The sequence below is a fragment of the Cervus elaphus genome, chromosome 8 (assembly GCF_910594005.1).
Source record: "Cervus elaphus chromosome 8, mCerEla1.1, whole genome shotgun sequence".
In the NCBI taxonomy this organism is placed as follows: Eukaryota; Metazoa; Chordata; class Mammalia; order Artiodactyla; family Cervidae; genus Cervus; species Cervus elaphus.
Genome location: NC_057822.1, coordinates 304458 through 373965, shown reverse-complemented (window position 1 = coordinate 373965; position 69508 = coordinate 304458). Strand labels below are relative to the sequence as shown.

Below are 69508 nucleotides of genomic sequence, written 5' to 3'. Positions count from 1 at the left end.
ATTCCAAGTCAGCGTGGGGTGTGCTGGGAGACGAGATGTAGGGAGAAGCAGCAGGAGGGGAAAGCCTGGGCCACTTCTCAGAGGTGATCTTAGTCAGTGCCTGTCCCTCTTTGGACTCAGTTTCCCCAAATATAAAGTGGGCTTGAAAATGACCAGATCACTGCTGGTTCTGTGCCAGGCACATGGCTAACTAAGCAGAAGGGGTAATGATTCCAGGGTGGTCTCTACCTGGACGGAGGTCCGTGGGCCCTTTCTCCCCTTCTGAGCCTGAGCTGGGGGAGGGCTGGGGGTCGGGGATGAGGCTGTCTGTTTCCACAGAGTTCCTGCAGTTTCTTCCCCAGGAGCCCAGTCCCGCAGACCCCAGGTCTCAGGGGCAGGGTGAGGGGCTGGGGCAGACCCTGAAGTGTGCTTGACCGTGCTTGACCAGACGCAGTCAACCCCCTCAACTACGGGGGTGTGCATGTTTCTGGTGACCGCAAATCTGGGGAAGTGTTAGAGGTGTCCTGACCCCTGGAAGCACTTGGTCTAACAGAAGACGCATGGATTTCCTTCTGTGCCCCCCAGCACCCAGTCAGAGGGGGCAGGCAGTACAGCAAACTCACCCTCTGATGAGGTAAGTCTCTCCAGAATGTCAGAGCTGGGAGAACCTCTCTTGAGTCTCCAAGGCTTGGCCTGGAGAGACCCACTCAGGATCCCAAGGGCTGGACTCATGTGGGGAGAGAGGGTGTGTCTCACGGGCACGGGGGCAAACTGCAGCCAGCAGCCCCCTAAAGACCTCCAAAGTCAGGACTGTGCAGACAGCCCTCCAGACCCGCCACCCCCAAGTCTGTGGTCTGGTTCCTGCCCTAGGCTGGGCAGTCGGCAAGTGCAGGTCCTGCCTCCCTTTTACAGGTGGGGAAACTGAGGCCAGAAGGAGGAGGTAGTTTTCAGGCCGTGAGACCTTCAACTGATCTCTGCCAGCCTGTCTTTGCCTCATGCTAGCTCAGTGCCTGGCTCTGAGATAAAGCTCAGCGAATCTCACTGTGATTATTACTAATCATTATTGTTGTAAACCGCCAATGAGGCCCCAAGCGAGGGGGTAGAGGCCCAAGGCTTTGGGAAGGAGGGGATTTTCATTTATTTGGCTGCATGTGGGATCTTATTTCCCAGATCAGGGAATCGAACTGGCGGCCCTGAAGGGGAAGCGCAGAGTCTTAACCACTGGGCCACTAGGGAAGCCCCTGGAGGAGGTGATTTTTAAAGGGGAGGCGTGAGAGGCCTGGGGGGAGCAGCGGCCGGACCAAGGGCAGAAATAGGCACAGCGCGCACCACACCGGAGCGCGGGTCCCGGGCGCGGGTCCTGGGCGCCTGGCCCCTCGTCGCCATCCCCGGGGGCCCTCGTTTCCACGGTGACCGGGCCGCCCCAACCTGGCGCCGACCCCTTTGCGGGGCGCAGAGGCGGTGCCTCCCAGCGGGGAAGGGGGCTCAGGCCGGCTGCACCCGGCCCGCGGCGACCCTCAAAGGCGGCACCCGCGGGGCCGGAATCGGGCTGCGGGGCGCGAGACGGGGCGCGGCGGGACCGGGCTGGGCTTGCCGGGCCCCGAGCCCTCCGCCCCTCCCGCCGGCAGGTGAGCGCCGGCCCCGGGGGGGGCCGGAGCCGACGCTGCCCCCGGCCCGCCCCGCTCCCCGCGCGCCTTCCGGGCCGGCCGGGCTCTCCCGCAGCGCCCGTCTCGCTCCGCTAGCCCCGTCTCCGGCCGCGGGGAGGAGGGAGAGCCCCTGATGGGCAGGGTGGAGGGCTCCAGGGTTGGGGGCGCCTGGGCCCCCAGTCCCGAGGGGGCGGGGGCACTGGTCCGCTTCCTCTTGAGGAATCAGGAGACAAGACTAGAGATTGGATTTTTTTTTCAAATTATGTATTTATTTTTGAATAGGTCACTGAAGCATACGTTGTAACTGCAGTTACACAGGAAGAATACACAGTAAAATAGCCAACCACCACCCAGGTCCACACCAGCCTTCCCGGTTTACACACACACACACACTCACACATACACACACTCCTCAAGGCAGGGTTGTGTCCAAGTCCCTAGTCCCCTCACTCAGCACAAGATCCAGCACAATGCATATCAGGGGTCTTGGAGGTTATCTACCCATGTGAGCATGTGTGTGGCCACACACACACACACACACACTCACCATACCCAGAGCTGGCTGGGGGCACCTCAGGGGGTCCAACCAGGAAACATGCAAATGGTGGCAAGTTTGGACAGGTGGCTGAGGCGTGATGAATGAGATGGCAGACAGACAGATGGATGGGCTGGTGGACAGACAGACAGACAGGAGCTGCCAGGAGGTGACTGCCTGGCTGGGAAGGGCTGTCTGGGAAGTGATGGATGGGACACAGAGGACTGAGAGGGACCAGGAGGATGGGGGAAAGAAGGAAGTGGGACAGATAGATGGACAGACAGACTGACAGATGAGGGAGACGGATGAGGGGTTGGGGAGGGGTGGATGGCGGCAGGGCCGAGTGATGAGCGGCCCTGATGAGAGAGGGGACAGGGTCCTGCTGGGGGGCTGCAGTGGCGACGATGCACAGAACTGGTGAGGGTGGACCTTTCACTGCCGGCTGGCTGCAGACAGATGTACAGACAGAGGGGCCTGGGGGTGGGCGGGTGGGGGAGGGGAGCAGCTCCTGTCCTGCCCCAGGTGGTCTCTGCCGAGACCTCTGGAGCTGCATGCCTGGATGGGGGTGTGTGCGTGCGCGCGTTCAGTCATCCGCGGTGCTGGCGGGGCCGTGGCTGTGTTCCCAGCACTGGTCAGTGTGTGTGCGGACTTGTGAGGGCACAGGGCCGGTGGCGGACTCGGGGACAGAGGCCCAAAGTGTGGGCTCCCTGCCTTTCCCTCGGGACTGACAGGGCCCTGCTGGGTTTGTCCAAGGCACGGTGGGCAGGGGGCTTCAGGCAGGGCTTCCGGGGAATGGGGCCTGGTGTGCCTGTCGGTGTTGTGGAGGGGGGGGCAGGGGGGTGAGGGGCTGGGGTCAGGCTTGGAGGTTTTCCGAAAAAAACAGAGCAGCATCCCTCCCTTCCTCCCCGAGTGCCTCCACCAGGTCTGCAGCCAGACTGACAGGACATGGGCAGGGAGTGGCACCTGAAAGGTGCTGTGCCTCCGAAAATGGTGTCAGCGATAAAAATAACCCCGGCTGACATTTGCTGAAGACCCACCGTGTGCCAGGCCGTGTGCCAGAGTTGGTCACACTTTCCGGGCTCCCCCACAAGGTGGGTGTTGTCTTATATTTATCCCCACTTGACTAAGGAGAAAGATGCTCTCACAGGAGGTGGTGGCTGCGGGAAGCCAGCAGGGCACCCTCAGCCCCTCTCCAGCCGCTGCCCTTACCACGTCCGCACAGAGGACCCTGCTTGGCTGGGGGACCCTTAGAACACAGAGCAGGGAGCTGACCAGGCCAGAGAGAGGACGGGAGTGACCTCTGGAGGCCCCTGGGTTAACGCTGGGGGCCACAGAGCCTGATGGGTCCTGGCTTTGCACACTTGAGTGACTTGAGCAGTTTCCTTGTCTAATCCTCAGTTTCCTTGTCTGTGAAATGGGAAACATGCTGCTCACAGGGGCTGTTGTGAGGATGACACAGGATAATGTAGGAACAGCACCTGGCAGGTCAGAGCACCTAAGGGCCACAGGAGAGGACCCTGGAGCTCAGGTAGAGCCAGGGGGTCCCCTGGTCACCCCACCTTCAGCAGTGGCAGGACCCCCCCATACACACTTAGTCCCATTGATCCTTGTCTCCGGAATTCAGCCTGGGCCTCTGGGCGTGGCTGAGCGGCAGACAGTAGCCTGGACCATATTCACACCTCTTTAAGAGGGGGAGCCACCGGTACCCCCCAAAGTACCCACGAGGAAAGTGAGGGAGAGACGGAAGTGGCTAGCCAAGATCACACGGTGCAGTGAAGCCACCACATGGACTCCTTCCCTGCACACAGCTGCAGGCCGGCCTGTTGGGGGGACCCCTGGATGGAGGTGGGCTGCATCAGGCCCCCAGGGAGCTGGCGTGCCAGTGAGGGTGGGGGATAGACGACAGGCTAATCCACAATGACATGCAGAGTGCTCAGCAGGAGGGGAGTGAGAAGGGGAAAAGGAAGAACGCAGGGAGGAAGGGAAGTAGGGCGTCCAGGGGTGGGTGGCTCCTGCTGGTTTATGTAGATCAGTCTGGTAAAGGAGGCAGGGAGCCCGCCCTGGAGACTAACTGGGGAGGGAGTGATCCCAGTTAAGGGAGAAGTAGGTGCAAAAGCCCTGGGGCAGGGCTGCCTGATTCCTGTATCCAGGTTCAGTCCCTGCAAAGGTGATGAGGTTCTTGCCTGCAGCTGAGAGCCTCTGAAGGTCAAGAAAAGTGATTAGTGGGGCTTCCTTGGGGATCTGCTTGTTAAGACTCCAGGCTTCCATTGCCTCCACTGCAGGGGGCATGGGTTTGATCCCTGGTTGGGGAAATAAAATCCCACATGGGGAGCGGCCAAAAAAAAAAGAGAGAAAAAAAAGAGGGAAGTGATTCCAGAGAAGGGGCCAGGAGCCAGAGGCCAGGGGCCAGTCTACACGGTCTCTGTGACCTCCAGCAGGTCCTTTCCCCTCGGCGGCCTCAGTTCCCTCCTTTGTAAAATACAGCACTTGGACTTTATTTTTAAGACCATTCTGTGACTCCGTCAAGGGCGGGTGGGAAGGTAGGGGTGGAAAGGGGCGTCCCCCACGGCTTTGAAGACGCTCCTGACCTTGAGCGGGAGCTCTAACCTTCTGAAGCTCTTTGCCCTCCTCTGCAGAAGGGGTAGAATCCTGCTTCTCAGGGCATTTGTGTGTCTCTGAGGTGGCGCTGCAAAGCTCTGAGGTCAGCGCCTGGCCTAGAAGCGGGGCTCAACGGATGGGCTCTGCTTTCCTTGGAGTTTTTAAACACAGGGTGAAGACTGGTCCCCAGAAAAGGGAGGAAGGCCAGCTGTTCAGGGTCAGCGAAGGCTTGTGGGAGCCGGATCTAAACTGGGATTGGGGGTGGGAGAGACTGTGGCCAGGTGGGGGAGAGAAGGCCAAAAGCAATGAGCAGCTTCGGCCGGGAGTCGGGTGTGATGGGAAGGGGGCTCTGAATCCGGGTGGGAGGCGGGCGGAAGATGGGTGCCTGGGAACATTGAGGGGAGAGACATCTCATTCCTCCCCGCCCTGGACTGTGGCCCGACCCTTCCCCACCCCTGATCCAGGCCCCAAGGGCAGGATTTGCAAGGAACCCACTTCAAAGGGTCCCCGGAAGCTTGAGCAAGCCCCAGAGGAAGCAGCGCAGCCTCTAGCCCAGCTCCGGGGGCAGGGGAAACCCTGCTATTATGGGGGGCTTCCTCCCACACTGCCTCCTCTCCAAATGTGGGCGCCCACCTTTAAGTTCCCCTTCCCCAACCTCAAATCACCACACCAGGGGAGCGGAGCTCAGGAACACGTCTGCTCCGCCAAGTTCACCCCAAAACCCTCACCTGAACAGCTGCCCTTCAAGTCTGCTTTGCAGCTGCTGCTGGGGAAGATGTTCCTTTGAGAGAGATGCACCCCTAGTCCTTGCATGTGTGTGCAACGCACAATTTCCTGAGCGCCTGCTGTATGCCAGCTCCACGGGGCGTGGCCAGATGGAGTAAAACTGGGCTTCTGTCCCAAATGGAGTCCCTCTGCCTGAAGGGGAGGGAAGGTGAGGAAGTAATTATAACACCGGGTGAAGCTGAGGTTTGTTCCAGGGTGAGATGATTGATTCGCCTGGGAGTGCCCAGCTGGCTTTTCAAAGTGACTTTTGACTGTAAAGGTAAAAGTAACTAAGATTTAATGCTCACTCACCATATGCCAGACACTATGCTAAGGGCTTAATGTGTAATCTCCTTTAATTCCAGCAGCCATCCTGGAGGCTGGAAGCCATTATTATCATGCCCATTTTACAGACGTGGCAGTTGAGATTGTAAGACTTGCCCAAGGCCACACAGTTGGTTAAATGGCAGAATTCAGGTCTGCTGGACCCGTGATTCGGTCATTCACCTACCAGATCTGTCCTGGCCCACACTGCCGGCGAGATGCTCTCCTACATTTGGTGGCCGGGGGGAGGGTGGGGGGGGTGGGATGGGGGGCCTAGTGTCTCTCCTCCTGTGTTGCTCCAAGGCAAGACTTGACGAAGGAAAAGGAGAGGACCTTCCTGGTGGTCCAGTGGTTAAGACTCCACACTCCCAATGCAGGGGGCCCAGGTTCAATCCCTGGTCAGGGAACTAGATCCCACATGCCACAACTAAGACCTGGCACCGCCAAATAAGTGATTTTTAAATAAGTAAATAAATAAAACAAAATGGCTAACTGTAAAAATAGAAGGGACAGGAGTTGCCAAAGTGGAAAGGGCATCTGGGGAGATGATACAGTTTGGACAACAGGAGGCAGATATGAGACCACACGGTGTGTTAAAAAAAGAGCGGCTAGACCGGGCTCTGGGGTGAAACACACTTAGCTGTTTACTTCTACCTCTGTGGTCCTGGCAGTATGACTTTAGGCAGGTAAATTCTTCTCTGAGCCTCAGTTTCTTCACCTGCAAAAGTGGGGACAATATTAACTTCCCCTTCTAGGGATGCTGGGAGGATTAGATGAGTTCACACGGGTAAAAGTGGCTTGGCACATAGTCGGCGTTTGAGAAAATGAGTGCATAGAAGGGAGAGAACTGGTTTAGAGGATCAGCGTCAAACGTGACCGTCTGTGGAGAGACTCCTGTGTCCGGGCACTGTTCTAGCTGGTGCCAGGACTGAGAAGGGCTGTTGGATTCATTCCTCGCCTCTGGGAGCTTACAGTCTAGTCCAGAGACAGTGCAGAGGCTCCGAAGACAAGTAAGAGTTGAGCTGGCTGAGACCAGGGTCCTGGGGGGCATGTAGTAGGGAGTTCCAGGGGGTCGAGGAGAGCCCCATCCCTGGGGGCTTCACTGCAGAGGTGGTCGCTGGATTGGCCTTGGAGACTGCTGCAGGGCATCATTCCAGGTATCCAGCCGCAGTGGCCCTCTGGGTTCTGAGGAATTCAGCACTTCCAGAGGCAGTGGAGAGAGGTACCTGGGAGACGGCATGCCAGATCTATCTAGGCTGCCTGGGCTAGGACTCCAGTTATTTTCCAACTTAAAAAAAAAAAAATCTGTTTGGCTGCACTGGGTCTCAGTTGCAGCACACGGGCTCTTCATTGCATCAGGCAGCCTCTTCCGTTAGCCGTGCAGGCTTAATTGCTCTGCAACACGTGGGATCTTTGTTCTCTGACCAGGGATCAAACCCATGTCCCCTGTGTTGCAAGGCAGATTCTTAGTCACTGGGCCACCAGGGAAGCCCCTGTTTTCCAGCTTTTACAAGCAAGCCTGATCCTTTGCAAAAGGATGCAGGAACAGTGCTTCCCTCATGGGTGAGACTGTGGTTTCAATGTTTACCTTTGTAATCTGGCTGCCCTCAGCACTCCCGTCCCCCAATAAGTCCTAGCAAAGGTGGGCACCTGAGCAGGCTGGTGGGCTGAAATCGGGGATTAGCAGGTGAGACCCCTGCAGCCACATCCACACACTCACACTCACACACACACACTCACACTCCCACACACACACTCACACCCCCCCATACCCCCCACACATTGACACACACTCACTCACACACTCACACACACTCTCACACCCACCCCCCCACACACACTCTCACACCCACACACTCAGACTCTCACACCCACACCCCCCCACACACACTCTCACACCCACACACTCACACTCACACCCCCACACACACACCCACACACTGACACCCCCCTACACACTCACACACACTCTCACACCCACATACACACACACACCCACACTCTCACACCCACACACACTCACACTCACACACCCCACACACTGACACACACACTCACTCACACTCACACACACACACCCCACACACTCTCACACCCACACACACCCCACACACTGACACACACACTCACACTCACACACCCCCCCACACACTCTCACACCCACACACACTCACACTCACACACACACTCACACACACACACTCACTTGGGCCCCACTTGCCTGTAGCGGAAGCCCTGCTTGCTGCAGTGGCACTCAGGCCCCAGGGCTCTCTGGGGCCTTTATGGGGTAATTCCATCTCCATTAGGGCTTATTATGTCACTATAAATACTGCCTTTCGTGAGCTTTGTAAGACTCACTGAAGAACTCTCCTTCTCAGCACCCAGTCAGCAGAGCGGGAAGGACTCAGGGTCAGACAGGAAGAAAGCAAAGGGCGTGTCGCAGGTGAGTGACTAAAGGCCGAGGTGCCGCGCCACGCCCTCCGGCCGCCGACCATCCCACCCACAAGCCTCTGCTCCTGTCCTGTGTCACAGATGAGACGCAGCTCTAGGCTCTTAGCCCCCAGCTGGGCACAGCCTCCAGGCACTCAGCTCCCAGCCAGCAGGGCCTGCCTGCAGCCGGCATGAGGGTTCCAGGAAACGTACACATCCCGCACGAGGCCTGAACAACACCGCAAGGTCTTTCACACACCTTACCAACCCCTTCCTTCACTCCTCAGTTCATAAGTTCAGCAGAAGTTTGCTGGATTCTAACTATGTGTCAGATGCTCTTTCCCACAAACTTCCCTGCCCTCTTGGACAGTATCTTCTGGAGGCACACCCAGCATACAGAGCCTGCAGTGGTGTACAACACAACATGTACAGTCTTACAACATACCGGAAACCTTACACTCACCATGCAATGTCCATAACCCAGAGGTCCAACACAACTGCAAAACCCTTATGCATACCATGTACTACAACACGCACACACATACACGCACACACACACACCCCTCACTGGCATCCACAGGGCCCTGTGCACACCTCCCGCCCCCTCCCCTCAGCCACAGAAGCTGCTTCCTCTGGCTGAACCACGTGTAACCATAATAACAGCTGAGATTTAAGAAGCGCCTTCCGTTGTCCTGGCCTCTGAGGTTAACGTGCACAGTCATTTTCATCTTCATAATAACCCTCTGAAGTAGGTTCATACATCTTCCAGATGAGCAAACAGAGCCTGCAAGAAGTGAAATGTCCAAAAACTCATAGACTGACTCCACAGGTTACGTTCCCAACCTCTGCCAAGTACGACATGCTCACAGTCACATGTAAATCCTCTCTTGTCCACACATGCTTTCACACACACACACACACATCCACATACTCTCACGGACACTTGCGCACTCACACGCTCTCAGAGGACAAGACTCTCCTCCCATTATCTTGGTCAAAGGCTTTAATTATACTGCCCCTACACCTGTAATTAATCCCTCCCCCCTTTTCCTGGGGAGATGTCTGAACCCGCTTCCCAAGGGCGGGTGCCAAGGCCGAAAGACCGAGATGTCCACATCTGGCAGGGAGGACCCAGGAACCAGAGTAGCCCAGTGTGGCTATTGGGTGAGAAGGTCTAGGGGGTCAAGAAGAGGATGGGGTGAGAGGGGAGGTGGGCAGAGGGGGCGGTGGTTTCCAGGAAGCCAGGCCCGCTACAGCAGCTCCTCCCGGGCTGGGCTGGCCACGTGGCGGGTTGGGCAACGGGCAGTGGTGGGTGGACAGGTAGTCAGGCAGGAGAGAGGACACTTCCCGTTTGTTTCACTAATGCCAGGCACTTCTGTCAGGAGGGGTGATGAACTCACATCTAGGAACCTTTGGAGAGAGGCTCCTTGAAGGAGCAGGTGGGAAGCCAGTGTCCTCCAAAGTGTTAAAACGGACCAACTGATTCTACCATTCCACGGCCGGTGGGGAGGGGTGCTCTGCACGGCAGCCTCCAGGCCACCCTTTCCCAGCGTGGACAGTAGTTAAAGCAGAGACTGGGTTGGTTTAGTTGCTAAGTCGTGTCCGACTTTTGCGACCCCATGGGCTGTAGCCCACCAGGCTCCTCTATCCATGGGATTTTCCAGCCAAGAATACTGGAGTGGATTGCCATTTCCTTCTCCAGGGGATCTTCCCAACTCAGGAATCAAACCCAGTTCTCCTGCATTGCAGGCAGATTCTTTACCGACTGAGCTATGAGGGAAGTCCATAAACCCAGATTAAAATCCTCACTTCTCTACCTTTGAGCTGTGCAACCTTTGGGCATATTGTTTAGGCTGTTGCAGCCTTAGTTTACTCCTCTTGTTCAGTCGCAAAGTCTTGTCCAACTCTTTGAGACCCCAGGGACTGCAGCAAGCCAAGCTTCCCTGTCACTCACCATCTCCTGGAGCTTGCTCAAATTCATGTCCATCGAGTCGATGATGCCATCCAACCATCTCATCCTCTGTCATCCCCTTGACCTTCTGCCTTCAAGCTTTCCTAGCATCAGGAGCTTTACCAAAGAGTTGGCTCTTCGCATCAGGGGGGTCAAAGTATTGGAGCTTCAGCTTCAGCATCAGTCCTTCCAATGAATATTAAGGGTTTGACCTCTTTGCTGCCCAAGGGGTTCTCAAGACTCTTCTCCAACACCACAGTTCAAAAGCACCAATTCTTCATTGCTCAGCCTTCTTTGTGGTCCATCTCTCACACCCATACGTGACTACTGGAAAAACCATACCTTTGACTATACGGACAGGGATAATGATATCTACCTCCCACGGGAGAATTAAGTGATACGCATGTCTGACTCGTCCTTAGACGCGGATGCACTCAGATTCCTGAATTCTTAGAGGCGCCTGAGCAGAGAAGCTCTCTCTGACTGCCGAAGGTTGGGTGCACAGTTCAGAAATACTAGGAAGCGGGACGTCAAGCTGCTTCTTGAGCCTTTAGGCCATTTCAGCTCAGACCTGCGGGCCAATGTTGAGTTCGGCCCCGGTGGCAGAGGGTAAGAGCGGGGCTCAGCGCAGGATCCCTTAAGGCTAGCCTCGGTTGCACCGGCTCTTAGAGGCGCTCAAACCTGCGAGGACCTGGGGGCGCCAGCGAGTCCCGAGGGCCCAGAGAGCCTCCCCGCCCTCGCGGGGCGCCAGCCCGGCCCCTTCGGAGACACCGGGGGCGTGGCCCGTGACGTCACCCGGGCATGAATGGACAGGGGCCGGTCCGCTCTCCGCCCGCATTAAGCTCTCCGGCTGGCTGGAGGAAGCTGCGGGCGGGAGGCGGACCGGGGCCGGCGGGCGGGCGTGCGGAGCGGGGCGCGGAGCCGGGCGGAGAGCGAGGAGCGCGGCATGGGGCGTCGGGCGCCGCCCGCCTGCCTCGCGCTGTTGTGGGGCTGCGCGCTGGCCGCGGCCTCCGCGGCGCAGGGCAAGGAAGGTAAGCGCGCGCGGCCCGACCCCGGCCCCTGCTCCGCCCCGAGCCCCGCGCGCCACTTCGGAAACTCCTGTCCCTGCGTGCTGAGGTCCGGAGGGCTCGCAAGCTGCGAGCCGGGCGAGTCTGGGACCCCCGCCCCAGCCCACTCGGGCTGTAGGCGCTCCTAGGACTAAGAGGCTGGGGCCCTGGCGCGCGGGGCTCAGAGGCCGCAGAGAAGGGGACTCGGCGCCGGCCACGAGGCTTCAGGAACGCGTCCCGGCGGGGGCGCGGGGTCTCTTGGATCAGGAGTTGTCCGGGGGTCTTTCCGGCGGGCTCAGCTTCGTGTTGACCTGAGTTCGCGAAACCGCTTGCCCCGATTTTGTGGAGAAGGCGTTTCTGTGGAGGCCACTCACTTTGGGGAGGGGCTCTTCGGCCGGCGGGGACACCCTTGCAGAAGCCCCAGCCCCCTGAAGTTTTCTCCACGCCCCGCGATGCCTCCAGTCGGGCAGGAGAGCTCGCGGGGAGTTTCGGGCCAGTTTGCCCACTCACAGCCCTCCCTCCTTCCCGCCCCGCACTCCGGGACTCGGGGGGCAGGTCCCCGGGCCGCGAGTGCGGACAGGAAGTCCCAAAGTGAAGCGTTCTGAGCGAGGGGTGATTCAGAGCCAGGAAATGCAGCAGGTGGGGGCGCGGCCTCCCAAGATGTGGAGCGGGCACCCCAGGGCCACCGCGGAGTCGGGCAGCCGGGGGGTGGGGGACTGACTCACCCGCCCCCGCCGCTGCGCTGGGTGAGGGGCCGCGCGGACTTCGCCCAGGGCCGGGCCGCTGGTGGGTGGGGGCGTTGCCGCCTCGGCTGGGGTCGCGGAGCGGACGGGGGCTCGTGCCCTTGGCCGAGGCGCTTCCTGTCCACCCGTCCACCCAGCCAAGACCGGCTTCAGTTTCCGACTGAGAAGGTCTGCCCGCCCGCGGGGGCAGAGGAGGTTTCCGCAGGCTCCACCAGAGGGAAGTGCAGAGGAAACCCGGGCCCCGTGAGAAGTTTCCTTGAGCCTTGCTTCCTTTTCCGCCTCCCCACCTGGGGTTGGAAGTTTTGCTGTTCCAAGTTGGGAGTAAAAGAGGCCCGAGGCGGAACTCTTTGAGGGTGAGGGTGGGGACGCCCCTAATCAATCGGGGTTCCTGGTCCCAACTTGCAGGCTGAGTGGGTGGGCTCTTCTGTGACCCTCAATATCCCCCCACCCCGGCTTTTTGTCCTCCTTCTTCTGGGGGGTTGTGGTTGGAAGGAAGGAGGGAGACAGCCGCATTCACTGCAGGCCTGTCCTGAAGGCCCTGGGAGGTGGGGTAGGGGGACCAGGCAGGACTGGTGTCATGGGTGATTGTGCTGTAGCCTTGCCCTTGGGCCGTTGTCGAGCCCCCCCCCCCCCAGCCAGATGACTAGTGCCCACCACACCCCGACGTGCGTGGCAGCGGGGGAGGACAAGGTCCAGGGAAGGTTTCTGGTCAGGCTCCCAGAGTCCCTGTGAGGGCCTCCCCAGGGAGCTGTGCCTGTGGTGGAGTGTGGGGGACAGATGCCCCAGCTGGGATGCCATGGATGTGGTGCCTTGGCCTGGAGGTGGGTCGGGGGTGCAGACCCAAGCCCCTTCCACCTTCACCAGGCTGCTTTCCTCTCCCTCATCCTTCCCCGTGAGTGCAGGACCAGGCTGCCTTAGGAGGCCCCATGGAGCCTGTTAAACTCTCAGCAGCCCCTGAATCTGTCCTTTTACAAGCGGGGAACCTGAGGGCGGCCTGATCCCTTTTTCTCCAGAGGGTTAGCTCTGAACATCCGGCTTCTTGGGCTCCAGAGCCCGGGGCCCGTGCACCCAGGTGCTGGGCTGGGTTTTCCTGAGATGTGAGAAGATCTGCAGGGCTTGCTGGCCTGAGCTGGGAGGTGGGCTGGAGAGCGCTCCTGAGGCCTGGGAGTCCTTGGCCTCTTCGTTCTCTCAGAGCCCAGTGTGCCCTCTGTCCCCTGTCCCCTCTTTTCTTCGTTCCTCTCTCTGTCCTGTCCCCCAGCCCCAGTCTCCCCGCCTCCCTGCTTTAGGAACCAGCCTGTCTCGTTCGGAGGGATGGGGAGAGCAGGGGGATGATGCCTTTGAGTAAAGAGCTCTCAATGAGGTGGACCCACGAGGTTGATATTTGCGATGGGACTTCAGACCAAGAAGAAGGTTTTCCTGGGGGTGGGGTGAGGGACAGGGGCCCCTGGATGAGTCCAGCTTAGCCCAGGCCTCGGTGAAGCCATCAGGTCCCGTGGAGGGGCTCCCGGCCCCCGCCGGTACCAGCTAGGTCCCTGGAAGCAGCTCAGGGAGAAGCCGCGCCCGTCAGGGTGGAGAGACCAGGCCAGGCGCCTGTTCCTGGTGATCGGCTCTAGGGAATTTCCCCCGGGAGGGAGGGGGCTCCTTCCTGTGTGAAGGCTTCTTTTCTTCTCCAGTGAGCCCTGTGATACTTCTCAGGCTGGAAGGGGAGTAAGCTCCGGCAGGGGCCATGGGGGTCCCTCCGTGCCAGGTTAACCCTTCGGCACCCTGGAGCCATGAGCCCCTCCCCCAGCAGTGTAGCCTGCAGCTTCCCACCCCTCTAGGGAAGGGGGGCGTCCGGATCTGGAGGACCTCTCACCTTTGTCCTCCTACTTCCCTGGGCTGGAGCCAGGAACCCCTAGATTCCTTCCTGTGGAGCCAGAACATTCCATTTGCTAGTGGGGTTAGTGAATTTCCCAAGCCTCAGCCTTGGGCATGTCCGAGCAGATCCTTGCCCCTGCCCACCTCCCAGCCCCCCTCCTCTGTCCCCTCAGCCTTGGGCTCGTGCCACGTTGGCTTTCCTCTCCCCAGCCGGGCTGTGGGCCTTTCCTAGAGAACCTGGCTGGGTCAGCAGCGGTCAGCTGGTAGCACTCCGCTCCCAGGCCCGGGGGGAGCGGGGTGGTCTGCCCTCAGCAAAGGGTTTCTCAGAGTCTGCCTAGGCTCCCCTCCCCATCCCCCGCATCTGTCTAAATCAGCTCCATCTCCACCTGCCTGGGATTCCACCCTGAGAGGCATTCTTTCAGGTCCAGGCCTTGAGGAATGCTGCTTCTTGGGGCCATGTTCCTCATGTTTCAGAGTCCAGAAGAAGTCAGCACTAGGTTCCCCCCCCCCCCCCCAGGGCTTTTCCTCTGAATCTGGGGACCTTACAGAGGGTCATGCTTGTTCTCCAGGCCCCGGGCCCTCCGGGGAGTGTTTCTTCTATCGGGAGCTACCTGGACGTTACTTGGAAATGGAGCAGGAGGCTGCACCAGGGGTCTTGACTGCAGTCGATGAGGCTGGCAAAGCCAGGGGTGGGCAGTGAGAGGTGCTTGAGGGCACGGCTGGATCTCGGGAAGCCCCTGGCAACGTGTCCTTCCCGCGAATTCTGATGCCTCTCTGGGGACAGTGAGGTCCAGGCAGCTGTTTACTCTGGGCCTAGATGTTCCCTTTAAGGGTTTCCATCTCAGTCCCCAGACGCCTCTGGCAGGTCAGTGGCCAGGGTGTCAGGGACGGAGGCAGCAGGAACGGGTCTCCAGGGCCGGGCCGCGCCGGCTGTGTGTATCTGCGGGTCCCTCCCGGAGGCCCTGTGGGCTCAGGGCTTTGTCGTGCCTGCTCTGTGGCTTTCGTGGTGGGAAGATCAGTTTCCAGACACTGCCCCCACCTCCCCCCCAACGACCCCACTCCCCTTCCTGGAGTCATTCCCACATGTTAACAGCTCTCTCTTGGAGGGCCAGGAGACACGTTATGTACACACGTGTGGTGCATCTGTGTGGCCTTTGTGGGGTTGAGGGTACTTTGTGCTGTGTGTGGGGTGGGGGGATGTGGCTGGAGCAGATAAGGGTGTCCCCAAGACCTGCGTGCGTGTGAACCGCTGCGGAGGGGCCTTTTCAGGAAGAAGGCAGGGGGACGTGGTGTCCCTCAGGCCTAGCCGCTGTGCCCTGCTGGGCCGAGCTCTGCCCTCTTCGCCCAGCTGGGGCTGCAAGCGGGCGGCGTGGCTGGAGGGAGAGGCCTGGCCCTCACCCGTCCTGCGCTGCCACAGTGACAAGGCCCCCGTCCTCCCCAGGGCCCTGCCTCCCTATTCCGGAGAGACGGGTCTTCTTGGCTGTGCTGACCCTGAGTGGCGGGGTCTCTCTCTGGGGGCTGGGGAAGCCTTTAGGGCCACTTGGGATCCCTGGGGAGCTCCTGCCTTTCCCACCGTGGGCTGGTCTCTGAAGACGCTGTCCAGCTGACCCAGCGTCCCCTCTTTTCTCTCTTCCAGTCGTCCTGCTGGATTTCGCTGCAGCTAAAGGGGAGCTCGGCTGGCTCACACAGCCCTACGGCAAAGGGGTGAGCAGTCTGGGGCGGGTGGGGGCCTGGGGACAGGGGAACCGAGACCCGGGGGGGATGGGGCCTGGCCCAGAGCCAGTGGCTCAGCCAGGGTTTAAATCCAGGCTCCTCACCAATTAGGCAGGCTGGGACAAGAGGGCAGGGAAGGGCCCGGAGAGGTGGGGAGAGCTGGGGAGACAGCCGGAGGCCGCAGCAGAACAGGGCCCCAGGATCGTCAGAGGGACCCCCTCTGGCTCCCTCTATTCCCCTCGGCAGGCAGGGAAGGAGTTTGAGGCTCCCCCTGTCTTTGAGGTCCCAGCCCAGAAGATGAGGGATGAGCTAGAGACAGGGAACAGTGTTCCCAGGTCCCTACAGCCCCGGAAGCCAGATGAGGCTCCTCCCAGGCAGGCCTCTCTCCCTGCTTCTCCAGCTGTTGCTCCCCTTTCCTGCTTGAGGCTGAGTTTGTTTTGCTTTTCCACCAAGTTCATCTCCTGCGGTTAGTCTCCCCTGCCCTCCCCTTCCCTGCCCTGCTATGGCCTGGACTGGTGGGCAAGACCCCAGGGTCCTCTCCCCAGCTTTGCGTGTGACTGCTGTGTGGCCTTGGGGAGGATACTGATGCTCTGGGCCTCAGTTTCCCCCTTATTGAATTTGTTCTGGGGCCTGAGCTGTCTCCAAGGGGTACTCGAGACCATTTCCATTGCTGGCCAGATCTGTGAGTGAGCTGGGCGCTGGGCCCTGGTCACCCTAACTCCTTAGGCCTGGAGTTTAATGTCAGCAGATTTCCAGGATCCTGGAATGTCATCCAGCCAAGTCATGACACAGAGTAGGAAACTGAGGCCCAAGGGCATCTGAGGCCAAGGTCGCACAGTGCAGCCCAGGCCTTTCTCCTTGGCCCCTTCTGCTTTTTTCATACATATGTTCATTCAATCAACAAATACTTTCCCAAGTACTTACTATATTTGAGGTAGGCCCTGGGGATACAGAAATGCCCTAAGGAGCTCAGACTGTGCTGTGGCAGCAAGATGTAGTTGTCACCAAGTAGGTGCTAAGATAATGGAGGCCATGGGGGTCTGAGGGAAGCACTTGCCCCAGCCTTGGCCCAACCTGGGAAGCCTTCCTGGAGGAGGCTGAGCAGTGATCTGAGCAGTGGTGCGGAATCACCTGCTGTTCCTGACCCGACCCCTCCCTCCCACTCACATACGCCTACACAGTGAATGATGGTGGTGGTGGTGATACCAGTTGCCTTCTGTGCCTGTTGCCCATGCCAGGCAGCGTGCTCAGTTTTGGTAGACGTTCTGTCATTTATCTTCACAGCAAGTTTGTGAAGTGGCTCTGGCCCCCATGGCAGGATGGGGACTTTGAGGCTCAGAGAGCTAAAGCCGTCTGCCTCAGGTCACATCGGATCCCCAGCCTCCGCCCTCAGCTCACTGTCTAATATAGGGGTTTTAGCACCCCGGCACCGGTGTCAGGGGGCACACCAAGGGGTCAGATCCAGTTCAGCCACTGGTAACGTGTGAGGGAGACTTGGAGCCCCTTCCTGGACCCGAGAGTGAGGCTGGCAGGAAGCGGAGAGCCTGGCGCCCGGTCCACCTCCTGGCTGATGCCTCTGGGCGCCTGCCTCCCTGCCCACACTCCCCTTTCGGCCCCGCACAGTGGGACCTCCTGCAGAACATCATGAACGACATGCCCATCTACATGTACTCCGTGTGCAATGTGGTGGCCGGTGACCAGGACAACTGGCTCCGAACCAACTGGGTCTACCGCGGGGAGGCCGAGCGCATCTTCATCGAGCTCAAGTTCACCGTGCGGGACTGCAACAGCTTCCCTGGAGGCGCCAGCTCCTGCAAGGAGACCTTCAACCTCTACTATGCCGAGTCAGACGTGGACTACGGCACCAACTTCCAGAAGCGCCAGTTCACCAAGATCGACACCATTGCGCCCGACGAGATCACAGGCAGCAGTGACTTCGAGGCGCGCAACGTGAAGCTGAATGTGGAGGAGCGGTCCGTGGGGCCGCTCACCCGTAAGGGCTTCTACCTGGCCTTCCAGGACGTGGGCGCCTGCGTGGCGCTGCTGTCCGTGCGCGTCTACTACAAGAAGTGCCCCGAGCTGCTCAAGGGCCTGGCCCGCTTCCCCGAGACCATCGCTGGCTCCGACGCGCCCGCCCTGGCCACTGTCGCGGGCACCTGTGTGGAGCACGCCGCGGTCCCCCCCGGGGGCGAGGAGCCTCGCATGCACTGCGCCGTGGACGGCGAGTGGCTGGTGCCCATTGGCCAGTGCCTGTGCCAGGCGGGCTATGAGAAGGTGGAGGACGCCTGCCAGGGTAAGTGAGGGCGCATGGCGGAGGCTGCGTTCCCAGGCTCCAGTCTCTGCTCTTGGAGCCGGGGACCTTGGTAAGGTTGTCCTTGCTCTGACATGGGGTGGTTCTGTTAGTGGAAATCTCAGAGGCTTCCTAGGCTGTATTCACTCGTTCACGAGAATGAATCCATTGAGAAACGGACAGTGTGCAGAATGTGAGTGAAGACTCTCGGGCAGGAGTGGAAGTGAGAGTATTACTCGTTCTGTTGTGTCTTGACTCTGCAGCCTCATGGACTGTAGCCCGCCAGGCTCCTGGGTCCATGGGATTCTCCAGGCCAGAATACTGGAGTGGGTTTTCCTTTCTTTCCTTCTCTAGGGGATCTTCCCAACCCAGGGATCAAATGCAGGTCTCTCGCATTGCAGGCAGATTCTTTACTGTTTGACCAGCAGGGAAGGCCCCAGACAGGAGTGCATGAGTTCGCATCTCTGTGCTGCATTTAGGTGTGTGACTCAGCCAGTTCTTTAACCTCTCTGTGTCCGGCTTTCCTCATCTGTACAATGGAGGTGAACATACTGCCCATCTTGTAGGGTTGTTATGACAGTCAAATGACTTAGTACTCATAAAATGCTTAGGTCAGTGTCTGACACAGAAGTGTTTTTAAGTGTGATTGTTGTTTTTGGTTCTTCCCAGAAGTTTATCTTGAGTATCTGTTATGAAATATCATGGTGGGTACAGTGCTTTCAGGCTCAGGAGCTGGTTCCTTCTCTGTTGACTCACCGTGTGACACTGGGCAAGTCACTGAACCTCTCTGGGGCTCAGGCCCCTCTTTGGTTCTTGGAGGTGAACGAAGTGGACCCAGGATTTGCATTCCCTGGCCGCACATGAGAATCACCTGGGGCTTTCTGAAAAAGGCCTGCTTGGGAGGGGTGCTCAGGTCTGCCTTCGCTGCCTGCCCCACCCCGGGCCATGGACCCAGATCAGCCCATTGGGGCTTCTGCTGATGACGACAGGGCCGGCATCATCAGACTGTCTGGGCACAGGGCCTGAGCTCTCATCGAGAGGCCATGGCTTGGCACAGCCAGGCCTGTGATAGCGGAACGCGCTAAAGCAACGTGGATTTCTTTCAGTGGTGACTTTTTCTGGAAATGGCTGCGGGGCAGGGCATTTGTGGAATGTGGGCCAACCTTTGGCTGGCTCTGGGAGCTTCTTTGCTGAGATAAGCGGGGTCTTGAGAAATCGGGGGTTCGGGGCCTGCACTTACACATACCGACCAGTGACCTTTGGTGAATGTCTCACCTCTGGCCTCAGGCTTCCTGATTGAAAGATGAGAAGTTCAACTGTTCTAGCAGACTGTATTCTTACCTAGTAACCATGGATCTTTCTGGGTTTCAGGTGTTGGAGGGCCCTGAAGTCCTTTCTCACGGGCTGCACTTGCCTCTTAGAGCCAATCCTCAGAACCTTACTTAATACAGTCTACAGCCTCAAATGAGAAGTCTGCTCAGAGCCTCTCTGCCTGTGGCGTAGTCTCTGCTCCGGCCCTTCCACTGCCCTTTGTCCTCCCAGCTGTCCTCTGCTCCTTAGCTGGCCTTGCCTGCGGTGACCTCAGGTGCACGCCCCCGGGTTTCAGACAGTGACCGCCAGGGGCGGGGGTGGGGGGGAGGCCTCCCTGGGTGAGCAGACTCCTCCCCATGACATGCTCACACAGGAATGCAGGCGGGGGGTGGGGGGCAGCTGAAAACTTTCCACAGGCTGGTGATTCAGGCCAGTCCGCGATAAGTGGACAGTTGAAGTGGGGGGTGTCTCTCTGCAGGAAGAGGGGTCGGGCTTCCCTCTCCGGGAGCGGGGGTTCAGGGCCTCTCAGGCTTTGTTTGTGACAAGTTGAGTCACCCCAGGAGGGAGGCCTGGTTTCCAGGACTGGAATCTTTGACTTTGGTCGGGGGACCCTCTGCACCACCAGCCACCTGTTGCCCTGATTTTCCCCTTTGGAGTCCCTCTCCCTAAATTCCCTTCTGTGTGGCTTGGGGGCCCTCTCTGTGGTTGGGAACCCCCAGCCTGGCGACTCTGCCCCTGCAGACCTTCCCCAGCAGCCCAGGACCTTGATGGTGGGGGAGACCCAGCTGCAGAGCTTGGAGCTGCCCCGGGCAAGCGCTCCATCTACCTGCTCCTGCAGGTCTGTGCCGCTGCTCTGAGAGGCAGGGACTGCTGCCCGTCCCATTTCACAGACAGGGAACTGAGGCTCAGAGAGGTGAAAAAACCTGCCTGGCATCACACAGTTGAGACCAGTCGCCCCAGGACTGGATCTAGCCGACGCAGCCACATCCAGGCCAGAGGATGGCTCAGGAGGCGGGGCGGGAAGTGACCAGTTCCTCTGGAATCCCTGAGTCAGCGCCTGGCCCGGATGGACGCCCCGGGCAGCAGGGTGGCAGGTCCTGGCACAGGTGGTAAGGGGGCTGGTGTGGGGGCTCTTCCTGAGCATGTTACAGAGGAAACAGGGAGCTGCAGGGTCTGTTCCCCGCCTGCCCTCCGCAGAGCCATGGACCGAGAGGCTCCCGCTGGGGCTTTACTGGTGACAAGCCAAGTCCAGAGCGGGGCTGGGCAGGCCGAGGCCATCCGGTCCAGGTGATTGCCAGTTTCTCCCCAGGGTTCCCTCCCCAGGAGGCTCAGGAAAGAGTTAAATGGACAGCGGAAGGGAGCCACCTCCCAGGTGCTGTGTGGACAGGTGGGCACGGGCAGCCGCGCTCTGCTGAGCTATGTCAGGAATGAGCCCATTTCCCTCCGGCGCCCCCGCCCCCAGCCCTACCTCGGGGACGCTGGAGCCGCTCAGGCTGACCGCCATGTCCCCCGGGGTGGCTCTGTCTCCCTGTTTGTCTCGGCTTCCTGTCCTGGCACGGCAGCTGGCGCCTCGGCCCGGGGACTGCGGGCCAGGTGAGCAGGTGGCCAGCAGCTTGGGCCAGAGGCTCGGTCCAGCAGCTGGGGGTGGGGGCTTGGGGATCAGGAGGTCCCTCTTTGGGAGCCCTTGCTCCCTTGAGGGGCCCAGCCCCTCCCCGCTCCAGTCTCTTTGTCCCCCAGTTCGTGGACACCTCATCCCATGCTGAGCATTTCCCAAGCAAAGTTTCCTCTGCCTTCACAAACAACCCAGAGAGCCCGAGCACTCCCCTTGTTTTACAGTTGGGGAGACTGAGGCCCAGGGAGAGGAAGTGAGTGAGGGAGCTGGGGCCTGGCATGGGGAGGGCAGTGCACTGTCTTCAAGTGCCCTTGGCATGTAGCTTTCTACCTGCAAGCCCTGTGACCTTGGTGAATCCCCTCTGGGCTTCACTGTCCCCACCTGTAAAATGGGTGGGTTGGAGCCTTAGCACTCAAAGCCTACCTCTTGTGACTTTCTGCTGTGGTTCCTCCTGAGAACCTGGGTTGCTCTGGCAATCTGCAGATGGGATGACCTCTGCATGGGTGGCACCTGACTGGCTGAGACCTGGCCCAGGGTCCAGAGCTGAAGAGGAGGCACCCCCTAGGCAGGCAGTGGCTCTGGCTGAGGGGGTCCTTAGGTAGGATGTCCCTGAGCACGCAGGGGCTGATCCCTAGGCTGAGCGGGTGGTGGTCTGTGATCTGTGACTTGGGGGTTTGTCCCCTCCCAGGGGAGTGCCCCTGGCCTTATTTCAGTGGTTTCTATTGGCCTGAATGGGGGTTGGAGCCGTGGCAGCCCCCACCCCCCGCCCAGCCCTCAGCTCACACTGAGCGCAAAACCTCCGTGGGGGGCCCTCCCTTCCTCCCTCACTGAGGTGAGCAGCGGGTCCCGGAACGGAAGGAAGGAGTCAGGGAAAGCAAACAGCAGATGAAAGGCTGGTGCCGGGGAGGCGGAGTCTGGCTTATCGCAGCTGGTGGAGGAATGTGCCCACAGAATGTTCCCCGGGGTGTGTGGGAACAGGGCCGCTGGGGACCCGCGTTTGCAGGATCAGGAACTTACGGGGTCGCTGACTGCTGCCCGTCAGGTGTGGGGCAAAGTTCAGGCTTTGTGCCTTTGGGCCGGGGTGGCGCACGTGGTGGCCAGCTGGCCTGGGCTGGGGTAGGTGACTGACCACAGGTGGATTGCCACCGCCCCTTCTTGACCCTGTGCCTGTGCCACCGATGGCCGGGCGAGGGGGCTGGGCCTGGAGGAGGGGCTCTGCCGCTGGATTTGCGTCACGCCAGAGGGCGTATGTCCCTGAGTCATCCCACGCTGCCACCTGAGGGGCAGGCATCGGGAACTGGAAAAACCAGGGTACACCCCTGGGTGCAGCCACCCTGCCCCCGTTCCCCTGCTCAGAGAGGCCTGGGCCTGCCAGGGACTGGGGCCAGGGAAGTTCCCCACGGGTGTGCCAGAGCTGGGATCTGGAGCTGGGCAGGTGGCATCCTGGGCACCATCCCCCAACACTCTCCTGGGCACTGAGATGCTCGTTTCTGTGGCCCTAGAGCCCATTTGTAATGAGCATGTAGGTTCTGTCTTTACTCACATTTTCATTCATCTGTCCAGTCAGCAGACGTTAGCTGAGCACCTGCTGTGTGCCAGGCCCTCTGCTGGGCCAGGGGACACAGGGAAGGCGGATTCCACTTCTGCGCCCCACCAGCTGCCTGTCTCATAGAAGGTCCGAAATCATTCCAGAAGGAGTCTGAAAGCCAGGGGTGTAAATTTCCCTGGAGCAGAAGCGGTGTTTGTTTTTCTTGCCATGGTCTCCCAGCAGCCAGCATTGTGCCAGACACGTAGGAAGTGCTCAGTTGCTGTTTGGTAAACATAAGATTGAGTAAGAGTTGCCCTGATGGTCAGAAGGGGGCCAGAGATTGGAGAGTCCAGGAGGGCTGTGTAGAGGAGCTCAAGCTGGGTATTGAAGGATGCATAGGAGTTTGCTGATGGGTGAAGGGACAGTGGGTATTTTGTGAGTGTGAGTTATGTTTGGGAATGTGTGACCACCCAGTGTGTGACCCCTGTCCCCACTCGTCTGCCCAGAATGCCAGGAAATGCAACCCTGCAAGATCAGGAAGACCCGGGGGCCTACCAGTGGCAGACACGTGGACTCTGGGGCCCCTGAGCAAGGGCACACTCTGGTGGGGCCCAGGGAAGGCCCCGTGGAGCTCTGCGGCTACAGGAGGGGGCAGCTCATTCCCGTCAGGCTAGCACATGCCCTGCTGGAGCTGCCTCTCCGCTATTCTTTGGCACATGCCCAGCGGAAATCTCTCCAAATTCCCTCTTTCCTGCCAGCAGCAGGCGGGCCACCCCCGGCTCAGAGACCACAGACCGGAGCCCGCCTCTGCTCCTGCTTCCTCCTCTGGCCTGGGGCTGGGGGGCTGGGGAGCAGCCCCTGGGGAGCAAGGGGCCCTGTGGGGTTTACAGGTGCTGAAGGCCTTGTGGGGGCTTGGGGTCCCTCCCCAGCCTGAGCGCCTGAGCTGGGGGGTATGATTATGTTCTTGGGGGCCCCTGAGCACCCCGATTCTGCGGGGCCTGGACCACCTGCAGGCAGTACTCACCCAGGGTGTAAGCCCCTCTGGCAGACAAGTCAGGGCATTTGGGGGAGTTGAGATCCCAGGATAAACAGGGCCCAGCTTTCTGAAGTCTCGCTTTTACTTGTAGGTTTGGGGGAGGAGAGAGCTATTTTTGTATTGTAACAGATAAGTAATGAGGAAGAAAGCAAAATACACAGGGATTCCTTAAATGCAACTGGAGACTTGGAAAACCTTTGGGCCTTGAAGTAGGAGGTCACGCTGGTGGGCCCGACCAACCCCCTCCCATGTGGCCTGGGTGTGATGTCACTGTTTTCTCCCCAAGGACATAGAGGTGCCGTGTGTTAGGAGGTGTCACCCCCTCCCCCCTCCCCTAGCTACTCTGAAATCTGTCTTGGGATTTTCTGGTGTTGTAGCGGTCGGGCCTCCTCTCCTCGCTCTTCGCTCTTTGGGCTTGTTTAAGAACTTTGATTTCTCTTTGCTCCAAACTGACATGTTTGTGGGGAAAGGAGGGGGGTTTGAGGTTGGTATCCAGGGTTTAGGTTTTGGTTTCCTGTCTTAGGAGCTCGTTGACCTTGACCAAGGTGTTTTACCTCTCTTGAGCAGCAGTTTCCTCACCTCCAGAGTGGAATGAATCATTACAGCGCCTGGTTTGATAACACTTATTGTGACGACTACATGAATGTCGAGTGCCTGGGCCAGAAGCGGCACAGAGCAGCTCCTGATCAGTGGTCGCTGCGTGTGACGGGCTCCAGGCTACGCCGTCCTGGACAAGCCCCCTCCCCTGTGGTGTGTGCCCAAGCTCTCTCAGGGCCTGTGTTGACATTCTGCCGTGGCAGGACAGGCAGGAGAGGAGGGAGCAGCTTCCAGGAGAGTCCCCTTGGGCCCCGGCAAGCAGTCATTAACGGGGAGGTGTCCTTTAATTCCTTCCCCTGACTCCCCACCTCTGCTTGCATAGGGAACTAGACAAGGAGGGAGACTGTCCCCACCTTTTTTCAACAGCATAGATCTGACCGTACCATTATTCTCTACATCAAACCTTCACTGGCTCTCACTGCCCCTAGGATAAAGTCCCGGTTCCTTGATCTGACATTAAGGGCCTTTCTCAAGCTTGTCCCTTGAGATGGCTCAGACTTACTCCCTGCTACTCTCCAGACTTGTGCCCACCAAGCCACGCACGCTTCCCATTAGCCTTGCTCTTTCTCACCCCTAACTCCTCCTACCAACACTTCTGCCCTGCTGAACTCCTACTCAGCTCCTAAGCCCTGGCTGAAATACCCCACATTTGACTCCACAAGCCTCTGGCCAAGGTTGTTTCTACCCCTGTAGGCCTTTGCCCATCCCTTTCTGGTGGACATCGTCCTGTGCGCCTGCTCCCTGAGGTCAGGGGCTTTGTCTCAGGCTTCCCTGGTAGCTCAGATGGTAAAGAATATGCCTGTAATACAGGAAGCCTGCATTATCCTGGGTAACCCCTGGGTCTGGAAGGTCCCCTGGGGAAGGGAATGGCTACCCACTGCAGCATTCTTACCTGGAGAATCCCATGGATAGAGGAGCCTGGTGGGCCACAGTCCATGGGGTTAGAGAGAGGCAGACACGACTGAGCGACTAACACTTTCACACTTTCACAGGGTCTGTGTGTAGGGCTGGACATAAGAGTCAAGGATCAATGTTTGATGAACATGACACTGAAGCTAGAGGTGTCTTATTCTGTGTCTTCCCACTGAATAAGCTGAGGGTGGGGGACAGTAATTGTAGGCTTGGGGAAGAGGACACTGGGGGACCCCACCCCATTCTGGCTGCTTCAGCAGCTGCTCAGCCCCGGGACAGCCCTGCGCAGTGTCTGGGTAGTTTCCTGCCTGTGGGGCCAGGAAGGGGACCTGGGGCCGGGGCAGGATAGGGCAATGGGAGGAAGAAGCCTCTGGAATGAGGTTTCTGGGACTCTCCTCTGCCTGGCTGGGACCGTACCTGCCACCAGGGAAGGAAGAGCTGCTTCCTGGCGGCCCTTGTGAGTGGAGGAAGTGATTCGGTCCCTGAAAGCAGATCCAGAGAAAATGCTGGGGGTCTGGCCTTTCCTGTTTCCTGGGGCCAGCCCCAGGACAGGAAGGTGGTCCAGCCTCAGGGTGGCGGGAGCACCCGCAAAGCTGACACCCTGATGCTCCTGGCTGATCTGCTGGGGGGCTGGGCTGGGGGTGGTGATCGTCAGTCAACAAACACAGATGGGGAAGAAGACAGTTACTGCCTGGGCGGCTCGTAGTCCAGGTGGGACCTGCCAGGCTGGCCTGCACAGACTCAAGGAGGTAAAGCAGACAGGCCGCTTCTTGGGGAGCTGGAAGCTGAGATGCGGGCCTTGAACGCCAGGCGTGGGGGTGGGGCATTTCTTATAAGAGCCCGTTGGGGGCGTTTGCAAAGGTTTGGAGCAGGCTGGCCAGGCACTTCTGGGTGCCCTGCCTGAACTGGGTGCTTACTACGCATTTTGTCATCACTCTCGCCAGTGACCAGACTGGCCCATAGTGGCTCAGTGACTTGCCTGGGGGCCCAGGGCAAGGGAGAGGAAGAGTTGCTGGGTCTGGGAGCAGGCTGAGCTGACTCTGTCCCCGCACCCCCAGCCTGCTCGCCGGGGTTCTTCAAGCCCGAGGCGTCCGAGAGCCCGTGTCTGGAGTGCCCTGCACACACCCTGCCATCCTCTGAGGGCGCCGCCACCTGCGAGTGTGAGGACGGCTACTTCCGGGCTCCGCAGGACCCGCTGACCCTACCCTGCACGCGTGAGTCTCCTAGGGGTCAGGGCGGGCGGGCTGGGGGTGGTGGCTGATGCTTACCTGTCCGCTCCCCACACCACCCTGTGCAGGCCCCCCGTCCGCCCCGCACTACCTCACTGCTGTGGGCATGGGCGCCAAGGTGGAGCTGCGCTGGACGCCCCCCCAGGACAGCGGGGGCCGCGAGGATGTTACCTACAGTGTCTCCTGCGAGCAGTGCTGGCCCGAGTCGGGCGAGTGCGGGCCTTGCGAGGCCAGCGTGCGCTACTCGGAGCCGCCACTGGGGCTGACCCGCACCAGTGTGACCGTCAGTGACCTAGAGCCCCACATGAACTACACCTTCACCGTGGAGGCCCGCAACGGCGTCTCGGGCCTGGTGAGCACCCGCAGCTTCCGCACGGCCAGCGTCAGCATCAACCAGACTGGTGAGCGCCTCGGGCTGGGGGCCATGCCCGTGCGACCCGCCCAGGTGGGGGGCTTCCCTAGGATGGTGACCCAGAGCTCCGCTGGGTTCCGAGGCAGGCAGCACAGAGCGCTCAAAGGCGCGGCCCCTGGCGTCTCTTCTGAGCTCCGTGACTGTGGGCGAGTCCTTGACCTCTGAACCCGTTTCCTCACCTGTAAAGTGTCAGTGGCTCAGCCATGTCCGACTCTCTGCAACCCCATGGACTGTAGCCCACCAGGCTCCTCTGTTCATGGGATTCTCCAGGCAAGAATGCTGGAGCGGGTTGCCATTCCCTTCCCCAGAGGATCTTCCCGACCCAGGGATTAGACCTGGGTCTCCTGCACTGCAGGCAGATTCTTCACCACCTGAGCCACCAGGGAAGCACCTGTAAGATGGGGGTTATTTAAGGGCTGTTAAGAGAACTTAATAAGTCCTTATATGTAACCTGGTCCATAGAGACGTTATTGTTCTCCTTTTAGTATTTATGCACTCGTAAACACTCGTGGGGCACCCCTGATGTGCCAGCCTGTGTTGGGGCCCCAGGCTGGGGCTCTGTGCTCTGGGGATGGAAGTTGAGAACCCCAGGTCAGGCTGTGGATGGGACTGGGTCTGGGTGCTCCCTCAGTGACCCCCTGCCCCTGGGTGGCTTCTCACACCCCTTCCCACCACCGCTGTCCCGCCCAGAGCCCCCCAAGGTGAAGCTGGAGAGCCGCAGCACCACCTCGCTGAGCGTCTCCTGGGTCATCCCTCCGCTGCAGCAGAGCCGTGTGTGGAAGTATGAAGTCACCTACCGCAAGAAGGTGACGCACGCAGGGCCGGGGCTGGGCACAGGGGCGCTCCCTGCACCACGCGGTCGTCTGGAGAAGCAAATGGGGTCTGGGGTCTTCCTGAGAGTTGCCTCTCCGAGGCCAGCCAGCAGGGGTTTGTGGGAGAGAAGACGCAGTGTTCTGGAATCCCTGGAAGAGGTGCGGGTGCAGGAGAGCCCTGTCCTGGGGATCAGGCAGACCTGGGCTTGAGTCCTGGGTCCTGCATTTGCTGGCTGTGACCTGGAGCGAGTCACTTCGCTTCTCTGCGCCTCAGTTGCATCCTCTGTAAGAAGGGCACCAAGCCTGCTAGCACAGAGACTAACCTCGCTAAGCTGGAGTTGCTTTCTGGCAGGCTGAGCTGACCGCCCTCGCCTGTCCTCACGGTCTGTCTCTCCACCTGCTAAACACCCACAGGGCGACGCCAACAGCTACAACGTGCGCCGCACGGAAGGCTTCTCCGTGACGCTGGACGACCTGGCCCCGGACACCATCTACCTGGTGCAGGTGCAGGCGCTGACGCAGGAGGGCCAGGGTGCCGGCAGCAAGGTGCACGAATTCCAGACGCTGTGTGAGTCGGGGCCTGGGGTGCAGGCTGGCCCAGCGTCCCGACACCACCGGGACATCCTGGGCGGAGGGAGTAGGTCAGAGAACTTAGAAGTGCCCCCTTGCTGGTCAGCCGGGGCCTCGGATGGCCCTGCATGGGTCAGCCCCAAGCCTGGGAAGGGGGCAGGATGGAGGGTGGGGGGGAACCAGGGCTGTGTATTCAGGGCTGTGTTGTGGGAAGAGAAGGATGTAGGCTCTGGCATTGACAGGCCCAGTTCAAATCCTACATTGTGGAGAGAGTCCCCCACACCTGCTCTGTTCCCTGGGGAGGGCCTCTCATTGGCCATCTGTGAAATGGGATAAATACCCTCATGGGCCGTCAGTAATAGAGGCACCCAGCAAGTGTCTGGGGCTCTAAGTACAACCAGGGGATCATCATGGTCTGAAGTGTGGGGCTCCTTTGTCACGTCTGGTCTCCCCTCGACAGCCACGGGAGGGTCTGGCAACATGGCAGTGGTCGGCGGTGTGGCTGTCGGCGTGGTCTTGCTCCTGGTGCTGGCAGGAATTGGCTTCTTCATCCACCGCAGGTTTGTGGGAACCCGTGGCTGAGCTCCCCAAGGACTTAGGCGGGACACGGGGATGAGAACCTGTTTCCTGAGGGACAATGAGGTTGATAGGAATCTAGTCCCTGCCTCCCGGGGTGGGTGTGTGTGTGTGTGTGTGTGTGTGTGTGAAGATGCAGTGACTTGTGAAGGGCTCCGCACAGGGCCTGGGGGGCCACGGGGGCTCCGGGCAGAGTGGTCATCAGAATGGCGTGTCCGTACTTCCTCGGGACACACGGGCAGGAAGCTCCGGGCGCTGTAATGAAGGAAGCCTGCATTACAGCCACTTAAGGGCCATTACAGGGTGTAGGTGCCAAGGAGGGAGCCAGCTTGCTCATTTCCTCTGCCTGGCTTTCCCCACGCCCTCTGCCCGAGGTCAGGAGGCTCTGAGACAGGGGTCACTGAGCTCCCTATGTGTCTGGTTTCCCATGGGATCTCACAGGAGGAAGAGCCTGCGGACACGCCAGTCCTCGGAGGATGTTTACTTCTCCAAGTCAGGTGAGCTGCGACCCCTGCTGCCCTCCTGCGGTCCTCACGCCTCCGGGTCTGTGGCCAGGCGATGGGCCTCCCCGGGGGTCCCTGGTCCATCACCTCCTCCTCCCCCTGCTCTGGGGCCCCTCCCCTCCCCAAGCTGTCTGTGACCCTGGCTCTCCTTCCCCTCCTAGAACAACTGAAGCCCCTGAAGACCTATGTGGACCCCCACACCTACGAGGACCCCAACCAGGCTGTGCTCAAGTTCACCACCGAGATCCATCCGTCCTGCGTCACGCGGCAGAAGGTGATCGGAGCCGGTGAGGATGCGCGCCGCGGAGGGGTCTGGGGCGGGTTGGGAGTGCCCGATGCCCGGGCTGACGTGGGCGCTTCTCCCACCTCGCCTGTCTGCAGGAGAGTTCGGGGAGGTGTACAAGGGCACCCTGAAGGCATCGGGGAAGAAGGAGGTACCTGTGGCCATCAAGACGCTGAAAGCCGGCTACACGGAGAAGCAGCGAGTGGACTTTCTCAGCGAGGCCAGCATCATGGGCCAGTTCAGCCACCACAACATTATCCGCCTGGAGGGCGTCGTCTCCAAGTGTGAGTCCTGGCTCCGGAGTGGGGGTGGGGGACCTGTACGGGACGGGAGGGGTTGCCCCCTGGGGGCCCCTGTAGGGCCTCTCCTGAGAGCTGCTCCCCTGCCCTGACACCTGTGCGCACCTCCACAGACAAACCCCTGATGATCATCACCGAATACATGGAGAACGGGGCCCTGGACAAGTTCCTGCGGGTGAGATTGTGGGCCCGGGTGGGGCCCTGGGATCCTGGCTGGGGGCTGGGGGCCCAGGTGGGCGTGGCCAGGCTTGGGGTCCCAGTGGGCATGGCCTGACTGGAGGCTGGTGTCCCGGTGGGCGTGGCCTGGCTTTGGAGGGGGGGGGGTCCCCCAGTGGGCGTGGCCTGACTGGGGGCTGGGCCCCGGTGGGCGTGGCCTTGCTGGAGGGCCGGGGTCCTGGTGGGCGTGGCCGGCTGGCGGCTGAGGCCCTGCGCCCTCCTAGGAGAAGGATGGCGAGTTCAGTGTGCTGCAGCTGGTGGGCATGCTGCGGGGCGTTGCGGCCGGCATGAAGTACTTGGCCAACATGAGTTACGTCCACCGCGACCTGGCCGCCCGCAACATCCTCGTCAACAGCAACCTAGTCTGCAAGGTGTCCGACTTCGGCCTGTCCCGGGTCCTGGAGGACGACCCCGAGGCCACCTACACCACGAGTGTGAGTGCTCGGCGGCTCTCGCCAGGACGGGGGGCCTCGGGCTGGCGCAGCCTTTGCCCTCTCACACCTGGGGCCTGGGTCTCCGGGGACTGCGGCCCTGACTGGGATCGTCCCAGGGGTGCTGAAGGGACAGTCGTGACCGGCCTGGTCCCTGCAGGGTGGCAAGATCCCAATCCGCTGGACAGCTCCGGAGGCCATTTCCTACCGCAAGTTCACCTCGGCCAGCGACGTGTGGAGCTATGGCATCGTCATGTGGGAGGTGATGACCTATGGGGAGCGGCCCTACTGGGAGCTGTCAAACCACGAGGTAGGCCCCCTCGTCCTCCCAGCCCCATCCGGACCTGGGCTTAAGCCTTTACTCATTGCCAAACCCCAGGGGTTGGGCAGAGAAGAGTTTGGGGGGTTGGTCTTCATCTGGTACGGCCCTTCATTGGTTCAGTGAATGTCTATTGAGGGCCTACTGTGTGTCAGGCTGAGTGCTAGGCTCAGACCCAGTCCTTGCTTACACTTAGCAAGAGATCAAAGAAAGAAGTAGTGGGGTGGGGGAAGTGTGTGTGCATGCATGCATGTGTGTATATGTGTGCGCTTGTGTGTCTGTGTGTACAAGTACCTGGTACCTCATGCAACCAGGAGGCCTAGAAGACTTCCCAGAGGAGGTGACATCTCAGCTGAGACTGAGGCATAGTAAGGCAGCAGCCAGGTGAAGACACAGAGGGGGAAGAGTGCTCAGGCTTAAAGGGGGCAGTGTGTAGGCACCTGGAGACCACAAAGAGGCTGGCTACAGGGCTCACGGCATGGCTGTTGGCCTGGTGCCCAGGAGGAAGCACAGTCAGGGGACCCTGCCTCCTTTGGACACAGCCTCTTAGCACCGAAGTTTGTGTGTCAGGCTCAAGAAAGGAGACCCATCCCCTCTGTTCTGGGCTCCCCTTCCTTCTGCGAACCACTGTATGGGAGTCTGGGGGCTGTGAAGGCACCCTGACCACCCTGCCCATCCCCAGGTGATGAAGGCCATCAATGACGGCTTCCGGCTGCCCACGCCCATGGACTGCCCCTCCGCCATCTACCAGCTCATGATGCAGTGCTGGCAGCAGGAGCGCACCCGCCGCCCCAAGTTCGCCGACATCGTCAGCATCCTGGACAAGCTCATCCGTGCCCCCGACTCCCTCAAGACCCTGGCTGACTTTGACCCCCGGTGAGTTTGTACTTTCGGTCCAGGGCGGCCCCCCAGGCATCCTCCTGAGCCACCTCAGCGTGGCAGGCAGTGAGGGGCGGGGGGGCAAGGACTCAGAAGTGACAAGTGGGCATTACTTAGCCTGGACCAGGGTAGCTCAGGCGATACTAATGGAAGCAGTCAGCATGTGTGTGTGGTAAAAGGGCTGGCCTGGCGCTTAGCATGTTTTAACTCATTTAGACAGCTTAGGAGATGGTCCTGTAATTATCCCCCTTTTGTAGATGAGGAAACAGACACGGGGCAATTAAGTGTCTTATGTGCTGGCAAATGGTCAGGCTGGGACCGTGGCTCTGAAAACCTGAGTCTCTTATATTTGGTTCTTTTGTGGTAACTGGTGCTGCTTTCAGTGGAAGCAGGGGGCGGCAGGAGACAGAGACGCTGAGTGCTCCCTGCCCACCAGGGCTGTCTCTTGGAGCCTTTCCTGACTTGGCTTGCCCATCGCCCAGATGAGGAAACCCAGGCGGGGCAGCTGGGTGGCTTGCTGGGGTTTAGGAGCAGCTCCGGGGGCTCACCTGTAGGCTGGTGTCTGCTGTTGCAGGGTGTCCATCCGGCTGCCCAGCACCAGCGGCTCAGAGGGCGTGCCCTTCCGCACGGTGTCCGAGTGGCTGGAGTCCATCAGGATGCAGCAGTACACAGAGCACTTCCTCGTGGCCGGCTACAGCACCCTCGAGAAGGTGGCGCAGATGACCAGCGAGTGAGTCTGCTCCGGCCCTGCCCCTCCTGGCCTCGCCGAGACCCCAGGCTGCCTCCAGCTCTCCCACTGCCCACTCTTCTCTCTACCTGCCCTGCTCTGCCCCTCGTCTCTTTCTCTTTCCTTCTCTCTCCGGGAGAGTGGCTTTGCAGGAAGGGCAGAACCAGGCCAGCAGCCAGCAGTCCTGGGCACTTAGGTGGCTCCGGTGAGAAAATAATAATTGTAATCGTAACAGTGGCATCTGTTGAAGGCTGACCATGTGCCAGCTCTACTTGAGCACTTGGTTTTGTTTTTTCAAATGCTTTATTGCTATAACTTAGATATTACGGAGAGCACATATCCTCACTGTACAGATCAAAGTTGGGTTTTTTGGCCGCACCCTGTGGGACCTTAGTTGCCTGACCGGGGATTGAGCCTGTTCCCTCTGTGTTGGAAGCATGAAGTCTTAACCGCTGGACCACCAGGGGAAGCCCATGTGCTTGCGTACTTTGACTCAGCCTTCGTGATAACTCGGCAGGTGGCTCCTGTCAATAGCCCCACTATTGACTGTAATAGTGGGCAGGGCGTGTGGCCGGTGAGAAACAACACAGCCCAGGGTTCCGTGGCCGTTAGGGGTACTCCAGCCCGGGGCAGTCAGGCTCAAGAGGTCAGAAACCATGGAGGTCGTTAGTGAAGTGGAGGCTCAGAGGTTACGTGGCTTACTCCATCCAGGTCACACAGTTTGTAGCTGAGAAAAGAAAGACTTTGTTTCACAGCCATCACCTGGTTGAATTCCCTATTTGACTCATGAATAGAGGCTATTGTTCCCCCCCCCCCCCCACTTAACAAGTAGGGAAACTGAGGCTGAGAGGTGACGCAGGTGGCCCGAGGTCACACAGCCAGTGAGGCGCACCGTTCTTCTCCAGGATGCTGAGCAGACTGGGCAGAGGGCTTGCACTTTCCTGGCTGACGTGAGGGGGTTGCGCCGCCCACCCACCCCGGCCCCTCTCCTCATACGGTTGCCTCTCAGCCCTGTGGTCCAGCGTGGCAAGTAGTGCCAGCCCGCCAGCCCTGCCCCGGCTTCTGCCCTGCGGGAGCTCTCCTCTCCTCCCAGCTCCAGCATCAGGGACCCTTCCCGACACGGCCTTGGCGCAGACACCTCTTCCTATCCCGGGAGGGAGAAGACACTGTCCTCTTGGCCTTTTGTGCTTCTAAAAATAGTGGTAGTTCCCAGCTGTGTCAGGCCCAAGGTCGTGGAGGAAACGAGCCTCGGGGCCGAGAGGCTTTGGGAATCACATGGGAAGGGCTGACCCAGGCCCCTTGCAGTTCTGGGTCACAGTTCTGGGGCTAGGGCCTCTGTCTGAACATTCTCCAAGGCCTCTAGAAATTGCTCAGCTGGACTTCTGACCTGCTGGTCAAGGCCTGTCAGAGCTAGCCCTGGCCTGTCCCAGGGGACAGCCCGGATAAGAGTCAGGCAGGGACAGCTGACCCGAGGGAGGCATGGAAAAGTGGAGAAAAGAGACAGATCTCTTTCTTTGTTACATAGAAGTTTCGTTGATGCACGATGCTGGCCAACCTCTGCTGTACGGCAAAGTGACTCAGTGATGTCCACGCACACATTCTTCCTTTGTATGCTTTTCCATTGTGGTTCTGAATACAGTTCCCTGTGCTGTAACCTTGTGAGATGGGTATCTTGCATCGTCAGCCACCTGCAGGGTCCAGAGCTTGGGCTCTGCAGTCTCAGCTGGGTTCGAGTCCCACCCTGGCCACTTCCTAGCAGGAGGTGGTTTTTGTCAGGTCAGGTTCCATCTTTGAGCCTTGGTTTCCGTTTCCCTTCTTGGGTGTAATGCAGATGATCCACTTGGTACACAGTAGGGGCTTAATCCATGTCATGCTCCCCTTTTCCTCCATTCTCTTGCCTTCCACCCACAGCCCGTGGGCAAATACCAGGGTCCCTCGGCTGCTTCCTCTAACCTGGGAGCCTGGAGTGGCCGCTTTGCCCTCCCGGGGCCCCACTGAGGACAGCAGAGCCTCTCTGCCGGGTGAGCAGAACTGAGGTCAGGGAGACGTGCTTACAGGAGACTCAGCTCCTGGAAGCTTCCTGAAATAGCCCGGTGGGGCTCCTCGGCCAGTTCTTTCCCATGAGCGGGAGCAGGGCTGTCTTGGACCGATGGGGGTGAGTGTGTGTTGAGATCTGAGCAGGCCCGGATAAAGGCAGGACGTCCTTGCACGCTCCCCCACCTTCTCTCAGCCCCACTGGTGCTCCGGCCCGGGGCCTGTGTGACTCATGCTGCTGCCCCCGTCTTTATCTCCAATTAGACAAGGGAAAGGGGGACCTCAGAGTACTTTTTAACCCTGGAGGCTGTGTCTACACATGCTGTGGGTCCCAGCGGGAGGCTCTGCGCTGCTCTCAGAAGTCAGCCCTCCTGGGATGGGATGTGGATTTCGGCTCCAGTGCCTCACCCCTGCCCTGAGTCCATATCCGTCACCCGTCCCAAGGGGCAGACTGCTCAGTCCCCTGGGGTCCCACTACGTGCACAGTCAGTCGTGTCCGACTCTTTGCGACCCTCTAGACTGTAGCGCACCAGGCTCTTCTGTCCATGGGATTCTCCAGGCATGAATACTGGAGCCAGTTATCAATTCCTTCTCCAGGGGATCTTCCCAACCCAGGAATTGAACCTGTGCCTCCTGCTTGGGAGGCAGACTGTTTACCACTGAGCCACCTGGGAAGCCCCTGTGGCTGGTCCCACAGTGGCTATCTCTTCTTAGCTTGAGCATTCGCCATGTTATTTTGGAATCATTTGAGTTTCTAGCTAGACTAGTGAGTGGTTCTGAATGTTTTTCGAGGAGCTAATGGAAGTCATAGGTGTTGCACCCCAGAAAAATACCCAGTCCAACAAAGGGCCTCTGCAGTGTCTGGGGCTGTGGCCCACCGCATCCTGGGGTCTGGGGGCACTGGCTGACGGGTCTTCCAGTCTCCACGTGCCCTCAGCACAGCCTGATGCTGATGGGACGTTTGTCGAGAGGATGAACGATCAGGCCGCGTTCCCTCCGCCCTCCTGTCTCCTGCTGCCTGTGGCCAGTGCACAGTAGGTGCTCACTGGGCAGGTTGTGGCCTCTGAACCCCCCCGGGGGGGAGCGGGCCGGCATTGCCAGGGCTCAGGAAAATGGTGGCCTCGGTTGTGTGCGTCCCCACCCCTGTGATGGGAGTTGATCCAGGGGGTGCCTGCCCTGGATCTCCCAAGACAGCATCTAAGGCTGGGGCAGGAACAGACTTGGATGGTCTGCCAGAGGCCACAGGCGTCGGCCGCTCTATGTGGGGAAAGCAGTGCCGCTTTTTCAGCACCCTCCGCTGTGCAGGTTAGCAGTGGCGCCGCTGTGGTGGGTGAGGAAGTTCTCCCAGGTGTCTGACTTCGGGCCTTCCTGCTGCAGTCCCGGGGCTGCCCTCCCACACCTCCGCCCTTCCGAGCTCAGCGCTTCTCCAGGGGCTCCCAGAGCCTGTGGGAAAGTCGTGTCTCCGGAGTTGCTTGCACCATGTAATTAGCTCCCTCCCAGGAGAGGGCCCATAAAAACCAGGGTGTTTTCATGGGTTGGGGCTGATGGGTGAGGATGGTGAAGGGGGAAACTCCCAGCGTGAGCAGTAAAGGTCTGCTCCAGGGTTCCTGGGAGTGTAAGTGGCTTTACGAGGGGATGGAGGGTCTTGGGGGGAGGCAGCAGAGGACCCTGGGTCCCTGGGCACGTCTTTCTGCCAGCGCTGATGCCGCCTTCCCCTCTGCCACCAGTTTCCAGGGTCTCCCACCCTCCAGTTAGGCACAGTTGCCTCATTTTACAGGTGAGGAAATCGGGGTTCCTAAAGGGAAAGCCCGTCCTGTTAGAGACCTGCATAACTTTAACCTCTGATGGCCCCTCAGGGGGCTTCCCAGGTGGCACTAGTGGTAAAGAACCCGCCTACCAATGCGGGAGATGCAGGAGATGCAGGTTCGATCCCTGGGTCAGGAAGAGCCCCTGGAGCAGGGCATGGCAGCCCACTCCAGTGTTCTTGCCTGGAGAGGCCCAGGACAGAGGAGCCTGGAGGACTGCAGTCCACGGGGCCACAGAGTGGGACACACAAGCACCCACGGCCCCTCAGTAAGGCTCTCCTGAGGCCTTCCTCTGCTGTGAGAGTTGGGAGGAGTGGGGGTGAAACGAGGCGGTGGCTGTGAAGAGACCTGGGGCAGAGAGCCTTCAGGGGCCCCCCGAGGGTCCCTGGCATCCACCGATGGCATCCGTGTTGCCTGGGGAGGAGCCTTAGCTGGGCTTTTAGGACAGACCCAGGGTGGAGGGGACGGCCTTCCTTCTCAGCTGGCTTGTTCAGCTCTTCCACCTCTCAGCTATGTCCCTCTGGGCAAGTCAGTTCACCTTGCTGAGCCTCAGTTTTCTAATCTGCAAAATGGGGGCAAAAACAGCACCTACGGATTTTGTGCTGATTTGATTAAAAAAAAAAGCTTGCACTCAGTGCTCTGTCATTTCTGAACTTGTCGGGGTCCCAGGCTTGTAGGGCGTGGGCGCTCCTTACAAAGCCCCCACCCAGGTGCCACGCCCCCCTCTCCCCACACCCCCCTCTCCCCATGTGCCCCCTCTTCCCACACCACCCCCGCCCCGCCCCCCTCTCCACCTTCTCCCCGTGCCCCCTCCCCACGCCCCCCTCCCCACGAGCTCCCCATGCCCCCATCTCCCCACCCTCCTCCCCACGCGCTCCCCTCTCCCAACCTGCCCCCTCTCCCCGTGCCCCCCTCTCCCCACGTGCCCCCTCTTCCCACACCACCCCCTTCTCCCCACGCCCCCCTCCCCACGTGCTCCCCACGACCCCCTCTCCCCACCCCCATCCCTCCCACGGCTGCCCCCCTTCCCAGAGCGGCCCCTCACTGTCTCCTCCTGTCTCGCCCTGCATAGCGACATCAAGAGGATTGGGGTGCGGCTGCCTGGCCACCAGAAGCGCATCGCCTACAGCCTGCTGGGCCTCAAGGACCAGGTGAACACGGTGGGGGTCCCCATCTGAGCCCTGAAGGCCCTTGCGAACCATCTGCTGAGAATACTTGAAGAAACAGACTGGCTTCCTTCCGTGCTGGGCCGCCAGGGACCATATTTATTTCCAGTTTTCCTTTGTCGACGCCATCCTGAGGCCTCTGCTGCGGGGAGGTCTTTGACAGTACCTTGGCCTGAGCTGAGGAGATGCTCAGGGATCCTGGGCTGGCTGCCTCTTCGCTGATGAAGGACTGACCTGGCCTCCACGCACACAGCGGCTCCGGAGCATTCCCAGCACCCCCGCCAAGACTGCGGACCCACACACGGGCCATCACCTCACTGGCCATCGCCACGGTGACCATCACCATGGTGACCATCGCCTCACTGACCGCCGCCTTCCAGAGGCGGAGCAGGAACCTCATGCCAACACGAGGAGGAGCCACACTCAGCGGGCAAGACCCAGCGCGGTCCTCCCGCCCCCAGCCCCGTCCTCAGCCCCCACAGGCCGAACACTTGCTCCCCTGGGGCCCCCGCAGGATGCTTGGTTGTGTGGAGATTTTTTAAAAATATATATATATTTTGTACCTTGTGGAGAGGATGTGTGTGAAGCGGGGGGCCTGGCTAGGGCTCGGGGCAGACAGCGCCTGTGTCGGACATTCCCAGACCCGCTCAGACACCATTTACTACTCTGTCAGTGTTAATGATTTTGTTCTGTTGGGTTTTTTTTTTTTTTTGAACCTTAATTTATTATTTTTTTATATTTATTGTTAGGAAACGACTTATTTCTGCTCTGGAATAAAGTTGCAGATTGTTCAAACTGAGTTTGGTTTTCAGCCTTCGGAGGAGCAGTGGGTTTGAGAGGCTGTGCCTGAGGTGGGGGTGGGCACGTGCCTAGGGTGCAGTGGTGGAGTCCTCACCTCCGCTGCAGGGTATGGGATGGATCCCTGGTCCAGAAACTAAGATCCCACATGCCATGTGGTCGAAAACTGTTTTACAGGTAAATAAATAAAATAAAACTGGGTCTTTAAAAAAATAAAGTGGGGTGGGGAGGGCTCACCCCCACCCTGGAGAGTAAACAGAGCCTCATATGCAATGCACAGGCCAGGTGGCCCTGGGAGTGGGGTGGGCGGGAGGTGGGCAGGGGACGAGGAGTCAGGCCTCCATGCCAACAGGCCTTCATCACCTTTGATCCCAAGGCTTCTGGAGGGCAGGGGGCGATGGGGGAGGGCGGGTGGGGGGGAGCAGGGGGGTGGGATGATGGGGGAGGGCACTGCATGCAGCCATCAGCCTCCCTCCCACACATCTCCGCAGAGCTGTTGAAACAAATTCTTCATCCATGTCGGGCTCTGAGGTTTACAAAAGCTTTTCACAAGTTTGGGCTTGTTGGAGCCTTAGCACTCCTGAGTTTCGAGTTTCGTGGGCAGCCCCGTTTTACAGAAGAAAACTGAGGCTGGGCCCAGTGAAGGGGCTTGCCCAAGGCCATGGTGAGTTAGAGGCAGAGGCCAGACTTGAAAGCAAGGCCTTGTGTCCCAATTAGGTGCTTTTCCCACAGAGGGGAGACTCAGGCTCAGAGATGTGCAGTGACTTGCCCTCAGTCACGCAGCAGGGAGGAGCAGGAGCCTTGAAGTCACAGCCCTGGTCACACCCCAAGCCTTCTGCACTATACCAGGTCACTGTCCAGGACACCAGAGGTCGTTCTTGGTGGGTCTTAGGAGGGTGTCATACCCAGGGCATCAGAGGCAGGATCAGATGGGCAGAAGTGATCCAGCGCACAGGAGGAAGTCTTCCTGGAGGAGGTCATCCAGAGCTTAGAGCTCAGGCACAAGTAGGAATTAACCAGTGAAGCAGTGGGAAAGGGTAAATGCAGGCAGGGTAAATTGTGGAGGTGTGAAACTGTGATTGTGCAAGCAGGAACCACAAGCAATTTGGTGTTATTAGGGTGTGACGCAGAATGCCGAAGTGATCTCCAGGGAAGGCAGGTCCAGCAATGGGGATTTTAAGTTGAGGGCAATGGGGAGCCAATGAAGATGTTAAGCAGGGTGAGACGTAATTACTGTGCCCCAAACAGAAGTCAGCACTAGAGAGGCCCAGACCTCTTGACTCCCAGCCTAGAACTGTGGGGAGACAGGAGACATTCTGGCAAAGGTGGGAGGGCGCTCAGCTTGCCTTGGGGCCTCAAGCTGCCCACTCGGCCCTGACCCCCTGCAGCTGCAGGAGAGCTGCCTCCGTGGGGAGCCAGTTCCGGGCCCGGCCCACTCAGCACCAGTGTGTCCTTCGAGGTTGGGCTGGACAGGGCACGGGAAAGGTGAGGGGGCGCCGGGACCAGTGCCCCAGGCCTCACACTCGTGAGCACCGCCCACCTGGCTGTGCTGAGGCAAGCGGCTGAAGCAGGCCTTCCTGGGAGCTGACCCTTGCCTGGCCTGCCCCGGGTTGCCCCCATGGCTCTGTTACTGTGTTATGGCTACTGCCGCTACCACTGACAAAGCTGTCGGTCCAGCAAGGAGCAGGCCTCCCGCAGTGTGGAGGCCTGGCTGAGTCCAATCTCCAAAGCCACTCAGCCCCCGATGGCCCCACTGGGGAGCGGGACTGGCTCAGCCTGGGGGGAGGCTGGCGGCACGTGTTCCCCCCTCGCTGTCTCTCTCAGAGAGAGAGCGTAAGACCCTCCAAGGGCATGTGAGACTGCGCAGGCCTGCCTATGGGCCACAGGCTGGAGCCTGTGCTCAAAGGCCAGGAGGCAGCTGTCTGGAGCCTCCAACAGACCCCACAGTTGGCAAGAGGGGAAACTTCATTTCTTTTTGCTGCACCACGTGACATGGGGCATGGGGGCTCTTAGTTCTCTAACCAGGGATCAAACCCACACCTCCTGCAGGAGAAGTCCAGAGTCTTAACCACTGGACCACCAGGGAAGCCCTGGAAACTTAATTTTTTATATTAAAGCAAATCTAGTTCTCGCCCTAGAGAGCCAGGAAGTAGTGACACCCTGGCAGCAATAAGCACATTCGGCCTCTAGATCTTGGTTCCTACACACCACTCTAATAATAAGAACCAGAACTCCCTAGAGAAATGACTGATTCAGGGGCTGAGGCAGGGAAAACAATAGATGAGCCTGGATCATCTTGGAGTGCTAGAGAGTAACTGTGTGTAGTTGCTCAGTCGTGTTCCACTCTTTGCGACCCTGTGGACTGTAGCCCACCAGGCTCCTCTGTCGGAGGAAATGCTAAATAATAATAATAATAAACGATGGAGTTTCAGTACAGGAGCCAACCTGAAAGAGATCCCAGGGGCCAAACCTAGGCCAGGATGAGCAACAGAACAAATAACAGAATTGGATTATAATCCAACACATAAAATAAACATCCATGAGTCCACACTGATGTAATGATTGAAGAAACAAATAAATGGGGGAGACTAGGCCTATCTTCCTTACAGAAGAATTCTGAATAATTCATGTAGGTTTCCCCCCTCTGGGAGGTGGAGCTTAATTCCCCATTGCTTTGACTGTGGACTGAACCTAGTGAAATCTTCCAAAGAAAGGAAGTATAAAAAAGATTTTAAAAAAAAGAAAAAGAAAACAATTTCACAGTAGAGAAACCTGACAAATACTACCATAATCGAGTTAACATCACCATTAAACAGACAAACTCAGAGCAACAGGAACATGTTCCCGGAATTTGATCAGGTGTCAGCAAACGCGCAGAGGCTACTGGGCGCCACCCACCGCTCCAAGTGTTCTGCCCTCAGTTCAGTTCAGTCCAGTCCAGTCACTCAGTCGTGTCCGACTCTGTGACCCCAGGGACTGCAGCACGCCAGGCCTCCCTGTCCATCACCAACTCCCAGAGCTCACACAAACTCATGGCCATCGAGTCTGTGATGCCATCCAACCATCTCATCCTCTGTCGTCACCTTTTCCTCCCACCTTCAATCTTGCCCAGCATCAGGGTCTTTTCCAATGAGTCAGTTCTTTGCATCAGGTACACAAGGTATTGGAGTCTCAGCTTCAGCATCAGTCCTTCCAATGAATATTCAGGACTGATTTCCTTTAGGAGGGACTCAACTCCTTGCAGTCCAAGGGACTCTCAAGAGTCTTCTCCAACACCACAGTTCAACAGCATCAATTCTTGGGTGCTCAGCTTTCTTTATAGCCCAACTCTCACATCCATACATGACCACTGTAAAAACCATAGCTTTGACTAGATGGACCTTTGTTGGCAAAGTAATGTCTCTGCTTTTTAATATGCTGTCTAGATTGGTCATAACTTTTCTTCCAAGGAGCAAGCATCTTTTAATTTCATGGCTGCAGTCACTATCTGTTGTGATTTTGGAGCCCCCCCAAATAAAGACTGTCACTGTTTCCATTGTTTTTCCATCTATTTATCACGAAGTGATGGGACCGGATGCCATGATCTTAGTTTTCTGAATGTTGAGTTTTAAACCAACTTTTTCACTTTCATCAAGAGGCTCTTTAGTTCTTCACTTTCTGCCATAAGGGTGGTGTCATCTGCATATCTGAGGTTATTGATATTTCTCCTGGCAATCTTGATTCCAGCTTGTGCTTCATCCAGCTCGGCATTTCCCATGATGTACTCTGCATATAAGTTAAATAAGCAGGGTGGCAATATGCAGCTTTGACGTACTCCTTTCCCAATTTGGAACCAGTCTGTTGTTCCATGTCCAGCTCTAACTCTTGCTTCCTGACCTGCATACAGATTTCTCAGGAGGCAGGTGAGGTGGTCTGGTATTCCCATCTCTTGAAGAATTTTCCACACTTTGCTGTGATCCACACAGTCAAAGACTTTGGCATAGTCAATAAAGCAGAAATAGATGTTTTTCTGGAGCTCTCTAGCTTTTTCAATGATCCAGTGGGTGTTGGTAATTTGGTCTCTGGTTCCTCTGCCTTTTCTAAAACCAGCTTGAACATTTGGAAGTTCATAGCTCACGTACTGTTGAAGCTTGGCTTGGAGAATTTTGAGCATTACTTTGCTAGCATGTGAGATGAGTGCAGTTGTGTGGTAGTTTGAGCATTCTTTGGCATTGCCTTTCTTTGGGATTGGAATGAAAACTGCCCTTTTCCAGTCCTGTGGCCACTGCTGAGTTTTCCAAATTTGCTGACATTTTGAGTGCAGCACTTTCACAGCATCGTCTTTTAGGATTTCAAACAGCTCAACTGGAATTCCATCACCTCCACTAGCTTTGTTCATAGTGATGCTTCCTAAGGCCCACTTGACTTCGCATTCCAGGATGTCTGGTTCTAGGGGAGTGATCACACCATTGTGGCTATCTGGGTCATGAAGATCTTTTTTGTATAGCTCTTCTGTGTTCTTGTCACCTCTTCTTAATATCTTCTGCTTCTGTTAGGCCCATATCATTTCTGTCCTTTATTGAGCCCATCTCTGCATGAAACGTTACCTTGGTATCTCTGATTTTCTTGAAGAGATCTCTAACCTTTCCCATTCTATTGTTTTCCTCTATTCCTTTGCACTGATCACTGAGGAAGGCTTTCTTATCTCTCCTTGCTAGTCTTTGGAACTCTGCATTCAAATGGGTATATCTTTCCTTTTCTCCTTTGCCTTTTGCTTCTTTTCTTTTCTCAGCTATTTGAAAGGCGTCCTCAGACAACCATTTTGCCTTTTTGCATTTCTTTTTCTTGGGGATGGTCTTGATCACCGCCTCCTGTACAATGTCACGAACCTCCATCCATAGTTCATCAGGCACTCTGTCAGATCTAATCCCTTGAATCTATTTGTCACTTCCATTGTATAACCATAAGGGATTTGATTTAGGTCATACCTGAATGATTTGGTGGTTTTCCCTACTTTCTTCAATTTGAGTCTGAATTTGGCAATAAGGATTTTATGATCTGAGCCACAGTCAGCTCCCGGTCTTGCTTTTGCTGACTGTATAGAGCTTCTCCATCTTTGGCTGCAAAGAATATAATCAATCTGATTTTGGTATTGACCATCTGGTGATGTCCATGTGTAGAGTCTTCTCTTGTGTTGTTGGAAGAGGGTGTTTGCTATGAGCAGTGCATTCTCTTGGGAAAACTCTATTAGCCTTTGCCCTGCTTCATTTTGTACTACAAGGCCAAATTTGCCTGTTACTCCAGGTATCTATTGACTTCCTACTTTTGCATTCTAGTCCCCTATGATGAAAAGGACATCTTTTTAAGGTGTTAGTTCTAGAAGATCTTGTAGGTCTTCATAGAACCATTCAACTTACAGATTTGAACAGTGAGACAGAGGGAAGTGAAGGAACTCGTCAGAGCCATCAGCTCAAGCACAGAAAAAGCAGGACTCAAGCCCAGGTAGTTGGGGCCTTTTGGTAAAACAGTTTCCCATTTGCCGTCTTCAACAGCCAAGACAGGACATTGTTCTCTCTCTGCCATGATGGGCATCTCCCTAGAGATGCTTAGAACACTGGTCTTGGGCAACTGAGGCCACATAACCTGCTTGAGGTCTCCAAATGCCATAGCATTCCACACCCCAGGCATCCACATTGGAGGGAGGAAGGGAAGGATGGGGATGGTTTGCAGTTTCCTCCTGCACTGGGCCAGGCTGGGCACTGGGGTCATAGGGATGAATCAGGTCCTTCTCTGCCCTCATGGAGCTCTTAGTCAGTTGGAGGCAACAGTGGCAACACAGGGATCCTGGCCTAGAAGGAGAAGAGCTGGGTGTCATAGGAGCCAGAACGGGGCACCTGACCCAGCCTGGAAGACTCAGGCAGGCTTCTTGGAGGAAGAGGAGCCATCCAAGTGGAAGCCAAGGTCACGTGGAAGTCCCCCGGATAAAGGGCAGAGAGGGGTCCCCAGAAGGGCCTGCCCTTGCCCTCCACACTGCAGACCTCTGAGACTGGGGCCTGCGTCTCCCCCATTTGACCAGGACAAGCCCTAAGCTGGCTCCGACACCATCCCAGCCTCTGGCTATCATGCCATCAACAGCCCTGTGATGCCAACCCTGATCTCATTCCCAGAGAGAACCTTCATCTCTGGCCTCAGTCCTCTCAGCTGGGAAGTGGGCCTGCAGCCCGCTGCCCTCCCTGGGCTCTGAGCTGCAGGGGCCTTGGCACCCTTTGATGCACGCAGCAAAGCCCTTAAGGAGGCCAAGGCAGCAATTATGAGGGTGCTGGGTGGGAAGCTGCACTCATTCCCTGCTGCTCCCAGTCTGAGTGGCAAGTCAAAACAGTATCACCAGGCACCAGCCTTGCATTTTCTAATTAATTAGTAAACCATAGAGGAATGCCCCACTCCCAACCTCTTGCTGCAGCCCCAGGGCTGAGGATGGGGCCTGGAGCGCGGTAGATGCTGCGAGAACAGGCTGGGCGTTTGCCGGGTGTAAAGTGCTTGCATTCTCAGCTCTGGCCTTCTCTGCCTTTGTCCATGATCAACATGCCTCCATCTCCCCCTCCCCAGAGCAGTGGCCAGCACAGTAGGCCCTCAAGAAACATCTGCTCAATAAACAAAGAATGAAGAAGAGAGCGGCCAGGCTTCGGGGACCTGGGGGCCCAGTGGATCCACGTGTGTTAGTCACTCAGTCAAGTCCGACTCTGAGACACCATGGACTGCTCTGTCCATGGGATTCTCCAGGCGAGAATGCTGGAGTGGGCTGCCATTCCCTTCTCCAGGGTTCTTCCCAACCTAGGGATCGAACCCTGGTCTTCTGCATTTCAGGCAGATTCTTCACCATCTGAGCCACCAGGGAAGCTAGGGGAGCCATATGGAGGCAGATTATTCAATATCCCTCAGTGTGGGTTGTGCCGGGAGACGTGCTATGCAGACAGCAGGCTGCCCAGAGCCATGCTGGCAGGAAAGGAGAAGGGATCCAGCATTTCTGAGCACCTACTATGTGCCAGTCAGCATGCCAAGCCCGAGATGCACGTTGTCTTACTGAAGGATCACAATGACCCTGCAAAGTAGGGATTATCCCCATGTTACAGATGGGGACCCTGAGGCTCAGTGAGGTTATGGTATCAGAGCAAGATCCCACAGAAGACAAGGGCCATCTCATCCCACTGCCTGCTGCTGAGTGACATCTGGGGAGGTTTTAGGGGGGTGGTCCTAGGAAGCAGGAAGACCCTTGACTGGAAGAGGAAGAGGGGCTCTGATGGGTCATCTCTTGATGACCTTGCTGTAGGACCCGGGCACGTCCCTCAAGGGCACTGGCTCTTGGTCTGTCCACTTGTCCTGGGGAGGGCCTGGGGAAATCCTGAGGGCTCCTGATGCCCACCACAAGTTGCCCCCCACTCCTGGTACCCGCTCCCAGGCAGCTCCAGGCGGCGGGCCCCACTCCAGCCCCCCGGGGTCTGGCTTGCCAATGCAAACCTCGTCAGCGCTTCTCTGTCGGCAGAGCCGGGGTTTCTGGGAAACCGCGACCGCGTCCCCTGCCGGGGGCCCTGTTTCAGCAGCCTCATCACATTCCCCGGCGGCTTCGGGAGTCTGGACGATCGGATGCAGTTTCCACTCTGGCCTGGCAGCCAGGCAGTTGCGTGACCAGGTCCGCTGCTGGGTGGAGGGTCCCTCCCCCAGGGACCAGGCCTTGGGGGCCAGGTAGACCAGTAGACCCCAGGTGGTTACATGCCAAATCTGCACAAGGGATCCACCTGGTCTCTCCCCATACCCACACCCCCCGCCGCTCCTTCCAGACCCGCAGCCTGTCCTCAGGGCTCACCCGAGCCCTCCCTGCATGGACCACCCCCCCAACCCTTGTTTATGCTTGCGGAAACAGCACTCACTGCTCCAGGCCAACTCGAGCTCTCCAGCCTCTTAGAGACCTCCAGAACCAACTGATTTGGCAAAACTCAGCCCCGCTCTTCCATGTGGTTTCGGCACACGGACCACAGCGGAGCTGGAACGGCATTCAGAGGCGGGGCCCTGCAGCCCCGGCCGCTCCTCCCGGCAGCCCCAGTCCCTTCATTTCTGCAAGAACTCCGTGAACCAGAACAGCTTTCATCTACCCCGTGAGTGGGGGGGCTGCCTACCCCATTTGTCCAGGACCAGGTTTAGATCACTTGTCCTGTACAGTTAGCAACAGCGCCCCTTTCCCCTCTCTGTCTCCATCTGGATGATCACTCACTCGCTCACCCTACCATGAGGTACACAGAAGAGAAGTGTGTGCTCAGCCGTGTCTGACTCTTTGCGACCCCCTGGACCGTAGCCCGCCAGGCTTCTCTGTCCATGGGATTTTCCAGGCAAGAAGACTGGAGGGGGTTGCCACCCTCCTCAGGGGATCTTCCCGACCAAGATTGAGCCTGCGTCTCTTACATCTCCTGCGTTGGCAGCGGATTCTTTACCACTGAGCCACTTGGGAAGGGAAAGCTTTGCCCAAAGCCCCAGGGCCAGAAGGCGCAGAGTCAGGACAGGAATCCGGCATCTTGCCCTGAGCCCTGCTGCCCACGGCTGGGGTTTCGAGTGACCGAGACTAGGCTTCCTCCAGGGCCCGCTCTGTGCCACCTGCTGCCTGGAACTGCCCCCAAGACCCTTGGCACTACCCACCAGCTTTCTCTGAGCTTTTAGCTCACCCATCACCCAACTTAAAGGTACCCCTCACCCCCCACCCCCACCATCTCTCCTTCATGCACTTCTGACTTTTTGCAGTCACAGGCTCACATAATGTGATTATCTATCATAGACACAACTTCCTGCCTGGCAGCCAGTTCCATGAGGCCTGACACCTGGAGGTCGCCCCACCACGCTTTTCAGGTCGGGATCAGTGACTGGATCTTGGTGCCAGGGAAAGCGTGGGCGGCGAGAGAATCCAAGTGGTCCCCTCACAGACCCTGCATCGTAGCTTCCCCAGGGAGAGACACTCATGCAAAACGAATACTCAGAAGTCCAACCTGCTATGACCCAGAGAAGGAGCAACTTGTTCAGTCTGGAGTGGGTTAGGGAAGGCTTCCTGGAGGAGGCAGTTTCTAAGCTGACTTGAAGGATGAGGTGATGGGGGAAGAACGAGGGTGTTCAACTCAGAAGCGAAGGGAGGCCAGTGTGGCCGGTGTCTGAGCCGAGACCTCCGCTGCCGTTCTCAGGGTTTAATTTTGATCCTGAGGATGGGCGCCAAGGAGCAGCTCAGTGGTTCTTAACTTGAGGGTGGGGGGATGGGCAGGAAAAATGTCAACTTTTATTTTTTTCAGGGTTCTGCTACCCCCTTGTAAAAAAAAATTCAGCTAAGCATCAACTCTTAAAAAGAGAAAAGTCGATTTTTTTTTTTTGGCTGCCATTTTTGAGGCCGGAGCCGCGGCCTGCCGGGCTCTGCAGGGCCTGCTCTCAGAACAGGACTGAGCTGCAGGTGCCCTGGCACCCCCATCCCCGGCCATCTGTCTGGGAAGGCCCACTGTGGGGGCTCTGACATCACAGCGGGGGGGCAGTATGATGTCACAGGCCCCATTGTGGAGGCAGAGGCGCCCCCTCCAGAGGCAGCCGCCCAATCCTATTAAGCACAGGCTGCGGACAAAGGCAGGCGCTTTGTGTTCCAGCCCCGTCTGAAGCAAGTCCCAGTGCGGAGGGCGGGGCAGAGAGGGGTTGTGCATTCCAGAGGCCGCCGCCCCCCCCCGCCCCCCGCGGGCCCCGGTCGGGCCAGAGGCCCTGCTGTCCCCCAGGGCTGCTTGCTGTCCCCGTGGCCCAGCCCTGCTCACTGGACTCCCAGCAAGTAGGACAGCAGAGATGAGGAGAGCCGGGGTCCTGCACCTCCTGTCCCAGGTCCAAGGCCGCCACCTGTGATGGGAGGCCAGAGACAGAAAGTCCTGGACCCCCCAATGGGACAGGCAGCCTTGAGACAGGGGGAGAGGCCCCTGGGCAGGGAAAGGGGGCAGGGGCAGCTGGAGTCAGAGGGGAAAGTGTGGGGAACACAGACGGGGGGGAAGCGGCCTCCGCCACAGGTGGGGACTGAGGCCGAGAGAGGGCAGGACTGGTCACCCAGCAGCGTCAGCGAGCAGCTATGAGCACCTACTGAGCGCCACAATGGCCTGGGCCGTGGATTGGTCATCTGATCCTTCAAACCCTGGACGGTGGTGCCCAGCGCCAACTGCACGCCTGGCCACTTCCAACAAGGACTCAGGGGACTCTGAGGGAGGCGGGGCTTGAGCCCCCTGAGGCTCAAGCTTTGGGTTTGCAATTCCTCCTCTGCCACTGAGCAGTCTCTCCCCTCACTGAGCCTCTGTTTACACAGCCATAAAGTGGAATATTCACTGGAAGGAGTACTGCTGAAGCTGAAGCTCCAATCCTTTGGCCACCTGATGCAAAGAGCTGATTCATTGGAAAAGACCTGATGCTGGGAAAGATTGAAGGCAGGAGGAGAAGGGGACGATAGAGGATGAGATGGTTGGATGGCATCACTGACTCGATAGACATGAGTTTGAGCAAGCTCTGGGAGTTGGTGATGGACAGGGAGGCCTGGCATGCTGCAGTCCATGGAGTCACAGAGAGTCGGACAGGACTGAGCGACTGAACAGCAACGGTAAAGTGGGACTCAGTGTCTCCCTCACAGGGCTGTCCTGACGGCTGGATGACTTAGTGTGAGCCCTAGACGGGGAGAGGGCAGGGACTCCTCCGATCCTGGCCCCCCAGCCCCATCGCCATCTCTCCTGGGGTTTCAATCTTCTTAGCTGGCATCTGCATCCTTTGAAGGACCTGTCAGCTCGGCTAGAGGCAGGTGGAGCTGACTGGGGACACCTAGGTGTGGGGGGCAGCCCCTCTAGGAGAGGCCTGTGCACCGCCCTGCAGCCTCCCCCTGGGTCTCTCCATCCTTGGCAGAGTGCCCGGGCGTGCAAGGAGGCCAGGGATAGCTTGGTTGTGGACAACAAAGTCCTCTTTCTCCCCGGCCTGAGGAATGCCTGGCACCCCTCCCACCCCCGCCCCATCCGTATCTGTTATCCAGACCCAGTGCTCACTCCGCGGGGGCCCAGATTGGGCACGGGCTTCTCACACACACACACACACACACACACACACACGCACCTCCCAGAACAGCCCAGCCCTGGGCTCTCGGGCCTGAGCCCCGTTCAGAACCTGCGGCAGATCCAGTCCAGGCCACAGACGCCCGCTGCAGCCTGGGGAGGAAGCCAGGCCCCAGAGATCGAGCACCCACCTCACCCTGCTGTTCCCATGTCTTTGCACTTGATGATGTTTTTAAAAATATCCTAACTTGGTAAAGCAGGAAGTCACAGCCCCTCCCACAACTGCCCCCATTCTCTGAACCTGCATGTGAGGTCCCAGGGTCTGAGCTCCTGACTTTGTTCAAGCCTCTCATGTCTATCAAGGAGGGTGCAGAGGCCCAGGACGGGCAGGAGGTTTGCCCGAGGCCTCGGAGCCTGGTAGGGCTGGGCCCACAGGAAGGATGGGCCGGTGAGGCCACGCAAGCTCTGATTGGACCTCAGTCTGAGCCCAGCCAAGGGCATGAGGAGGGCTGACTCCCATCTGTCCAGGTGGGGACACTGAGGCGTGGCGAGGAGCTGCCCGAGGCTCCCAGTGGGGAGCAGTGAGTATGCGTGCTCCGGTCCCACGGTGGAGGGGTGGTCAGAGACACTGAGCCCTGGGTGCCCTCCCTGCCCCCCGCAGTGCCCAGGATGGCCTGAGGACTCAGCGGGGGCAGGCCTGACGGGGCGGCAGGGAGGGGGGCCTTCAGGTCCAGGCCGCTGCCCTGGTCTTGACCCCCGCGGTGGGGTCTGCCCTCTTGCCATGGCCCTGGGCAGACTCTGCCCAGACACCTCAGGAATGTGCAGGGAGCAGGGCTTGGGGAAGATGGGGCCTGGGGACCGGGGGTGGGGGGGTAGAATACAGGAGCCACGTGTCTGGACTCTCCCTGCGCCCTGGGGCTGGACCGCAGCCAGCAGAGGGGCCCAGGGGCATGCAGGCGTGTGTCCCTGAGTGCTGTGTGACCCTCGGGGTGTGGCTACCCATCCTTGGTTTCCCGGGCTGCGAAGCAGAGCCTGGCAGCAGGGGATTAAGGCCTAGGAGCCTGCAGCCGGCCTGAGGTTGGGACTTTTGGCAGGAGGGGAGACAGAGGTGGGGGCAGCCCCGCGTGGGCTCTGCTCCCTGCCTCCCGCCCACAGCCTCAGGAATCGCCTTAATTACAGCGTCAGTCTCCCTGCGCTTCCTGCCATAAACCCAGGAATCTAAATTAGAAGGCAGCAGGCCTGCTCCCCCTTCTCTCTGACCCCCCAAGTCTGCCGGGAAGTTCTCCTGGAGACAGGCCGCCAGCGGGGGGCTGCCGACAGAGGTGCCCAGGGCTTAGATGGGGGTGGGGACCCGCGGGCGGGAGGCTGCCCCAAGAATCCCCGTGCCTGCCCCTGCGAGTGCCCGCTGTGTGCCAGGCATGGGGCTGAATGAGCATGTTTCCTCCTCCCTCCCAGCAGTCGTGTTAGACTGACGCCAAGGCCCCTTGTACAGAGGGAGAAACTGAGGCGCACATTCAAGGTCACCTGGGGTGTTGGAGGCTAAGCCGGCTGCACTCAGGGCCCCAGGCCGGGGCTGGCCCCTCAACAGAAGGCAGCACCCATCCTGGGCCGGGCCGACCTAGAGCCCGCTCCCAGGCAGCCCCAGCGGGAGGTTGCTGGGCTGGGGGCGAGGAGCCTCTGGGCAGGTGGTACCAGGGAGGGCTGGAGTGATGCCTCCAGCCAGACCAAGTCACCCAGCGCTGGGGCTGGGCCCTCAGATTTGGGGTGAAATCCAGTCAGAGACCAGGGTGAGTGCATGTGTGTGTGTGTGTGTGTGTGTGTGGTTTGTGTCTGTGTGTGACAGTGAGTGTGTGTGTGCACGCGTGTGGTGGGGAAGTGAGGTCATCTAGGCAGAAGGCAGCTGAGCCTGTCCAAACCACTGGAGCCACTGGGGAGAGCGGGACAGACGTTTGGGGGGAGGTGGGGGTGCTGGGGGGGGGAAGGACGGACGGAGCTGGAGGGCTGGGGCAGGAGCGGGAGGCGGGAGGTGGGGGTGCTGGGGGGGGAAGGACGGACGGAGCTGGAGGGCTGGGGCAGGAGCAGGAGGCGGGAGGTGGGGGTGCTGGGGGGGAAGGACAGACGGAGCCGGAGGGCTGGGGCAGGAGCGGGAGGCGGACAGACGGACAGGATGCTGGAGGGGTCGGGATGGTGCGGGGGAGACAGCAATGCCCAGGGACAGGGCAAGTCTGAGAAAGAGTGAGCAGAGACTGGAGGTGGGGGGGCACCCCAGAGGGAAGGGGGCCGCTGTCCAGGCAGCTTCCGCCTGTGCCTCCCTGAGTAGGGGCCCAGCGAGGACCCCTTACGTCTGCTTCCGGTCGGTGGGTCTGAGATCACTCCTCACCTGCACGTTGCACCGTGTGGTCCACCTAAAGGAGCGAAACCAGAGGCTGGGTGGTCAGGGGGTGGTCCCAGGGTGACCCAAGAGCGTGGGGACAAGCAGGGGAGGTGGGAGGGCAGAAGGGGCTGCTCAGAAGCAGGAGTGGCACAGAGGCTGCTCAGGAGGTGGGTGCAGAGCTGGGTCCATCCCAGACCCTGGCAGGGCAAGGCAGGGACCACACAGCTGCTTCTCAGCAGCCACAGCCCCGTTGCGCTCTGACCTCTCGTCACCCAGCTCTCCAAGCGGCTTACTGGGCGCTGGGGCCTGGCAGCCCGGCTGACTGCTCACTGTGCTCGCCCTAACCCCGCAGCTCTCAGGCATCATGATTTTGCCCCTACGGGACATCTGGCAACGTCTGAAGACATGTCTGGTTGTACAACTGGGGTGTGTGTGCATGTTCCTGGTGTCTAGTGGTAAAAGCCAAGATACTAAACATCCCATAGGACACCTCATGTAATCGAGAAGAAGCTGAAGTTGAACAGTTCTATGAACACCTACAAGACCTTCTAGAACTAACACCCCCAAAAGATGTCCTTTTTATCATAAAGGAATGGAATGCAAAAGTAGGAAGTCAAGAGATACCTGGAGTAACAGACAAATTTTGCCTTGGAGTACAAAATGAAGCAGGGCAAAGGCTAATAGAGTTTTCCCAAGAGAACGCACTGGTCATCCAAACACCCTCTTCCAACAACACAACAGAAGACACTACACATGGACATCCCAGATGGTCAATACCAAAATCAGATTGATTATATTCTTTGCAGTCAAAGATGGAGAAGCTCAATACAGTCAGCAAAAGCAAGACCGGGAGCTGACTGTGGCTCAGATCATGAACTCCTTATTGCCAAATTCAGACTCAAATTGAAGAAAGTAGGGAAAACCACTAGACCATTCAGGTATGACCTTACGATTATACAACGGAAGTGACAGTCAAGGGATTAGATCTGATAGAGTGTCTGAAGAACTATGGACAGAGGTTCGTGACATTGTACAGGAGGCGGTGATCAAGACCATCCCCAAGAAAAAGAAATGCAAAAAGGCAAAATGGTTGTCTGAGGAGGCCTTACAAACAGCTGAGAAAAGAAGAGAAGCGAAAAGCAAAGGAGAAAAAGAAAGATATACCCATCTGAATGCAGAGTTCCAAAGACTAGCAAGGTGAGAAAAGAAAGCCTTCCTCAGTGATCAGTGCAAAGAAATAGAGGAAAACAATAGAATGGGAAAGACTAGAGATCTCTTCAAGAAAATTAGAGATACCAAGGAAATGTTTCATGCAAAAATGGGCACAATAAAGAACAGAAGTGGTATGGACCTAACAGAAGCAGAAGATATTAAGAAGAGGTGACAAGAATACACAGAAGAACTGTACAAAGAAAAGTTCTTCACCACCCGGATAATCATGATGCTGTGATCACTCACCTAGAGCCAGACATCCTGGAATGTGAAGTCAAGTGGGCCTTAGGAAGCATCACTATGAACAAAGCTAGTGGAGGTGATGGAATTCCAGTTGAGCTATTTCAAATCCTAAAAAAAGATGCTGTGAAAGTGCTGCACTCAAAATGTCAGCAAATTTGGAAAACTCAGCAGTGGCCACAGGACTGGAAAAGGGCAGTTTTCATTCCAATCCCAAAGAAAGGCAATGCCAAAGAATGCTCAAACTACTGCACAACTGCACTCATCTCACATGCTAGCAAAGTAATGCTCAAAATTCTCCAAGCCAGCCTTCAACAATATATGAATTGTAAACTTCCAGATATTCAAGCTGGATTTATAAAAGGCAGAGTAACCAGAGACCAAACTGCCAACATCCATTGGATCATGGAAAAGCAACAGAGTTCCAGAAAAACATCTATTTCTGCTTTATTGACTATGCCAAAGTCTTTGACTGTGTGGATCACAACAAAGTGTGGAAAATTCAAGAGATGGGAATACCAGACTACCTGACCTGCCTCTTGAGAAACCTGTATGCAGGTCAGGAAGCAACAGTTAGAACTGTACATGGAACAACAGACTGGTTCCAAATCAGGAAAGGAATACATCAAGGCTGCATGCTGTCACTCTGCTTATTTAACTTATATACAGAGTACATCATGGGAACTGCCAGACTGGATGAAGCACAAGTTGGAATCAAGATTTCCAGGAGAAATATCAATAACCTCAGATATGCAGATGACATACCCTTATGGCAGAAAGTGAAGAGGAACTCAAGAGCCTCTTGATGAAAGTGAAGGAGGAGAGTGAAAAAGTTGGTTTAAAACTCAGCATTCAGATAACTAAGATCATGGCATCTGGTCCCATTACTTCATGGTAAATAGATGGGGAAACAATGGAAACAGTGACAGACTTTAGTTTTGGGGGCTCCAAAATCACTGCAGATGGTGACTGCAGCCATGAAATTAAAAGATGCTTGTTCCTTGGAAGAAAAGTTATGACCAATCTAGACAGCATATTAAAAAGCAGAGATATTACTTTGCCAACAAAGGTCCATCTTGTCAAAGTTATGGTTTTTCCAGTAGTCTTGTATGGATGTGAGAGTTGGGCTACAAAGAAAGCTGAGCACCCAAGAATTGATGCTTTTGAACTGTGGTGTTGGAGAAGACTCTTGAGAGTCCCTTGGACTGCAAGGAGATCCAACCAGTCTGTCCTAAAGGAAATCAGTCCTGAATATTCATTGGAAGGACTGATGCTGAAGGTGAGTTTGGCCACGTGATGTGAAGAACGGACCCATTTGAAAAGACCCTGATGCTGGGAAAGATCGAAGGCGGGAGGAGAAGGGAACAACAGAGGATGAGATGATTGGATGGCATCACTGACTCAATGGACATGAATTTGAATGGACTCCAGGAGTTGGTGATGGGCAGGGAGGCCTGGTGTGCTGTGGTTCATGGGGTCGCAAAGAGTCGGACACGACTAAGGGACTGGACTGAACTAGCATACCCACCCCCTCTGTTGTCAGGTGTGCCATCTTAGTTCCCACCTCAGGGCCTTTGCAGCTGCCTTGCACCTGGCCCTACTTGGAATTCACTCTCCCCAGATCATCATATAGCTTGCCTTCTCATCCTTCCAGAATCGGCTCAGACATTCCATCCTTATTTATTGTTTGTTTACCCTCTACTTGTCTGTGAGCTCCATGAAGGCTGGGAACTTTGGCTCCCAGCGGGACCCAGGCTCTGAGCTCTGGGTGATAAGATTCAGAACTCAGCTAGAACAACAGGGGCTGTTTTGAGAACTTTGCTTAGCTCAGTCCCATGAGGTAGGCAACACTGCAGTGCCCACTTCACAGAAGAGGAAACCAAGGCTCAGGGATATCACATGACTTGGCCAAAGGGACACAGCAAGCCAGTGCCTGAGCTGGGATGGGAACCCAGGCAGGCTGGCTTCAGAGCTCACGCCCTGAGTGGCCAGCCTTTCTGCAGACCCGAGTGGGGTGGCTGTGTGGCCTGGTCACCAGGACGCATGTCCGTCTCTCCCTGAGAGGGCCCCCCCCCGATATCCGCTTGCTCCCCACGTTTGGTGGAGCGGAGGTTTTGACAAGGAAGCAGTCAGGGCACCTTTATCTCCCAGTCGGCAGGGAGAAACGGCTCCTCTGGGTAGCTCCTGACAGTGGGGAGACTTGGGGACCCAGAGTGGAGGGCTCCACCCTGTGGGGCTCCCCCGCCCCAGTCCCCGCACTGGGGCCACATGCACGGCCTTGAGTCCCCGCCAACTCTGCCAGGCGCTCCTGGGGCCTGGAGAGGAGGGGGTCCCCCTGTCTCCCTGGCAGGGCAGAGGGGGCTGAGCACAGGCTGAGTCGGGGGCTGTCACAAGCCCCCCACGGGGGCCTCCCTGCCCAGTTGGCAGCCTCTAAGGAAGAGCTATAACCATGAGGGGCCCCCGTGGCAGGGCAGGAGCAAGCCCTCTCCAGCAGGCTGGGTGCCGGTGTGTTGGGCAGGGTGGGGAGAGGACCTTGGAAGGCTGCCCAGAGCTGCTTGCCACCCAGATTCCTGGCAGGAAGCCCCTCCCAGTCCCGAGCCCACCGTCCGGCCCTTCTCCGTACTCCTGGGCCCTGTCTGCCCGGCTCTGGTGCCTCCTGATTTCTCCAGCAGCCGTGCTGCCCTGCCCTAGTTTCCCCATGCTGCTTTCCCCTGTCCTGTCCCCTCCGCCAACATCTGTGGTGCCAATCGAGCGACACCTGGGCCTGGGCTCTGCCAGGGGTGCTCTGCTCGGTTGTGTCCAAAACTTTGCGGCCCCATGGACTGCAGTCTGCCAGGCTCCTCTGTCCATGGGATTTCCCAGGCAAGAACACTGGGGCGGGTTGCCTCCTCCAGGGTATCTTCCGGATCCAGGGATCGGACCCACATCTCCTGTGTCTCCTGCGCGGCAGGAGGGCTCTTTACTGTGCCCCCTGGGAAGCTCATTCCTTCACTCATGCATTCTTTTCTTGTGGGCTGGTTAAACCGTGGCTGCTAATCCCACAGGGCTGCGTTAATATTGTGCTTCATCACTGACTAGCTGTGTGATCTTGGGAAAGTATCACCATCTCTCTGAGCCCCCAGTTTTGCAACAATAAAAAGAGGGACGATAAACAGGGGTTTGGCGGTTTCACTGGGGTGAGGCATAGAGCGATGAGTGTAATGCCAGACTTGAAGTGTTACAGCCTCGGAGCTATTCTTTCTCTAATTTTTTGCAAAAACTCCCCTGGGGCTTCTAGGAGCACATAGACTCCTAATAGCAACCCTCAACCTAATAAGACACAATTCTGAAGGCCTCCTGAAGGAAAACAGGCAGCGGCCCCCGGGTTCTAGTCCTGACTTTGCATTGGGGTGCTGTGTGACCTGGGTGTGTCATCACCCCTCTCTGGGCCCCAAGTTCCCTGTCTGAACCCAGTGACTTGGAGGATCTTAAGCACCAGACCTTTCTCCATCTCAGTTATCGGTAAAATGGAACAGTGACAGTACCTACCTACAGGAACGCTGAGCTGGACAAGTGAATTAATCTATGTAAACTACTTAGAAAGGGTCTGACATGTAGTTAGTGCTTCGTAGATGTTAGCCATTATTATTAGCCAACCTTGTCTTTGAGGACCTTTTAAGAATCTGAGATGTAATTTGCATACCTTAAAGCTCACCACTTAAAAATATGTGATTTGGTCGTTTCTAGCACATTCACAAGGTTGCTCAGCCATCAACACTGTCTAATTCCAGAACATGTTCATCGCTCCAAAATGAGACTTTGTACCTGTCAGTCTCACTCATTCTCCACCCCTGGCAACCACTAATCTATCTTCTGTTTTATTGTTTAATTTTTTAATTGAAGTATAGTTGATATACAGCATTATATAATATGTGTATACAATATAAAGGTTCATAATTTTTAAACTCCATTTATAGTTAATATAACATATTAGTTACATTCCCAGTGTTATACAATGTATCTTTTACCCCTCTATTCCTAAATTGCCGAACCCCGCCCCCCCACCCCGACTCCACCACCAGTGGTAACCACTAGTTTGTTCTCTGCATCTGTGAGTCTTTCTCTTTGTTACATTCACTAGTCTCTCTCTTTTTTTTAGGCTGAGCTATGCAGCACCTGGAATCTAGTTCCCTAACCAGGGATCAGACCCCTGCCAGTGGCATTGGGAGCACGGAGTCCTAACCACTGGACTGCCAGGGAAGTCCCTGTCGTGTGTTTCAGACTCCATGTATAAGTGGTACCATACAGTACTTGTCTTTCTCTGTCTGACTTATTTTATTTAGCATAGTATCCTCCAAAGGGCTTCCCTGGTGGTTCAGTGGTAGAGAAACCGCCTGCCAATACCGGAGACCAGGGTTCAATTCCTGGATCTGTGAAGGGTCTGTAGCTCAGTTGGTAAAGAATCTGCCTGTAATGCAGGAGGCCCAGGTTCAATCCTTGAGTCAGGGAGATCCCCTGGAGAAGGAAATGGCAACCCACTCCAGTATTGATGCCTGAAAATTTCTATGGACAGAGGAACCTAGCAGGCTACAGTTCATGGGATGACAAGAGCCAGACATGACTTAGTGACTAAACCAACACCAACAAACCTCCAAGTCCATCTGTGTTGTTGCATATGACCAAATTTCATTCTTTTTCATGGCTGAGTAGTATTCCATTGTAAATATATATATCACATCTTCTTGAACACATTCATCTGTTGATGGGCATTTAGGTTGCTTCCATATCTTGGCAACTGTATTGTGAATAATGCTATAATGAACATTGAAAGGCATATATCTTTACAAATTAGTGGTTTAATTTTTTTCTTGATACATACCTAGGAGTGGAATTGCTGGATCATCTGATCTATTCTTAGTGTTTTGAGAAACCTCCCTACCATTCTCCACATTGGCTGCACCAACTTACATTCCAACCAACTGTGTGTGAGGGTTCCCTTTTCCCCACATTCTCACCAGCATTTGTTTTTTTTCTTTTTTTTTTTCAGCATTTGTTTTTTATGCTCTGTTTGATGATCATCATTCTGAAAGGAGTGAGGTGATATCTCATTGTGGTTTTGATTTTTATTTCCCCAGTGATGACCATCTTTTCACGTGCGGTTGGCCATCTGCACTTCCTCTTCTTCTGCCTAAATCCAGTTTTTCTTTTTATAATGTTGAGCTGTATGACCTGTTTATATATTTTGGATATCAACTCCTTATCTGTCGTATCATTTGCAAATATTTTCTCCCATTCAGTAAAGTTGAATTTTTTGTTTTGTTGATGGTTTCTCTTGCTCTGCAAAAGTTTTTGTTTTGTTGTTGTTCAGTCTCTTAGTCGTGTCTGACTCTTTGTGACCCCATGAACTGCAGCACATCAGGCTTCTCTGTCCCTCACTATCTCCTGGAGTTTGCTCACACTCATGTTCATTGAGTCAATGATGCCATACAACCATCTCATCCTCTGTCATCCCCTTCTCTTCCTGCCCTCAGTCTTTCCCAGCATGAGGGTCTTTTCCAAAGAGTCAGCTCTTCACATCAGGTGGTGAAACTACTAGAGCTTCAGCTTCAGCATCAGTCCTTCCAATGAATATTCAGGACTGATTTCCTTTAGGACGGACAGGTTGGATCTCCTTGTAGTCCAAGGGACTCTCAAGAGTCTTCTCCAACTCCATAGTTCAAAAGCATCAATTCTTCGGTGCTCAGCTTTCTTTATAGTCCAACTCTCACGTCCATACATGACTACTGGAAAAACCATAGCTTTGTCTAGACAGACCTTTGTCGGCAAAGTGATGTCTCTGCTTTTTAATACACTGTCTAGGTTTGTCATCACTTTTCTTCCAAGGAGCAAGTGTCTTTTAATTTCATGGCTGCAGTCCCTGTCCACAGTGATTTTGGAGCCCAAGAAAATAAAGTCTGTCACTGTTTCCATTTTTCCCCTATTTATCTTTTATGTTTAATTAGGTCCTATTTGGGCTTCCCGGGTGGGACTAGTGGTGAAGAACCCACCTGCCAATGCAGGTTAGACATAAGAGACTCAAGCTCCATCCCTGGGTTGGGAAGATCCCCTGGAGGAGGGCAAGGCAGCCCACTCCAGTATTCTTGCCTGGAGGATCCCATGGACAGAGGAGCCTGGTGTGCTACCGTTCATAGAGTCGTAAAGAGTCGAACATGAGTGAAGTGATTTAGCGTGCAGGTCCCATTTGTTTATTTTTGCTTTTATTTCCTTTGCTTTAGGGAAACAGATTCAAAGAAAAATATTGCTATGATTTATGTACCACTTCCCTGGTGGCTCAGACAGTAAAGATTGGGTCTGATCTCTGGGTTGGAAAGATTCCCTGGAGGAGTGCATGGCAACCCGCTCCAGTATTCTTGCCTGGAGAACCCCCATGAACAGAGGAGCCTGACGGGCTACAGCCCATGGGGTCGCAAACAGTTAGACATGGCTGAGCAGCTAAGCACAGCATAAACTGGTTTTTATCTCTACGACCTTCCCTATTTGGGACATTTCGTAAAAAAATGGGAACGTGCAGTTCTGCATTTGGCATCTTTCATTTAACATAATGTTTTCAAGGCTCATTCACAGTGGTATCAGTGTTATGTTCCTTTTCATGGCTGAATAATATTCCATTGTATGACTATACCATTTAGGTTGTTTCCACTTTTTGGATATTATGAATAATGTGGCTATAAACATTCATGTAGAAGTTTTGTGTAAACATATGTTTTTTATTCTCTTGGGTATCTCTGTTGGAATGGGACTGCTGGGTCACATGTAGCTTTCTGTGGAATTGCCACTCTTTTCCAAAGTGATTGCACTAGTTCATATTCTTACCATCCATGTATGAGGATTCCAGTTTCTCTTTAGGCTTGCAACCCTTGTTAATGTCTGTCTTTTTTATTGTAACCGTCTTAGTGGGTGTAAATGGTGTCTCCTTGTGGTTTTGATTTACATCTTCCTAATGACTAGTGGTGTTGAATATGTATTTATTGGCCATTCATATATCTTTGAAGAAATACCTATTCAGTTCCCTTGCTCATTTTTTAAATGGGGTATTTGTCGATTTCACTCTTGTGCTATAAGAATTCTTTCTTAAAAAATTTATTTTTAATCAAAGGATAATTGCTTTATAGAACTTTGTTGTTTTCTGTCAAACATCAACAGGGAAGAATTCTTTATGTATTCTACATAGTAGGCCCTTATGAGATATCTGAATTGCAAATACTTTTTCTCCCATCCTGTGGGTTGTCTTTTCATTTTTTGGATGGTACCCTTTGAAGGTTTTAAATGTTGATAAAGTCCAATTTCTCTATTTTCTCGTTGCTTGTGCTGAGTCGTCATTTCTAAGAAACCATTGTCAAATATCCAAGGTTACACAGATTCACACTTGTTTTCTTCTTCTTTTTCTGGCCACATCACGTGGCTTGTGTGACTTCAGTTCCCCAACCAGGGGTCAAACCCATGCCCCCTGCACTGGAAGCTCAAAGTCCCAACCACTGGACTGCCAGGGAATTCCCTACTCTTGTTTACTTCTAAGAGTTTTATAATTCTAGCTCTTAGATTTAAAACTTTGGACCATTTTGAGGGGATGGTGTATGTGAAATATGGGGTCAAATAGAAGTCCAATTCCATTCTTTTGCATGAGAAAATCCAGTTGTCCCACCTTTATTTGTCAAGAAGTCTATTTCCCCATTGCATTTTCTTGGCACCCTTGTCAAAAACCAATTGGCCGTAGCGTATGGTTTATTTCTGGGCTCTCAGCTCTGTTCTGGGGGTCTAAACGTCTGTCCTTATGCCAGTGTTACAGTCTCGATTGCTATGGCCTTGTGGTAAGTTTTGAGGCTAGGAAGTGTGAGTTTTCTAAATTTGCTATTTTTCAAGATTTTTTTTTTTTCCTATTCTGGGTCCCTTGAATTTCCAAATGAATTCTAGAATGAGTTTGTCTATGAGGGTCTTTGAACCTGTGATTCTGAGGCCTTAATTTTTGAAAATTCCAATATCTGAAGTCATTGTGGTCTGTGTCTGTCATATTTTTAAGAATTTATTGAAATATAATTGACATATAATATTATGCAAGTTTAAGGTGTACCAGATGTTGGTTTGATACACATGTATTGCAATGCAATTACCACCTTAGTATTGGTTAACACCTGTACCATGTTACATAATTATTGTTTACAGTGCCTCTGTTTCTGCTGACTTTGTCTTATTTCCTTATGTACCCAGTTATCTTTGACTGTGTTCAACTCACTGTATTTGCAAATTTGAAATAATTTGAAATTATTAAGATTATAATTTGAAAATTATTCATGAAAATAACATGAGGCCTAAGATGATGACGTCTCTAGCCAGATAAGTGTTTTGTTTGCTTCCACCAAGCACCTGAAGACACTGCTAGTCCACGGCCACTGTTATTCAGGTCTTGAGTTTCATGAGTCATCCTGGTGACTGGGCTCCAGGCTGGGTTTTCTTCTGGTTCACCTTATTCTGAGGGTGTCTCTGCTTGAAGATGCAGGATATCAGGCTTCCCGTCTTGGGCAAAAAGCTAGGTTACCCTTTTATTCTTCCTCTTTCCCTGCCTCCTTGAGGCCATCACAACAAGAGCTCAGTTTCAAAGCTGATTCTTCCGGATTGGCAGTTAACTTCAGGGCAAACGGGATCTCCAGACTGGGCTTTCCCCTCTGGACTTTTGCCTTCTGGAGATTCTTACTATGGAATTCTTTTTTCTTTCTTTCTTTTTTTAAATTTTATTTTTGGCTGCACCACGGGCGTGAGGGATCTTAGTTTCCTGACTAGGGATCGAACCCAGGCCCCCTGCATTGGGAGTATGGAGTCTTAACTGGTGGACCATCAGGGAAGTCCCATTTCTTTCTTTTTAAAAGATTGATTTATTTATGCACTTCCTGACTGTGCTGGGTCTTCGTCGCTGTGTATGGGCTTTCTCCAGTTGTGGAGAGCAGGGGCTACTCTCCACAGTTTTGAACTCACGTCCCCTGCATTGGCAGGTGGATTCTTAACCACTGGACCACCAGGGAAGTCCTTGGAATTCTTGTTAGTTGTTCGATGGTCTTAAGAAGATGATCTTTTTGAATTGGATCTAGGGACTCTGGTTGTCCTCAGCAGGAGGGTTGTTCCAAATTACACATCCCAGGAGGCCTGGTGTAGGCGTCCCTGCACTTCTGCCTTCACGGGCATTTTCTTTACCCTCACCCAGGCTGTGTCCTGGCGGCTCAGATGGTAAAGAGTCTGCCTGCAGTGCAGGACACCTGGGTTCAATCCCTGGGTTGGGAAGATCCCCTGGAGGAGGGCATGGGAACCCATTCCAGTAGTCTTGACTCGAGAATCCCACGGACAGAGGAGCCTGGCGGGCTACAGTCAATGGGGTTGCAAAGAGTCGGACACGACTGAGCGACTAAACTCAGCAGCAGGCTGCGTCCAGGCTACAACCCCTCCCTCCTCATCTCGGGCACGCCTACTCTCAAAGCCCTACTCAGAATTTTGCCACCACTGGCTCTCCCAACTCAAGGTCCCTAGAGTCCACATCTCCATGCCTGTGTTTATTTACCATCAAACATGTATGTGGTACTCACAGTCTGCCAGGCCCGTTCCAGGCCCTGGGGACTCAACCGTGAACAACATAGAGGCTGCCCCTTGCCCTCCAGGAGGGTAATGACAAGTTGGCTGCAACGCAGGAGGAGGAAGCAGGAGCCACGCAGTACATCGCAAGGAGATTTAAGCAGTGGAGGCTTCCAGGAGGAAGTGATATTTAAACTGAGGCCTGAAGGATGTGTAGCAATTATCCAGCAAACACGTCTGTGAAGGTGTTGAGTGGAGCCAGTGAATCAGCCTGGAGTTCGGCGGGGGTTGGGGGGAACACAGGGAGAAACTGGGAGGTGACCGCGGCGCCCCGACTGCCTTTATGGGTTCCCCTCTCCCCGCCTCCCCCCAGAGACGGGCCTACAAAGATGAGAGGCCCCACGCTTGAGGGAAAGCAAACGCCCTTGACCTTCAGCGCCACGCAGCCTCTTTCAGGAAAGGTCACTGTCCTTGGCTCGCCTCAGTCCTGGGCTCCGGCCTCCTCTTCCCTCCTCTGCTCCTGCTGGGGGGGGGGGGGGGGAGGGGCGCGGAACGGGAGTGGCCACGTCCGCTCCTCTCCAGAGAAGCCGGATGTAGGGCTGAATGAAGCCACAGAGCCGGCTCCCTCAACCGCGGCTGCCAGGGCGCCCTCTGCTCAGCCCCGAGGGCCTTCCTGTGCCACCTCCGGCTCCATCCTCCCGTCTGTTTGCCTTGGACGGGATCCCCATGCTCGGGAACCTGAGGGACGGGTGACGGAGTGACGGGGTGCAGAGGAGGCCTGAGCCTTCACAGCAGGCTCCAGTGATGCTCCTCTCCATGCGGCCAGGGGTCCAGCGACTGGAGACACACAAGACCCCCAGTCCCTCTCTTGCCCCCATGCCCCCCTTGACGTGGGCATCAAGCCTAGAAGGGAAGGTTGGCTAACCCTCAAGAACCAGGAGTTGAAGGGGAGAAGGGGAGGTCTCTGTCCTGAACACTGAAGGCTTATTGCTGGGAGCTGGGTAAGTGACCCTACCTGGGAAGGAACTCCTTTATCCCATCCCATTGTCCAGATGGATAAACTGAGGCTCAGGTCACATGCAAATGAGAGGCAGAGGCAAGAGCTGAACCCACGTGTCCTATCTCTTCTCCCGTCCCCTCTACTCACACGCCCCACCATGGAGAGGGTGGGGGTCTCAGGGCTCACAGTCGGGCTTCGGTGGATGGGACCGCAGGAGTTAACCGAGGAGTTAACTGTTCTCCAGCTCCAGAGCCTGAAACAGCCTCCTGGGAACAGATGGGGATGATGGGCCCCTCTCCCACCCCGTGACATTTCATCACAGGCCGACACGTCCCTGGCCCACAGCTCCAGGGCCAACCACAAAATAGGCCGAACAAAACAGGTCCTGGTGTGCAGCTTCTCTAAGCCTTTGTCAGCGCCTCCCAGGCAAAGACCCCCAGAAACCCAGCTGAACAAAGTTGGCTTTGGTGCTGTTGCAACTCGGGCAACTGAGAAGCAGCTGGGCAGGACTTGGGGGGCTCCAGGCTGCTGTTAGGAGCTCTGGGAAGGGCTCGAGGGAGTGGAGTTTCACTCTGGGCTGGATGCATCCAGAAGCGGGGGTGACTGTGTGACAGGGTACCCTAATGGTTTTGATCTGGAAGCGGAGAGGGATGAAGTGAAGCTCAAGCTGTGATCAGCAAAGAAACAGTCTTCACTCACTCAGCTGGGACGTCTGGTCATTTTTGTGGTTTGGATCACATTCATCTTTTGTCTGCATTCAGACCTGATTATCGAGTGGTCTTGATTTTTGTCTTGCTCCATCATGGTCCTCGAGGGGCCCTGTCTGATGCTGGTGATCTGTGAAACTGCTTCTGCTTAACGGGAGTGCACGGGGCCCAGGCGGCAAGGCTGGGAGGCTGAGTTTCTCTTCTCAACGTGAAAGAAAGCCGCGTGGAGCCTGGGAACGCCGGCCTCCTCACACGGGAGACCCGTAATTGGATACATGTCGGCTGGGCCTGGTCTGTGGGTCCCAAGGCCGCAGAGGAGGTTCAGCCGAGAGAGAAGCCAAGAGCCTCTGGAGTCAGACCTGGGTTCAGAATCTGCCTCTGTTCAAGCTCTTAGATAGATCACCTTCCTCCTTGCAACTACATCCACCCACAGATACTTAGCGAATGCCTACTGTATGCCAGGGATGGGGAGCCTTGGGCGAGAGCCTTAACTCTCTGGACTCAGTCTCAGTTCAGTCCAGTCGCTCAGTCGTGTCTGACTCTTTGCGACTCCATGGACTGCAGCACACCAGGCCTCCCTGTCCATCACCAACTCCCAGAGCTGGCTCAAACTCATGTCCATTGAGTCAGTGATGCCATCCAACCATCTCATCCTCTGGCGTCCCCTTCTCCTCACACCTTCAATCTTTCCCAGCATCAGGGTCTTTTCTAATGAGTCTGCTCTTCGTAGAGGTGGCCAAAGTATTGGAGTTTCAGCTTCAGCATCAGTCCTTCCAATGAATATTCAGGACTGATCACCTTTAGGACAGACTGGTTGGATCTCCTTGTAGTCCAACGGACTCTCAGGAGTCTTCTCCAACACCACAGTTCAAAAGCATCGATTCTTCAGCGCTCAGCTTTCTTTACAGTCCACCTCTCACATCCATATATGACCACTGGAAAAACCATAGCCTTGACCAGACGGACCTTTGTTGGTAAAGTGTCTCTGCTTTTTAATATGCTGTCTAGGTTGGTCATAGTTTTTCTTCCGAGGACTCCGTTTACCCCTCTGGAAAATGGGGAGAAGGTTGGTCCCTAAGATTAACTTCTGTCTGTCTCCCAGGGTTGCTGTGAGGTTCGCTGAAAATCTGTGTGGAGTGTCTCAGGCAAGTCTGGCACATGCCATCTGTTCTTCCCAGGGGCCCCCGCCTCTTCTGACCACCTCTGCCTCATGGGCCTTTGTTGGCGGGAGAGCAGGAGAAGAGGCCCGTTCCAGGCTCAGCCTGCTCGGGGGAGTGAGTCCCAGGACCTGAGAGCCAGCTGGTTGCTGAGCAGGTCTGGGGCTCATACCGCAGGAGGAGGGCCTGGCCCCTGTGGTCGGTCTGCTCAGCTGCTTCCTGGGGCTGCACCACGTGATACAGCGGGGTGGGAGTGATGACCCCAAATCTTGGACTTGCCCTGAAGACAGCTGGCCCCCCAGCTCTGCCCAGGTGCCGGTCTGCCTGGCTCCACCGTGGTCTGGATGCTGCCTGTTCTTAGGCCCAAATCTGTGCCCTATCGGGGTTCCTTCCCAGGCCTTCTGCAAAGCAGCAGTGCCAATCGCTTACCGGGTCCTGGGGAGGCCGAGAGGGCACCGGGTGTGGGGGTGGAAGGGGGCATGCCCCGTCCTGCCCTCTCCCGGTTGTGGAGGAGGGTGGTGACAGAGGAGGGCGTGAGGCCAGCCCTGAAGGAAGCCTGTGTATCAGCCGGAGGTGGCGGAAGGGCGGGCCCACTGCAGGGCTTCAGTGGGGTGGCAGACGGGGCCCCCCGCAGATGGGACCTCCACTGAAGGCTGTGTGGGGGTGCGTGCATGTGCGTGAGGAGGTGCACCGTCACTCGTGTCCGTGTGAGGCCCCCCGGTGGTGGGCGGGTCTCAGAAACAGCCTGGGTTGAGGGTTTGAACTAGCCAGGGTCGACTCAGTAGAGCAACCTTCTGGCTGTGTGTCCCTGGCCAGGTTGCTTGCCTTCTCTGAACCTCCTTTATTCACTCCACAAGTGTCACTTGAGCTCTTGCTGCGTGGCAGGCATGGGGAAGACAGGGATGGACAGGTGAAAGTGGGTCCAATCCCTCAGGCAGCCAGCAGTCTCACCTGAGCGTCCCCATTTTTAAAGTGGGGGTGGCAATGTCTGCCTCCCAGGTAGTGTGTGCCAAGGGCAGGGCCTCGGGTCTCAGGGGTCCATGGAGACTGGTTTTCCTCCTTGTCCTGGAGACCTTGGAGCCGCACCCCTCCTTCCACAGGACACAGTTCTCAGCTGCTAGGGACAGAAGGGGTCCCTTCAGGGGACGACCCAGCGCCCAGACGGCCCTTGTCCTGCTCCGTGGACCCCAGGAGCCAGTGGCAGAGGCAGGTGGGCTGGGATGGAGGAGGTGGTGGCCTGGGATCCCAAGAGCCTGGCACCTTCCCGGCACCAGCGCAGGGAAGACGCAGGGTGGGCGTGGCCTGGAGCATAGAGAGTCTCTGTGGGCCCCCCGCCCACCCCCACCCCACCCAGGACGGGCACAAGGGAGGGATGGAACTCCTCGAACGAGTTGGGGCACCCTCCTCTCCCTGGGCGGGGCTCCGGGGAGGGGGCTGGGGAGAGGGCAGCAGAGGCGACTGCCAGCTTCCCACTGGGTCTTGGCTTCACTGCCTGCTCACCTGGCCAGGTATGTCAGGAGAGGCTGCCCGGAGGCTCCACAGCACCCAGCGCTCTGACCCTGCTGGGCCTGGGCCAGGAGGGGCAGCGGTGGCGGAGGACTCTGGGCCCCGCTTGGAACCGGGCGTCTGATTTCTCTCGCTGCCTGCTTTCATCCTGGGCCCACGGCAACTCCTCTGAGTCTAAGGAGCTGCAGAGCCTCTTGCGGGGGGAGGCGGGTGGTGCCTCAGGCGCCCCTGGGCCGGCAAGGCGATCCCATGGGGGGAGCTGGTGCCCTCTCTTCCGCACCTGTGGACTCGGGGATTGGGTGCATCTCTGTCAGGGTGGCTGCCAGCTGCTGGCCCAGAGGCAGGTGAAGAGGAAAGAGACTGCAGCTCAAGCAGGAAAGATGCAAGTTAGACCCGAGAGAGTCAGAATAGCCAAGGCGGGTGCGGGGTCAGCAGAGGGGCTTGCTGTCTTGGGGCTGGCCTTTGACAGGAGTGGGGAGATGGTCCAGCAGAGACGGAGGAGGGGCTGGGAATCAGGACCCTCTCCTGATACCAGGTGGAGGGCACGTGGATCCCGTCCCAAACCTACCTGCCCACCTGTTCCCTTCCACGTCCCAGCCATCGCCATGCAAAGAACCAGGCTTGGGAGCTGCTTGGACAGAACTGTGTGGCAAACGACTTCAACCTCTCTGAGCCTCAGTTTTCCTCTTCTGTATGATGGGCAAAGTATATCTGCCTCTCAGGGCCCATGTGAGGCCATACGATGTCACACCGGCAGTCAGATTGTTGTTATCGTTCAATTGCTCAGTCATGTCTGACTCTCTGGACCCCATGGACTGCAGCATGCCAGGCCTCCCTGTCCATCACCAACTCCTGGAGTCTACTCAAACTCATGTCCATCGAGTCAGTGATGCCATCCGATCATCTCATCCTCTGTCGTCCCCTTCTCTTGCCCTCCATCTTTCCCAGCATCAGGGTCTTACCAATGAGTTGGCACATCAGCCAGCTGTGCCAGGCAATTCGTGTCTGCCACGCATGGTTTAATTTATTCCTCTCGTCAGGCCTCTGAGGCAAGTGTCAAATGAGGCAAGCCCCATTTGACAGACAAGGAAGCTGGGGCTTAGAGAGTCCAGGGAGACACACGGTGAGCTGGGAGAAGCGAGGCCTGTGGCCGTTACTGTTGTTCTCAGAGGGCAGAGGAGGGAGGCAGGGGCTCGGGTTGGGGCCTGGACGTGTGGCAGCTGCAGGAGAACCGACCCGCAGCGTACTCCCGGGCTGCAGCTGGCCCCCTCGGAGGGGTGTCTCACCATCCAGACAGAGGTTCCCTTCCAGCCACCTTCCCGTTTCACTTTCCTCAGCAAAGGGTCCCAGCTGCACGGCTAGCTCCCTAGTGACGCGGACTGGCACCCAGGCTCCCGCCCCCAGGTGAGGTTCTGCTCAGAACCTGGGCTTCTCGGTCCTTGCCCCCGGGGACACCGCTCCTCCCCGCCCCTCTGCTGTCCAGGCTGGAGCCCTGCCTCCCACCCTGTGCTTGTTCCCCGCTTCCGTGGGCCTCCATCGCCCTGGTCTAGGTGTCCTCTGGCTGGGGCATTGATGCTGGGCCGTCCAGAGAGAGAGACGGGGAGGGGATTTGTTTTGGCCCAGTTCTGACCTCACTTTCACTTTATGTGCAAAGAGCAAGGTGCAGGGACTTCAGGCACCATCAGCACACAGCCTCGGAGGAGGGGCTGGAGCGGACCCCAGGGAGCCCACCTGGTGCCCCCACGTCATCCCCACTCACTCGACCCCTGCCAAGCCCGCCCACCCCCTTTCCAGACCCCAGCCGCCGCCCCATCTGCGGCCTTCAGTCTGCCCCTTCCAGAAGCCACATCGGACCACCTCCCGCCCCTCTGCTGAATCTGTCAGTGGCTCCCCTGTGCTCCCTGGTGATGTGCTGGTCTCCAGCCCCTCCCTGTGGTGACTGGCCAGGCCACGAACCAGCTGGGCCTGAGGCCTCCTCCCGGCCCTGCGTCCAGAGTGAGGGGGGCACCAGTCCCTCATGAGTCGCCAGGAGACCCCTCACGCTGCTTCAGGTCCCAGGTAGGCAGTCCAGCAGGGGCCCCGCCCAGGGCTGAGCCCTCCCCCTGGAGACCCCCAGGCCCCTGGAAACCAGAGCTGGTAAGTGGGTGTGGGGTCTGTGCAAAGCTCCCGGGGGCGCAGGGGTGCACCGGCCCTGCTGGGCACCCACGCTCTCTCCCCACCAAGCAAGGAGCCGACACGCTGCCTCCTGGCAGGCAGGCCTGGGGGGCAGGACATCGAGGCCTCAGCTCCGCGCACTCCCGCCTCCGGGCAGGGAGGTCTCCGCCGCAGTGCCCACCGCACCTGCTCGGCCGCGGGGCCCGGCTCAGCCTCGGGGCTGCGGGTCACGTAGCCAGGCTCACTCTCGCAGCCGTGCTGCTGAGCGCAGCGGTTTCCTGCCGGGAGCACACAATGGGGCCTGGCCTGCGGGACCCACCCGGGGAGGCCCTCCCACCAGCGCCGAGTGCGGCGACCCAGGACGGGCGACGCCCTCTCCGAGCCTCGGGTTCCCTCGTGAGAAATGAGGGGTGAGACAAGGTCATGGGAGGCCACTCTCCCACGATGATAAGAGAAACTTTCCGTGAGCACCGAGCGCGCGTCCTCACAAACATCGCAGAAGCTGGCGCCCAGCGAGGTGAGCGCACGGCCACAGCCAAGCCCCCCTCCGCGGCCCGGCCCCCCTCTGC

General features: G+C 56.9%; 1 protein-coding gene across 1 annotated transcript; it reads left to right on the top strand.

The window, feature by feature from the left end:
• The first annotated feature begins 11061 nt into the window (after positions 1–11061).
• EPHA2 (EPH receptor A2) lies at positions 11062–37929 on the top strand. Its single transcript, XM_043908902.1, has 17 exons — positions 11062–11259; positions 15511–15578; positions 17211–17880; positions 25932–26087; positions 26171–26503; positions 27205–27320; positions 27741–27894; positions 28357–28456; positions 28914–28969; positions 29137–29262; positions 29357–29542; positions 29671–29732; positions 29998–30207; positions 30365–30514; positions 31206–31399; positions 31977–32132; positions 37041–37929. Exons 1-17 carry the CDS (start codon positions 11175–11177, stop codon positions 37144–37146), a joined length of 2928 nt encoding a protein of 975 aa, XP_043764837.1. The 5' UTR covers positions 11062–11174; the 3' UTR covers positions 37147–37929.
• The last annotated feature ends 31579 nt before the right edge of the window (positions 37930–69508 follow it).

Bases quoted from the DNA above. Each gene is read 5' to 3' on its own strand.
- EPHA2 (XM_043908902.1), top strand. From the start codon at position 11,175: ATGGGGCGTCGGGCGCCGCCCGCCTGCCTCGCGCTGTTGTGGGGCTGC. The intron at 31,400-31,976 runs GTGAGTTTGTAC...CTGCTGTTGCAG, and splicing joins CTGGCTGACTTTGACCCCCG to GGTGTCCATCCGGCTGCCCA. The intron at 32,133-37,040 runs GTGAGTCTGCTC...CGCCCTGCATAG, and splicing joins GTGGCGCAGATGACCAGCGA to CGACATCAAGAGGATTGGGG.